The sequence below is a fragment of the Ochotona curzoniae genome, unplaced genomic scaffold (assembly GCF_017591425.1).
Source record: "Ochotona curzoniae isolate NIBS_2020 unplaced genomic scaffold, NIBS_Ocur_1.0 patch203, whole genome shotgun sequence".
Lineage (NCBI taxonomy): Eukaryota > Metazoa > Chordata > Mammalia > Lagomorpha > Ochotonidae > Ochotona > Ochotona curzoniae.
In genome coordinates this window covers 113,262-164,643 of record NW_024466755.1, presented here as the reverse complement: position 1 = coordinate 164,643, position 51,382 = coordinate 113,262, and the positions used below count along the sequence as shown (strand labels likewise).

The window sequence follows — 51,382 nt, the reverse complement described above, 5'->3', positions numbered from 1 at the left end:
TGAAGCAGGAGACAGAAGCTTCTTCAGGTCTCCCATGCAGGTGCAGGGACCCAAGGCTTTGGGCCTTGCTCTATTGCTTTCCAAGGTCATAAGCAGAGAATTGGTTGGGAAGTGGAGCAGCTGGGACTCGAACCAGCACCTGTATGGGATCCTGGTGCATTCAAGGCGAGCATTTAGCCACTAGGCTACTGTGCCTGGGCCCTATTAATACCATTTTTGAGGTATAAACTGAGAAAAAGAAAAAGTAATTCATCTAGGGCTATAACAAGTCAGCCTTAGAGATTTGTGTCTTAATCTGAAGTTGGGGCCCAGTGCGATGTTGTAATAGTTAAAGTCCTCGCCTTAAAAGCGCCGGGATCCCATATGGGCACTGGTTCTAATCCTGGCAGCTCCACTTCCCATCCAGCTCTCTGCTTGTGGCCTGGGAAAATAGTCGAGGAGGGCCTTGGGACCCTGCACCCACATGGGAGACCCGGAAGAAGTTCCTGGCTCCTGGCTTTGGATCAGCGCAGCACCAACCGTTGCGGTCACTTGGGGGAGTGAATCAGTGGACAGAAGATCTTCTTCTCTGTCTCTCCTTTTCTCTATACATCTGCTTTTCCAATAAAATAAATCAATCTTTTAAAAAAAAATAAATCTGAAGTCAGTCATGGAAGTTAGTCAATATTTAGATGGAAACCAGCAATGAGGTGTCAGAATCCTCTGTATTATTTTTGAGGGTTTGTTCATTATTGAGAAGTGTGTAATTGTATACCTATGGAGTAAATAAAACCACACTTTTAGTGAACTTAAAAGTATAGTGCATATAGACAGGAGTGCTTTTTCTTGTAACACCTTCTTCCATCTGATCTCTCTCTGCAGTCATTCTAGAAACATTGTAGCACTGGGAAAGTAACCCAGTGCTGTAGCAATTCTGTTCTATAAAATTAGACTCTCTGCTACACGTGTCTTTCTAAATTTTGTAAAAGCCACATTTTAAAATACATAAAAGGGCTAGTGTTTGGTATATTGGTTAAAATATAGCTTGGGAAATCATCCCAATTGGAACACCTATTTCTGGTCCGGTTTTCTAAGGTCCATCCTGGGAGACCCCACGTGATAGCTCAGAGTTTTGGGTCTCTGGTCACTCACGTGGAAAATCCACACAGGGTTCTTGGGCTTCTGACCTCAGCCTGGCTCGGCCCTGACTGTGGTAGGCATTGTGAAGTAAATGGAGAAAAGAACTCACTTTTGAATTTTTTCTTTTTTAAGATTTTTTTTGGAAAGGCAAATTTAAAGAGAGAGAGACAGACCTTCCATCCACTGGTCTTCTCCCCAAATGGCCACAACAGCCAGAGCCAAGCTGAGCTGAGCCAATCCAGCATTGGGATCCTCTTCCGGGTCTCCCAGGTTGGGTTCAGGGTCCCAAGGACTTGGCCTCTCCTCTGCAGTTTCCCAGGCCGAAAGCAGGGAGCTGGGTGGGAATTGGAGCAGCTGGGATCGCACCAGGCCCAGGTTACTTTTTTTTTTATGCTAGTGTGGGCAAAATACTGTCATTGCTAAGTCAGTATAAAATATCAGTGGCAGGGCTTTTAGGTAGGTGTTTGAAATCAGTATGCATTTTACACTCTATGTTGACTCCTGCAGATTTTTCCATCTCTGTCGACTCTGAGCAAGCGTAGCAGTAACGAGCACAGAACTGACTTAGGGTGGCAGACAGATGCTATAGAATATACTAGAACTGAGATTCTGTGACTCTGCGGGGTACCTGATGGGAGAGGGCAGAAACATTGAGGCAGATGTTGAATCTAGCCTCTTTTGTTTTCTGTCTGGTGATCCTGGTTGTTTCGAGGGTGTTTTTACTGTTTTAAGTGCAGCAGTAGTGACCTAGCTTCATAGGGTTGTGTGACTGTCCTGATGTGTACCAGCAAGTGCCTGGAAAATGGTGCTGTTAATTAGCATTATCTGTAAATCGTGAATAGAGCTTAAGTAAACATTTTGTTAAATATCTTGTTTATTTTGTTAAATATCTTGACTACAGCTCTGCCTAGCTAGCAGTAAGGTTTACCTCTAAATTCTACATTCATAGCAACGCTTTCCTTATGCTGTCCTCCTGAATCCTTGGTTAAGCTTTGAGGGACAGGCTCAGCGCAGTAGCCTAGTGGCTCAAGTCCTGGCCATATATACACCAGGATCCCATATGGGCGCCGGTTTGTATTCCAGCTGCTCCATTTCCATTCTAGCTCCCTGCTTGTGGTCTGGGAAAGCAGTAGAGGACAGCCCGGAGCCTTGGGACCCTGTACCTCTGTGGGAGACCAGAAAGGGGTTCCTGGCTCCTGGCTTCAGATGGCCTCAGCTCTGACCGTTGTGGTCACTTGCAGAGTGAACCAGTGAACAGAGGATCTTTCTCTTTTTGCTTCATTCTGTAAATGTACCTTTCCAGTAAAAATAAATAAATCTTTTTTTAGATGTGTGTGTTTGTTTTTTATTTGTTTTTATTTTTATGTATTTTGAATTTTATTGTACAATTCCATAGGGTCTGGGATTTCCCTATCCCTCCCCAAATTTCCACTCCCTACCCCAGACTGATAAATCTTTTAAAAAAAAATTTGAGAGGACAGTGGAAGGTTGTTTTGAGTCTCTCCCACTCCCATCACATGTGCATTAGTGGGGACAGCAGTCAGAGGTGGAACAACCAGAAGTCAGATTTGGAATCTTGCACTGCAAGCAGTGGCTTTTTTTTTTTTTCTTCAATTGTTGATGTAGTATATCACATTTTTCTACTTGTATGTGTTAAACCATCCCTGCATGCCAGGGCTAAGCCCCACCTGGGCTGTGCGAATGACCTGTCTGATGTGTTGCTGGGTTCTGTTGGCTGGTATTGTGTTGAGGATTTTTGGCATCTGTGTTCATCAGGGGTATCAGTCTGTAGTTCTCTTTCTCTGTGGCATCTTTATGTGACTTTATTAAGGTGATGTTGGCTTCAATGAAAGGATTTGGAAGAATTTGCCTCCCTCTGTTGTTGGCTAGCTGGCGGAGGGTTGGGGTAAGTTCTTGAAATGTTTGGTAGGATCTGGTGGTAAAACCGTCCAGTCCAGAGCTTTTCTTGGTTGAGAGGGATTTGATTACTGATTCTGGCTCCATCCTGGTTATAAGTCTGTTAGGATTATTGCCTCTTGATTCAATTTTGGTAGATTGTATGTGTGTGACAATCCATTTCTTCTAGATCTTCTGATTTTTTTTGGCATCTAGTTGCTTGCAATGGTTTCTGATTATTCTGTGTATATCTGAGGCACCATCGCTATATTTCCTTTTGCATCTCTAATTTTGTTGATTCATACCTCCTGCCTATTTTTTTTTTTTTTGAATAGTTGGTCTAGTGGAGAACCTATTTTGGTTCTTTGCCAGCCTCAGTGGGCAGGCAGTGAATATTGTTCCCATCCAGTGGATAGATGATCCTTCTCTCTGTAAATCTGACTTCAATTCCAAAAAGTTTGGGGCTGTCATTGTGGCATAGTGTCTAAGGAGACTGCCTGTGAGGCTCGCATCCCAGCTGGAGCTCCTGAGAAAGGTGGTTGTAAATGGTCCCAGTGCTTGGTCTCCTTCATGCACGTGGGAGACCTGACTGGAACGCGAAGCCCTCTGCCACTCTTTCTTTCAAATGAATAAAATAACAATTATTTTTTTAAGGGGGGCACCTAAGTAAAAAAATAATGTTTATAATTGTCGGCCAAATATTTTTGGTTTGGATGGTTTGGTGCAATTTGTTTACAAATAATTTCTATGGTGGTTGATTACATTTTTCTGTACAAAGAAGTTCAGACCCAGTTATGTCAGTAAATAAAGCAACAACCAAATTTTCTCTCCATAAGGTGGATTAGTGATAGAGAAGCAGTGCTTTGACCCCAAATGCACACACATTGTGGTGGGCCATCCGCTGAGAAACGAGAAGTACTTAGCCTCTGTGGCCGCCGGCAAGTGGGTGCTCCATCGCTCCTACCTGGAAGCGTGCAGAACCGCGGGCTGCTTCGTACAGGTATGTGTTCACGTCTGGCTAGGGGTGTTTCCGCAGAGACTGCTGCATCCCCTGAGCACTCACGGGACTCAGATTTCCAGATGTGACCAGTAGATTAGGCTAGTTTTATGAGGTTTTCCGGAACTATTAAAGCAATAAAAGAAAGCCCGGAGCCAAACTCACTTTTACACACTTTTTTTTTAAATCAGTACCTTGCATGTATTTTTCTAAATTGAACTAACAGCCTCAGAATTGCCTGTGATTATGTTATTGTAAGCTTTTATCCTGACTCCTGGCACTTTGAATATTAAGCTAATTATCTAGGATATTTTTGGTAGCTGTGACAGTAGTGTACACCATGTGGACTTTTGATATATTCAGCTAGGATTCCGTAGGATTATCTCCTGGTCGAACTGTCAGTGCCCCGTCTGCCATGGGTGCTTCTGTGAAGCTAGAAGTAGACAGTGTAACCTGGTAACCCAAATATTACCAGTTGCCAAGGTGTAGTTTCATATTACTTAGAAATGATTTCAAGTTGAAAGTCAGATACATGTAATAAATATATGAAACCAAGTCGTCCGTCTACATTTCCCCTATGCTCATAAAATGACGCTTGCCTGATACTCTGTTTTCCATCAGTTGAATGTATGAACTAAGCATTTAGAGATTTTGAGTTCCTTAAGCAGACTATAGAAACTCACCTGCTTGTTGACTGCGTTCTCTAGGAAGAAGACTATGAATGGGGCAGTAGTTCCATACTGGATGTTCTGACTGGAATCACGGAGCAGCAAAAAAAACTAGCGATTGCAGCCATGCGGTGGAGGAAGCAAATCCAGCAAAGACAAGAGTCGGGCGTTGTGGAGGTAGTCATGTGCATGAATAAAGATAATTCCAGTAGCATTCAGGAGTGACTGTTCCAAGGTGTTGGTTTTTTGTTTTAAAAGAATGTGCTTCGTTAAGTAAAAATAACTCTGCCACTTATCCTTTGACCTGATCTGGTTAGTTAAGGCATTCTAAATCGGCCTTAATGTTATATCCTAATTTTTCTAATTGTGTTTAGCAATGATGTTGATGGCTTTTAAAAAATAGTTTCTGTGTGTGATGTAGCTCTAGGCAGTGTTTGTTTCTAAGTATCTTTATAGCACCTAGCTTCAGGGATTTTTAACCTGGGTTCAGACTTCCATAAAGCATAAAATGATGCTTACTTGATAGTCTGTTTTCCTATCAGTTGAACGTATGAACTAAGCATTTAGAGACTTTAGAGTTCCTTAAGCAGACTATAGAAACTCACCTGTTTCAGTATTATTGGTATAGATTTGTTTTTACTATTTTAATATCTTCCAGCAAATTAGTCCTTAATTAATTAATTTCAATGGCAAAATTACAGAGAGTGGGAGTGGAGAGAAAGATCTTCTGCTTACTGATTTGCTCCGGAGAGTACGTGGGGCCGGGCTAGGCTGAAGCCAGGAGCCTAGAGCTCGTCCCGCCTCTCCCAGAGTGGTAAGGCTTCAGGTATCTGTGCCAACTGTCCCCACTACGCAGGCACATTAGTAGGGAGCTGGATTGTAAGCGGAACAGCTGGAACTCAAGATGCCAGCATCACAGGCAGGGCTTGGAGGTCTGCAACACAAGGCCAGCTCAGATACGTTACTTTGATCATAAAGAAAAATAAAATATTACTCAGTAAGTACGGGGATTGTATCTCCATAAGCCTTTAGTGTAAGTGATTTAGAAGGGCCAGACTGCCAGAGGAACTCATTCCTCACAACAGAGGTCGCAAACTCTTGTGTCAAATTCTCTCACGTGTATTCCACGGTCTCTAAGAACCTCAAACATTTTCAATTTGCAAATATTTTCAGGAGAACTGTAGTCAAGACTTCATGTAAGCTAAGAGACAGCGTTGATGCACTACTGACTGTTATTAAAAAAAAAAAAACTAAGCATAAATCAAGCTACGTTGTTATAAGAAAATAGATGTGAAACTTATTCTACAGATAGAAGCTTGCATTATCTGTATGTGCATTTTCTCTAGATGGTTTCAGCACTGACCATTTTTTCTCACAGGGGGCATTTAGCGGGTGGAAGGTGATCTTACATGTTGATCGTACCCGAGAAGCAGGGTTCAGACGCCTTCTTCAGTCCGGAGGAGCGAAGGTTGGTACCTCAGTCACATTGCTGACTGTTTGACCATGCGATCAGCTCAGTGTCCTGGCCTTTGGAAGTGGCTGTCTTTAGTGTATTTTGTACAGTTGAGCCACTTTAGGCCATGTGTAGATTGTTAATTAATTTTTGTGTCTGCCACAGGTGCTACGTGGTCATTCTGTTCATTTATTCAAAGAAGCCACACATCTTTTTTATGACTTTAATAAGCTGAAGCCAGACGACACAGGAATTAACATGGCAGATGCTGCTGCACAGAACGTGCACTGCTTGAAAACAGAATACATTGCCGATTACCTGATGCAGGTTTGTGACACTCCCTGAACTTCCTCACGACGTATATGCTTGTGTGCGCAGAGAAGTCGCTGTCCAAGAGCATAGAGCATTTGTCTCTGGAGGTGGGTCATTTGGCCTGCATTCAAGCCTCTGGGTGGGATCCTTGGGTTGCACACTAGAATGTCTGGGTCCCACTCCAGACTCCACCTTCCTGCTAGGAGGCAGCAGGATATGACGCAAATACTTCCATCCCTAATACCCACATGGAGACCCAGATGGAGATGCCATTCCCAGCACTGGCATGACATGGCACAGCCATTGCATTCCTTTAGGGCATAACTCAGCAGGTGGGCACTGTGTTGTCTGCCATTCTGATTTTTCTATCATAATGATCGTGTTTGTAAATATTTAGAAGTTAAATATAGGGAAGGTATAGAAACCTACGTATGTCTAAAACCTTTTTTTTTTTTTAATTTATTTCTATTGAAAAGTTGGATATATATAAGAGAGGAGGAAAGACAGAAAGATCTTCCATCCAATGATTCACTCCCCAAGTGACTGCAATGGCCAGTGCTGCGCCGATCCAAAGCCAGGAGCCCAGATCCTCTTCCAGGTCTTGCATGTGGGTGCAGGGTCCCAAGGCTTTGGGCCATCCCTGACTGCTTTCCCAGGCCACAAGCAGGGAGCTGGATGGGAAGCAGGGCTGCTGGGATTATTCTAGTATTTGATCCCAGTGCATTCAAGGCGAGGACTTTAGTTGCTAGGCCTCTGTGCTGAGTCTTTTTTTTTTTATATATGACACAGTTTTATAGGCACTGGGATTCCCACCACCCCTCCCAAGACCCTTCCCCCCCCATTGGTGGATTCCTCCACCGTGTTGCGTGACTCAGTTCAAGTTCAGTTGAGATTCCTTCATTGCTAGCATATACCAAGCATTGTGATCCTCATATTATTGCCCAGATAAGTTCAACGGCTTTTTGGAGAGACCTTCTCTGGTCTGAAGGTAGAGCCAACAGAGTAAACCCAATCAATCAAAAGCCCCAACATTGACATTTCCCCATATAAGGTACATAACCGTTATAGGAGGGGTGAGCAGAGAAATCTTCAGCATCTTGGTGAGGTGTCCTTGTTCTGTGTCCTACCTAGCAAAGTATGTTTGAGTCTATACTGACCAAGCTTTCCTTGTTGTTCTCTGTCTATTCAAATGTGTGTGTGTGTGTGTGTGTGTTTGGAGGGGGGCTCTGGAGCAACCCTGACAGTCATTGCATAGAGGGTGGAGACCCAACGTTGGAACTAAGTAAGGACAAGAGAAAGTTTCTTTCCTTAGTCCTGAAGGGAGTTTACTGTTCTTTTGATTCTGAGGACCACTCTGGGTTCCTGGCTGTTGTTCCGACGTCCTTGGATCCCCCGAGGAAGATTTCGGGCTTCTTTTGGGATGCAGTCCTTGGTGCCCGTATTGATAGTCCTTGGTGGGGTTTATGGAGTCTCCAGGTGTGGGATACAGGCCTCTTCCTGTCCTCGTGCTCCACTCTGGGGTCAATCCTTGCTCTGTGCATATGTCGTCCTGTTGGTAGGTTGTCAGGATTGCTCTTAGTTCCCCCTGTATGTCTTTGTAGTTTAAATGTTGTCTAATGTTGTTTTGAGCCTATTACCAATAAGTTACCTTTCATTTTCCTGGTAGGTTACCCTATATGTCTTCCTCACACTTTCTAAGGCTATGGAAGATTTCTTTGCTCTCTGCCCCATTCTTGATGAGCACAAGGTTTTGAAAGTGTAAAAGGTTTTAAAATTGATCAATACACTTGGGTTGGGACAGTATTATTCACAGGTTTATCTGAGGAAGATTTACTGTCCTTGGGAATCTTTACGATTAATTCACGTCCCTGAAACACTGTAGGTTCAGCTAGGAGCTGTCTAACCATCATATCTACTAACGAAAATCCTAGAGTTCCCTGGCTGGGCGGCCAGCAGGCGAAGCCTAGCGCCAAATGGCGCACTAGCCGCCCTGTGGCTGCAGCTGTGGCTCGTGTGTGGTGGGCATGGGGTGGCCATCCCATCCGGCATCCTCCGCGTCCAGGCCCGCTCGCGAAGGTTTAGGTCGCTGGACTCCCAGTCTGCCCTCCCCCCCCAGACCCCACCCCAGCTCGACCCCCAGGGGAGCAGTAGGCGGAGTCCAACGTGCCTAGCAAAGGCAGCAGGCGTGCACCTATGAGGTCATAGGTGCTACTGCTAGGGCCCGCCACCCTGCTAGGCCCGCACACCACATGGCTGCAGCTGTGGCTCGTGTGTGGTGGGCATGGGTGTGCTGAGTCTTAAAAGCTTTATTTTTAAGATTTTATTTGAGAGATAAGGTTACAGAGAGAAGAGACAGAATCTTCAATCTGGTAGTTCACTCCCCAAGTGACTGCTGCTGCTGGAGCCTGGCCCATCTGAAGCCAGGAGTCGAGCTGCTGGTACAATATCAGTCAGTCCATCATCCCATTGTCTAGATATATCCAGCACTTTCATTGGGAGTCCATCTTTTGTTTGGAAGTAGGGATGCATGTTGCATTGTGTCTTCACATCTGGATATGGTAGTCTCCATTACTCCATCACTGTACATTCCAATTTGCATGATGGTTTCCTTATGTTAGAGCATAAAATATTTGTCTTTCTGTGATCGACCTATTTCACTGAGCATAATGGTCTCTAATTGGGACCATCTAGTTGCAAATGGTAGAATGTCATTCTTTCTAATGGCTGAGTAATATTCCATGGAGTAGATGTACCACAATTTCCTTAACCAGTCCTGTTTGGATGCACATCTGGATTGTTTCAAAGACACAAGTTGCTTTGTTCAAGAACCCAGGAACAAATATATTTTTACTTTTTAAATTTTTTTGACAAAGCTGTAGCCCTAAAAGGGGGGCGGGGTGTGGAATTAAATGTCGTTGAAATCTGAAAAGAACAACCATGCCATTCTCATTTCCTTTTCCAGGAGTCTCCTCCTCCTTTTGAGAAGTACCACCTCCCAGGAGCAGCCGCCTTTGACAAGAGTGAGGGGCCTGAGCCTGACTTGTCACAGAAGAGGAAGGCTCCTGCCGAGAAGAACAAGCTCAAGCGACCCAGGGTGCAGTGACCACGTGCACAGTTTGGTTGGCACTGACCCACATGGGCATCAGAACAGCTGCGTGTTCCTAGGTGGATGTGTGTGCAAAAATGAGATCCTGACGGATTGCACTGCGGGGCAGTAGTGACTCCATGTGAAGTTTTTAACACCTGAAATTTCAATCACTGAATACTTAATGAAAAGTTACCTGAAATAAAACAGGAAAATACAACTCCCCAATTAGATTTTTGTGAAAACTATAGTGTGCAAAAGGCTGTTTATTTTTCTTGTAAATATCTGAGGCTGTAACTTAAAGTTTTAAGCAAAGTGATGGATTCTGCTCTAAAATACCTGCCTTAATTCATAACGAAGCGTGTCATTTGGAATTTATATATGTTTTCCCTGCTTTACCTTCTTTCCTGTTGTACCTTTTTATCAGGAGCCTGAGCACACTGAGAAAACTGGAGCTTTAAACTTAGATGTGTGTGTATATATGTATATATGTGTTTGTACAAACCTCCATGATGTTTACCAAGTTTGGGTGTCAAAACTTGGAAAATGTGACAATAAAGATTACCAGTAGTGACTCAGATTAGTACTTAATGTGCGTTCAGATAGAAATTTCCAGAAGAAAACATCCTAGTCCATTCTGTTGAAACAATAAATTTGTAAAACACAGGTTTTTAAAAGGACTGTGTTTGGAACTGCTAAATTGCATTAACCTTTATTACACTAATTCAAAACATCAAACGTTACACACATTACAACAGTCATTATAGAAATACTTTCTCTTGGCCTGGTGCAGTAGCTTAGTGGCTAAAGTCCTCACCTTGCATGTGCCAGAATCCCATATGGATGCCAGTTCTAATCCTAGCTGCTCCATTTCCCATCCAGCTCCCTGCCTGTGGCCTGGGAAAGCAGTGGAGAACGGCCAAAAGCCTGGGGACCTTGCGCCTGTGTGGGAGACCTAGAAGAAACTCCTGGCTCCTGGCTTCGAATCGGCTCAGCTCCGGCCATTGCAGCCACTTGGGGGGGGCGGAGTGAGCAGATGGAAGATCCTTCTCTTTTCTCTGTCTCTCCTTCTGTCTGTAAATCTGACTTTCCAATAAAAATGAATCTTAACAAAAATACCTCATCTTGTGTAAGGAATAAAATAGAATCAGGACGGTGGTGCTCACCTGGGCGGCACATACGCTGGACTCGGGATGGTGTTAAACTTCACTTCTTAATGACTGAAAGGCAGCCACCACCTGCACAGGGAGGGGGCCTCAAGTTTTTGTCAGATTCTCTTCAATATGGAGTAGAGGCTTTCAGGAGAATACGGGGTTTTCCGTTTTGAACTGCTTCATAGTTTAGGACAATACAAATCCCACAGAAAAACAGGAAACATTATCCTACAGCCTGTATCTTTCTCTCCCCAAACAAAAACCACATTGATTTTGTTTTGTCAGCCATTTCATGTTTGGCTGAATCATCGGCAGAATTTTTACCTGAAATTTACTACTTAAAAAATTATTTGGGGCCCGGCGCAGTGGCACAGTGGTTAAGGTGCTCGCCTTGCATGCCCAGGATCCCATATGGGCACCGGTTCTAATCCCGGCGGCCTCTCTTTCCATCCAGCTCCCAGCTTGTGGCCTGGGAAAGCAGTCGAGGACGGCCCAAAGCTTTGGGACCCTGCACTCGCATGGGAGACCTAGAGGAGCTCCTGGCTCCTGACTACGGATTGGCGCAGCTCAAGCCATTGTGGCCACTTGGGAGTGAATCATCGAATGCAAGATTTTCCTCTCTGTCTCTGTACATCTGAGTTTGCAATAAAAAAAAATAATAATAATAAATCTTTAAATAAAGAAAAAGGGAAAACGTCCCTTAGTTATTCTTACCTTCTTGGAAGTGCTATAACATCTCTAAAATTTTTATTTTTATTAGAAAGATTTAGAGGAGACACGGTCTTCTATCCGCTGATTCACTCCCCAGGTGACCGCAACAGAGCTGAGCTGATCAGGAGCTTCTTCCGGTCTGCCACGTGGGTGCAGTATAGCTTTGGGCCATCCTCGACTGCTTTCCTAGGCCACAGGCACGGAGCTGGATAGAAAACAGCAGCTGGGATACAAACCAGCGCCCTTATGGGATCCCAGCACATGCAAGGTGAGAACTTTATCCACTAGGCTACTGCGCCGGGCCCCAGAAGTCCTGTAATATCTTAACCCATGATTTTTTTTTTTGAAATAATTATTTTATTTTTATACTCTTTACATAGTTGATTAGGGCACAGAGGGTCAAGGGCCGCAGGAATAACGGGGGGAGATAAAAGAAGAAGCCATACCCATCCCAGGTCTCCAATGTGGGGCACACTCCCAGGATCCTGCTCAAGTTTAACCCACGATTCTCAGCGGTTCTCTTGTGCATTAAATCTCACCAACGTTCGCGAATGAAGTTTAGCAGCAAACCAGCTGAACACATCAGGTCTCTGAGCTTGCAGAGTTAGCAATCAGTCAACGGCTGTGGCTTTTACACTGTGAGTGACTGAACTTCCTGGCAAAGCCTAAACCTCAATATGAGTGTAGAGACCTTAGGGAGATTTTTTTAATAGTGTTATAACAGTTACTTTTCTGCATAGTTTTTTTTTTTTTTTTTAATATACAGTTCCATAGGCTCTGCGATTTCCTCTCCACGTTTCCATTTCCCCAACCTTAAGGGGAGGTTAAGGTGCGGCAAGGACTAGATGTGGGACAGACTAGGCTAGGTCTCAACCCCTACTGAGCCATGTGTGAGCCGTATGTGGGTATGGACGAGCCGTGGCTGGGCTGAAACATCCAACAGCAAGAACCAGTTTGGGTTGAAGGCCAGTCAGGAAAAGCCACTGTTCCTGCTAAGACAGGAGGTGAACTGAGTAGAGCTGGCTCATAGACCCCCTGGTATGCGCGAATTCTGGCATTGGGAAAGGTTCTGATGGAGGAGCCTGGGCAACTCCTCTGGCAGGACACAGACCCTGCGTGCAAGCGCAAGAATCATGATAGGAAACAGAACAGGCCATGGGAAGGTATCCACCAACATACATTTGGCATGGGTCGGGAGCAGACCAGGCTGAACCAGTTCACATCACCCACTGGCAAATCCAAGCACCAGAACAGTGTGGGTCGAGCCAGGTTCGGTCACGACAAAAACCAGTGCACAATATGGAATGCCAAGGTGAGGTTACCTGTACCGGATGTGACTGCAGCACCCAACCAGCACACGTGAGAACCAGGAAGGGAGGGGGCAGAGCCAGCAGGAGGAATAAAGGAGGGTTCCCCTGCTGGACAGCCACTCCCACTGCAGAGCGTGAGCTGGGGTGGGGGCAGACCAGACTAAACAGGGCTACCACACCTGTGCGCCTCATGTGGACCAATCAGGGAAAAGCCAGGCTGGGCCGATTGTTCCTACTGGTGCGAACTAAAATTAGAGTGGGTGAGGGTTGGTTGGGCTTGGCGGTAGCCTCAGCTGGCTGAGGCTGGCACTGGGGGCTAGTTCTGTCAAGTCAAACCGCAGAACTACCTGGAGAGTGCATAATCCGGGAGTGGGAGTGGCCTAGATGGGAAACAGCGGGCTCCTCCCTCTTGGGTTACCACGCCCACCGGAGGGCAGAAAGGCACCCAACAGCATGTGTGTGGGCTGCATAGTGGAGCTGGTTAGATGGAACTAGACTTCAATGCCCATTGACATGTATGAGAGCCAAATGGGATGTGGGACAGACTGGACTAGTCTGCTACACATACTGGCAAACCAGGGTAGGGGGCGGGCCTGGTGGGGGTTATTGCAGGTCGCTCCAACTAGGCTGCAGCTCCCACTGATTTATGTGAGGGCAGAGAATGTGCTGGGCAGCACCAGGCTGGACTGCAAACACCCATTGGTTCCAGTGGAAGACAGGGATGGAAACAGAACCAACCCAGCAACTGCAACCACCAGCTGATGGGGCGATGGACTGTGCTGGGCCCTGTACTTGCTAGTACATACAAGAATCTGGTCTGGGAACACCTCAGACAAAGTTTCTTTGGGGATTCCCCCAATCAAACTGCCAGACTCAGAACCCTAACCATGAAAAGACAGAAGACAGGTCAATCAACCACCTCAGCTATATGTTGGCAGCGAAAAACTGGGCAAACGGAGACTCTATGATGGACTATGTCAATCAGTGGATTCTTCAACAACCTCATTGTACTTGGAGTGGTGAGACTGGCAGCAATTCATAACTGCTGAACTATCAAAACCGCTTGAGCAAGACCCTCGGAGCATGCCCCACATCAGGGACCTGGGGCGGGTGGGAGACTGGTGGGGCTTCTCCCTTAATATCCATCCCCCTTTACCTCAGATACATGAAGGAGACGATGTGGAAATAATAGTCTTACCCACTTTCCTATAGTCCTTGAACCTTTTTACCCCAATTAACTATGTAAAGATTGTCAAAATATAATTTTAAAAATGGGGAAAAATTTTTTTTAAATGGGGCCCTTATCCAACAGGATCAGAGTTGGAAAACAAAGGTCTGTGCTGCAGATGTGGAACCTAGAGGACAGCCGTACACACGGCAGGAGGCAAGGCTCCTGGGTTTGTGTCTGGTCGCACAGTCTGCCATTCAGTGTGGTGACCAGAAGCACGACAGTGCGGAGAATGCCTGAGGTGCACGGGTGCAGCTTTGTATGTGTACATTTTGTTTTTTTTTTTTAAGATCTTTATTGGGGCCCCAGCGCGGTGGCCTGGCGGACAAGTCCTCACCTTGAACGTGCCAGGATCCCATAAGGGCTCCAGTTCTAATCCCAGCAGCTCAGCTTCCCATCCAGCTCCCTGCTTGTGGCCTGGGAAAGTAGTCGAGGACAGCCCAAGGCGTTGGGACCCTGCACCCGCGTGGGAGATCTGGAGGAAGTTCCCGGCTCCTGGCTTCGGATCAGTGCAGCTCTGGCCATTGCAGTCCCTTGGAAGCAAATTGTGGACAGAAAGATCTTCCTCTCTGTCTCTCCTCCTCTTTGTATATCTGACTTTGCAAAAAAAAAAAAAATCTTTAAAACAGAACAAGAACTTTATTGGGAAGAAAGATATACATACAGAGAAGACAAAAAAAAAAAAAAGACCTTCCATCTGTTGATTCACACCCCAAGTGGCCGTACGGGTCAGAGTTGAGCCTATCTGAAGCCAGGAGCTTCTTTTGGGTCTCCCCCACACGGGTGCAGGGTCATAAGGCTTTGGGTCGTCCTCGACTGCTTTCCTAGGCCACAAGCAGGGAGCTGGATGGGAAGCAGAGCTGCCAGGACACGAACCAGTGCCCATATGGGATCCCAGCACTTGCAAGAGAGGACTTCCTCTCTGTCTCTCCCCCTCTCTGTATATCTGACTTTGCAATAAAAATAAAAACTGTAATTAATAAAAATTTCCAAATGAGATAAAACTGCAGAAATTTTATCCTAGCCTTGAGGAAGAGCCCAAGGGCAGGAACATAGCTATTAGACCCTGCTCCTCCTGGTATTCACACCCAGCAAAGGGGATAAACACTTGGTTACTAGAGCCTCAGTGGCCTGCAGGCCTCCTGCTCTGGGGAGAATTCAGCCAGGACAGGCACAGTGGTGCCACAGTGCCAGGCTCCGTCACGCCTCCCAGTGACCACCTTAGGAGTTCCTGCCCAGCCTCTCGGCGCCTGCCAAGCATGCCCTGCACGGACATCACTTACCTCCTCACTCATGCATGGCACTGCTCCACCTGGACTAGAACCTTCGTTGAGAGTTCCAGATGCAGGCACTCCCTTCGCTAATGTGTCACTCAGCATCTTTACCAAGGGAGTGTTGAGAAGGGTGATTGGCTGGCGTGTGCTGCACCTGACCTACTTCAATGCTCCCATCTCCACATCACACTCAATGGCATTAGTCTGCACAGAGCTCACAGTGCACCCTCACGCAGTAAGCCGTTACCACACTGAATGGGCCAAAGCTTTACGGCCAAACTTGGGCAAGTCCTCCCCGTCGATGGATTCCACTTGATCCAGCATCAGTACTAACTGGCACACTGCACAGAAGGCAAAGAGAAGCAGAGATAACTCCACAATGTGGAAAATTTAACCAAATGACCAGGTCGCCTCAACAGCTAAATATGGAATTAGTATGCAATGAATGGGTAATCCATCAGGATCCCCAAACACCAACTGTGAGCCAAACAGGACAGGGAGGATTTCTGATGGTACAGAAGTGTTTCCAGGTCTGACAAGGGTTTTTATGTTGTGGTCAAATACCAGTATTTGTGGATGGAACAAACGCCTGATTAGCTTTGAGATATTTCAGGAAATGGACTGTGTTCACCGAAGTCATCGTTAAAGCTGGGTTAAGGGTTCCAAGATACATATTATTCTTTGTACCGTTGTGTTTGGAATGTCTCATCATAGGCACTACAAAATGAAGTTCCACTCTCAGCCATCCAAAAACAGCACAGCTCTCAACAGCACCAACTTGTTTATTGAAAAGTCAGATCAGATTTACAGAGAGGAGAGACAGAGACCGTCCCCTCTGCTGCTTCACTCCCCAAATGGCCACAACAGCCAGAGCTGAGCCGATCTGAAGCCAGGAGCTTGCTTTACGTGCAGGTCCCGTGCAGGTGCAGGGAGAAAGGAAGACAAGATCTTCCATCCACAAAGCTTCTTCTGGGTCTCCCACATGGGAGCAAGGGCCCATGTACTGGGGCTATCCACTGCTCTCCCAAGCACACCCACAGCGAGCTGGGTCAGAAATGAAGTCAGGTTTTGAACCACTGGCGCCCAGACTGGGACACTATTTGCTCTGCCACAGTGCCAACCCCAACTGGGTGAAAGACTGAGCCGAAGCCAGGCTGTACTATATCCTATGCAGCCCAGGAGTGAAATCACCCAAGGATCACAGGCAAAATCCTAAGATCTAAAGCAAGATACTGCCCTGACGATTGTCTGGCAGCCAACTGTGTTCCACTGTCACCAGAAAGAACTCAGAATTGTAAAGAAACTTAGAATCGGGAGTTGTTAACTGAGCAACGTAGTTGGGTGCGGATGAAGTGGCAGCTGAACTGGCTGCACAACACCGGCCCCTGCCATCAAACGTCATTTTCTGGTCAGTATGCTGCCTTTAGTGCATAAATGACTTCCTCTCATTAGGTAGTCCAACTTATTAGACACCAAGTCAGCTCAAGCTCAAGCCTGAGGACAGCACGAAGCTGTGGGAGCCTGCACCTGGAAGAGGCTCCGGGTTCCTGGCTTCGGATTGACTCAGCTCTACCCACTGCTGCCACTAGGGTAGTGAATCAATGGATGGAATATCATCCTTTCTGTATATCTACCTTTGCAATAAAAATAAATCTTAAAAGTGTCCCATCACAAGTTGAGACAAGTAACCTCATCCTCACCTTAGAATTTTTTAAAACTTTTTTAACTTCAGAAACTTTAAAGTGCTTAAGATTGAAAAGTTCCAGCAATCTTGTATTAGCCTATTATCTACCATTATTTAGAATTTTAGTTCATACTTGAGCTGTACTTAACTTTTCTGGAGCGTACACTGTGGGCAAGCCCAACACGGTTCCCCATCAACGCAGCTGGAAAGGCAGGCGACAGCCCTAGTGCTCGAGCCTCTGTCAGCCGAGTGAGACCCACGTTAAATTCCTGCTTCCTGGGCTTGGTCCAGCTCTGGACGTTGAGGGCATCCAGGGAATGAGCAAGTGGATGACAGAGCTCTCTGCTTTCAAAGAAACTATCTTTTTTTCCTTCTTCCTTCTCAAAGAGAATGGCAGTGCTCCAACCCACTGGTTTGGGAGCTTTCCCATGTGGGACAAGAGCCCAAGTGTTTCACCCATCACAGCTGCTTTCCAGGCCCTGCACCAGCAGTAAGTTGTTCAGGTCCAGGTGTTTCAAATTGGGATGCAGGTTCCTCAACCACTTAGCCAGTGCCCACCCAGGGGCAGAGCTGGGAGAGAAAGTAGCTTAAAGTACTAAAGTAAAAACAAACATTTTGAACTTATTACCCCAAATCTCCTGAAATGTTCTTCCATGGGTGCAGGGTTGCAAGGCTTTGGGCCGTCCTCCACTGCTTCCCAGGCCACAAGCAGGGAGCTAGATGGGAAGTGGGGCTACTGGAATTAGAACCGGTGCCCATATGGGATCCTGGCACATTCAAGGCGAGGACTTCGGCTGCTAGGCCACAGCACCGGGCCCCAAATCTTCAAATGCAGCCATGCCGCCCTTTTGAGATATATTCAAAAGTTACAAACTTCTGAACTCTGACCTTGTACCTGTGAGGGAGACCTGCTCAAATGTGGGAGACCCAGAGGCTCAGGGCTTCAGATCAGCTCAGCTCTGGCCACTTGGGCCACTTGCAAGGGGAGTGAACCAGCAGACAAAATCTCAGTTTACCAACTCTCCAAGACAGAGGGGAAACTTTTTAAATAATAAAGTAAAACATTGCAACAATTCATATATTTAGTTTTTATTGAATTTGTTAATGTTACAGAGTTCTTGCACTGCGAAACCATGCCTGAGAATCCAAAGAAATGGTACAATGGACAGCCTCATCCACCCACCATACAGTAATGAAAACTTGATTCATGAGCATTTGGATAATTTCACATTCCTTTAAAAATTTATGAGTTGGAATTTAAATCTGCTGCAGGTCTTTAGATATCTAACACAGTAAATAAAACCTCCACATATACATCTCAGTTCATTTCTCTATCATAGATCCAACAAAAATTTTGCTGGAAAAAAAATGTATATGTCTCAGGGGAAATATGTGGCTCATGGTCCAAGGGATAATTTGCTAAGCTTTCCGGGTCCCAAATGATGTCCTTAGTTTTAGCCTCTTGTTTCCTGTTTCACCATCCAGCTCCACTGTGGCTGGCTCACACACACACATACACACGCACGTGGGCGTGCACGCAGTCCTACCCTTCGGCAACATCATTACCCAGAGCAGCTGGCCGACCGTCGGACGCTGCTGCAGCCCGGCTAGGGGTCCGTCCTTGCACCACACTGGCGCAGAGGAAGATGTCAGCACACCGCATGGCGTCGCCCACCCATTTGCTTCATTCTCTGCAGCTCCCGCACTTAGCTAAGAGATTAGAGAAACCTAGACTCTGCATCAAGCGGTTCCATACCACTGTGCAGTGTTTCTACTGAACCCAAGATACAAAATCAGAAAACTGCCAGAATATCTCACGTGGTGGGAGGCATCTCTCAGTAAGCCTGGCTGGCTTCCTCCAGTCCCTCTCAAGGACTAAAGACGACTGGATGTCTTAGGCTGTTAACGATTACAAGCAGAAGTGCTACACCGCCTTTACCCTTGACTCTCCAAATGAGCAGTGACCAGATGCACCAAACGGTGGATCATGGAACCCACGGAGCCAACGGGCACCTGTAGTGTCCACCACCTTAAAAATCTGGACAGATGTCTAGGTGATGCAAGAAGCATGAATGGTTTCAGGGGGAGTTTTGCTCTTGTTTCTCTGAATGTGTAAGGACAGATCAGTACCTCTCTTCACCCGAGCAGGTACCACTCTCCCAGCCATGGACACCGCAATTCAGACCTGATTGGAGGCTGTAGCAGCACCTGGGGGAGAGCCTCCAGCAGCCACTGCCCTCCACAAAGGGATTTGGTTCTGCTCTGGGGATTGGCAAAGTCATGACACATTTCACAATTCTAATGCATATTTCAGGTTATTTACTTAGAATAAGCTCTATCAAAGAACTTACTCTAAGTCAAAGCAAAAAAGGCCTTAATGTGGAGCACTATGCAAATTGAAAAAAAAAAAATTACTTAGAAAAAATCATTCCCATCCCCACCCTCTTTCCCATTTTGTGGACCCAAGTTTGATTACCAAATCTGGTTACCTTTGAAATACAACCTTGGTTGAAAGGATGAACCACAGCCCTAAAGATGATGGGAACAAGCAGGTCTTTTGAGAGCAGTATGTTCCAGGAAGTGTATGTGGCCACAGCCTACTGCAGAGTATTTCTTACGGGTGGGGCACAGGACAGGTCAGTTAAGGTCACTTCAATCTTCATCTTTTACAGCAGATCAGAACCCAGGCGGCTGACTTTCTCGTAGGAACCCAGCAGGGCTAGTTTCATTGTTTGCTTCAACACCCAACAGCTGTAACCTTCTTATCCAGAGCTGGATCCACAGGAAGTCCACAAGGAGGGCAGCAAGTCTGAGGTAGTCAACCCTGATGGAGGCTCAGTATCTGAACATAAAAAGATTTGGAAATGACCACTAGCTGTGGGGGATTGAATTTTGAATTTGCAGAGTAATTATGAAAGCACTCCTAAATCTAGCACACCCCCTCTTTTTTTTTTTTTTGGTAACAAATGAAAACTCCCCTACATCCCACACAGAGAGCAGTTGTGGCACTTTAACTTGCAGAGGGCAATAGGGCCAGGTCACTTTTTGCATCGGGCGCTGCAGATCCAGTAGAGCTCAGGTGATGAAGGGCTGCTCGTGGCGCTCAGCTGTGGGCTCACGACCTTAGGAGGGCTAGCAAAGACCATCCCTCAATTGCACTGCATGCGGCTGCTTTTCTGGTTCTCCAGCACAGCATACTGGTTGTCTAGCTGGAGCTTAAGGGCCTGGTTTTTGGAAACCTCATCTCTACCTCTATTTTTGTGCCTTACTACTTCATAGCTCTTCTCCATTTCTTTATCCCTAAGGGAAAAGAAATGTAATCAGTAATTATTTCTTCGTTAGGGTTTTTTGAAATTATTTTTCCTTGCAAAAAAAAAAAAAGAAAGAAAAAAAAAACACAATTTAGATGAATCATGAGGGACAGTCAGGGGAAACTAATATGTAGAATCCTTCTCAATTAAGGGCTGCAGTGTAACAGAACACAGAATTCTGCACTGAAGCCCCACGGTCCCATCCTCCACTGAACAGCAACTATGTTAGGACCAATGATTTAATCCTCCCAAGACTCAGTTTTACCTTTAGCCAACAGACAATACATCTCGATGCATAACTAAGAGCACCAGCCTTCTATTTCAAGCAGGAAGGTGTAGGCATTGTTCTGTTGGGACAGACTGACAGACGAGTGCTGGGCCACTGCCTCCCCCAAGTCCCCCAACACTGTGTCTGCACACAGGACACAGCAGAGAGCATGAGCAAACCGCACTCGGAGGCAGCAGGCTCGGAGTCCCTGCTGTCACTCACATGTCTGTTCCACTTTTATGTTTATAAAAATTCATGTCCCTAAAGAAGAGATAGGATTAAGTGTGGTCATTTGACTCCAGGTAGTGTTTAAGTACCTGCTGAAGCCGCATGATTTTAATACCAGATTTATAAATGCCACCGTCTGGGAACACGGTACAATGCTGCCGTTTCATGTCTAGCTTCCACGTTACAAGGAACATGGCTGTCATGTTAAAAGACCAGGGAGAGACCTCGCAGACAGCACTGTCCTCAGTGCTCTTTCCCCCGGCTTGCCAAGGGTTCCAGACAGCCCACAGAACCCTGCTAAGAGCCTGCACCTCATCAACAAGCAGCTGCCCCAACAGTGAGTGTTAGCGCCCAGCCCAGCCCCTGGCCAAGGCATAAAGGCTGCATCGCCAGATGCCGTCACCGCACTTACTTCCGGCTTTCTGCGTGCTTGGCAGTGGACTGCAAGGATGGGAACTGTGTGTCACTGTAGATCTCCGGTGGCCCCTGTGGCGTTCTCCTGGTTGTGGTTAGCCTGGCTCCAGGTGGCCTATACACACCGCTGGACATCGCTGGTTCTGGAGTTTCTGTAACTAAATGTTTAACAATTTTGGAGAAACCATTCAAGCACTCGACACTTAAATCCACACCTCCTGCCAACACTTAGTAACTGAGGAACCATGATCTGTACCAAGGGCCCAAGTCAGACTTCCTGTCATTGGGATGCTCTTTGCAAGGGCGGTGGTCAAACTCCTCCAGGTATTCCTCTCCAAGAACACCTATCCCTCATCCTTCATTATTTACATACGGAAGCTCTGTAAGCCAAATTCTTTCACGAGTGGAACCTGATGGTCCCACCCAGAGGTTGCCTTCCACAACAGGACCCACTGCAGTTCTCAGTCAGCCAGTGAGTGGATCAATGTGCTTCTCAAACTGTTTTCATTACAGCCTTAACTTCCACCATTTGATGAAAAATTTCTTACCAATTGCATGTATCTACTTGTACTGGACTCCAAATAACTTTTTAAAAGATTTAATATTTCTTCATCCTTAAAAGACTTAGTTTTACCCTTTGGAATCAGCCCTACTGAGAATCTGAGCTTTGACACGAGAGGGAAACATGAAATGATATAAACACAAACCAAACACAGGCATCCCACAACATATCCCTGACATGGATTATCTACCTAACTCTTCAGCAGCCAATTAAAAAACAGCATGTGTCTAAACTTAAAAGCTGCTCTCCCGTAAGAGGTGAAGTCTTTAAGCAGCCCACGGGCTCTCACTCCAGCACAGCACGCAACTGGCTGAAAAGCTGACGTGTGTAATTTCCCGATTTCACATAAACTAGACATCTTTTTGAAACAGAAATATTAAGCTTACCAACTACTGGAGCGGGAGCTGCCTGTACCGGAGCCGTTTTGTTCCAGGGGCCTGAAGATTTTTCTACGCCACCACCGCCACCTCCACCTTCTTCCCAGTGATCACCTGGATCTTCCCTCTTCTCAGTATCATCTTCTTCCTTTTCACTATTGGAAAAGCAAATAAATTCAGCTAGAGCCACACCAGAACCACTGCTCTGTTCTCTACGGGCCTGGAGAAGTCACCTGACCTCCTTCAAAGCCCGAAATGTTTTCCTTGTTAAGCTAAAGAAAAGAATAGATTTCATTTTACACAGCAAATTTCACTTGACTTCCTGTGGAAAAACAAAAGGATCTCTGTAATTCTCCTTTTTGCAAACTACCTCATAGTTGAGAAAACATACAACAGGACCCCAGCTAAAAAAGTTTAGCAAGTAAAGGGAGGAAGAGGCTGCACAGAAAAGAGTGATGAGGCTCAATTCCTGGGGCGAGCATCTTGATGCAATGGGTGAACCTGCTGCTCCTGACCCATCAGCCCATATTAGAGCACCAGTTCCAGTTCTGGCCGTTGCATTTCTGCTCCAGCCTCATGCTAATCAGCGAGTCTAAGAGAGGGAAGGTAGCTCAAAAGTTTGGGTCCCTGCACCCATGTGGGAGGCTTGGAGTTTCAAGCTTCCGACTGACTGCAATCTGGACCAGCTCCAGCCACGTGCCACTGAAGAACCAGCGGGTTTCCGTCACTTTATCTCACAGGCAACAACCAATTCTCTACAAATGCAATAAAGGTTTCCGGAGGTTGAACAATATTATATGGGGATGGTAATCCTATGGCACATCACGCTGCTCTCCAAACGGCTTCATGTTTTAACAGAAGAAAACAAGTGTGTCCAGAGTCAATATCAGCGCTACTAATCTCATCATGACCCATTCTACTAAAAGCTGTCCAGACATGGACAGACATGCATGCCTGTCAGCTGTTTTGACTACAGGGTACCCAAACTCAGTCTCTGGCTGGCCAGGCATTACAAATGCAAGATGTTCATTGCTAACACACCACTCCAGGACAGAGACGCGTGGATTCTGCTTTTCCAATACCAACTTTAAACTGACCAGAGTTACAATCTAAAAAAATCTTTGCTCATTTCTCTGGCTGATTATTTTTTAGACTTCATGTAAACTTGAATGTTCTGCTAAGTCAAGTCTGTTGTGGAAGGTCTACTCGCAGAGCCTACTAACCTTTCCCCGGAACTGGTTCATTTTTGCCAATGGTGATTGGTAGCGGTCTTCCCCATCTCCTGCCCCAACCAGCTGTTTCTCAGAGCTCTGTCCTTGGCCCTCCACTTTACACATTTTCTCCTTTGGGTATCTGAACCCACAGCCTTAATGTACAGACCAGATCCACAGCAATGCCCAACTCTTTCAAATCCTGAGAGCCATTCCTGGCTTCCATAGGTTATATATGGAGCTTTTCCTCCCATTTCTATAAAAACAAGATGTATTTTGCACAGATTATCTCCTTTAAGCAACTGGAAAGCACTGTCTTATGGACTGCCTACCAAGCAGAGAAAAATCAAGAGCTGAGGCCAAAAATAGCAATTATACGCTTCCACCTTAAATTTGCATTTATAGTAAGATTTTACTTATGGAGTCTATACTCCTGGCTTTGGCCCTGCCCAGAAATGGCTGCTGTAGATTCTGAGCGAGCCAAACCAAACAAAAAAATAAAAGCCGTGGAGAACAGAATAAAAAAGTAATGCACAGGCCTGGCACCGTGACCTAGCGTCTAAAGTACCTGCCTTGAATGCACCCCCGGGATCCCATATGGGCACTGGTTCTAATCCTGGCAGCTCCACTTCCCATCCAGCTCCCTGCTTGTAGCCTGGGAAAGCAGTCGAGGACAGCCCAAAGCCTTGGGACCCTGCACCCAGTGGGAGACCTGGAGGAGGTTCCTGGCTCCTGGCTTCAGATTGGCACAGCACCAGCCACTGTGGTCTCTCCTCCTTTCTCTATGTATCTGATTTTCCAATTAAAAAAAATTAAATCCTTAAAAAATTATATATTTTATAGGAAAAGCCAGAATGCATTACTTAATTTCTTAATGCATATTAGGAGCAGATTCTAAAGCAACTGAGGCCTAGACGAACAGCTTGATGCAGTATACCGGTCAGCAGGTGGAGACAGGACAGCACTTGGCTGCTCCAAGCCTCCGCTTGCTCTCATGTCAAACAAGGATGAAACAGACATATCGCACTAAGATCTGGTTCACACTATTTAACCACTGCTAGGATGGGTGGGAAGAGACAGAGATTTCGGGGAAAACAAACCTGGAAACACTTTTTGAGCGGATTTTAAAAACGGGTAAGAGATGGTATGATCCTGTTTTAGGTAACTTATTAAGTAAGACAAATGCCCAAGCAAAACGCACAGCACCCAATCTACCCGAGTCTAGCACTGACATTCAAACATCAGAACTACCTCCAGGGACTGTAAGTCCGCCTGGAAGCACTGCCAGCGCAGTCACTGCCATGTCATCTGCTAGGCCAGGGGCAAGCCTGGCACTGCCCTTGCCCGGGTGGGTGCACAGGCCCAGGCCCGCAAGGCGCTTTTCGCATACGTCACACCGTGAAGGCCTCCAGAGGGCCGTCATCACTGTTAACACTGCTGACTCGCAGAGCTGTTCACACAGAGCTCTTTGATTCTAAAATACATTCTCCCGTAACTGCTTAAATATTGATAACATGTAGAAGCTGCAACTATTAGTGTGCGGTAAGCAATCCTTCCCAAAACACACACACACACAGTAACAATCATTACCCCAAGCAGAAGGGGTTATGGGTTTCTCCTATTTTCATAATTTTTTTTTCAAATGTTCTAAAGGCAAGTACATTTTTTTTTCTAAAGAATCTTAAAGGAAAAAATTCCAAACTTGGTCTGACAAATCACTGTTACACTGTTAGGGTTTCCGTGTCCCCGACTGACCCGGGCAGCTAAGGAAACGATCCCAAGACTTGAACTGCGCGGTCAGAAGGCAAGCCTTGAAACACGCTTCCATCTGTGTGGCTACTGAAGTAGGGGCCCAATACCAGGACAGTATCCCTCACTGTCACCTCCATCCGGTCCCACCTGAAAGGGCCCTGCCAGGCACCATCCCCTCAAGGCCACACTAACGGAGCTGCCCCGTCTTGGCCTGCGAAGCTCCAGCACCAACCGGAAATAACCTTCAAACATCACAACTGTGTCCAGGGCCTGGTTCTCAAGTCTGCTCTAGAAGCTATGCCAGCGCAGCAACTGAAATGTTCTTCCCACGTATGTGACACAGGAAGAAAAAGGTGACTGACACAACTACACACAGCATCAGGAGCAATTTCCTTCACTGGAGACTCCACCATCTCCAAGCCTACAGAGGGAAACGCATAAATTCAAAAACCATCACAAATTAAAACATATACCTAGACGCCAGGGCCGGCATCCCATATGGGCACAACCACTTCTCCAGCCGCCTGCTTGTGACATGGGAAGGCGGTGGAGGATGGCTCAAAGCTTGGGACCCTGCACCCACGTAGGAGAACTGAAAAGAAGCTCCTGGCTCCTGACCAGCCCGGCTCTGGCCAAACAGCCATCGTGGGAATGAACCAGTGGATGGAAGCTCTATCGTTCTGTCCCTCCTCTTCACTGACCTGCTTTTTCAAAAAATAAATGACTCTTATAACCTGTGCAAAGGACTGAAAAACAATGGAAAAATAAGAAAATATGTTTTAGCCTGCTGTAATTGTATAATATTAGATAAACTTCTGAAACACCATCCAACAGATAAAGGGACTAAGACCACAGTACTAAAACAGCACAGAACATGGTTTACATAGTCTATTTTCTTTTTTTTTTTCCCCCAAAGATTTTTAATGGAAAGGCAGATCCACAGAGGAGAGATCTTCAATCCATTGGTCCAGTCCCCAAGTGGCCACAATGGCCAGAGCTGAGCCAATCTGAAGCCAGGAGTTTCCTCCGGGTCTCTCACATGGGTGCCGGATTCCAAGGATGTGGGTCGTCCTCTGCTACTTTCCCAGGCCACAAGCAGGGAGCTGGATGGGAAGTGGAGTGGAGCAGCCAGCACACAAACCAGGACCCTCATGGGATCCCACCACATGCAAGGCGAGGACTTTAGTCACTAGGCTACCACGCCATGCCCTATTATTTTCATATCTACTATTTCAGAAAGTGTAGGCTGCAGCAGCCAGGACTCAGAGAGGTAGCCAGAACTCCATCTGACTCTTCCCCTACGGATAACACGAATGGAACCAGAAACGGAATCAAACCAGGGCTCAAATGAACTCCACTGACACAGGTGTCCGAAGCAGCGACCTTAACTTGCTTTGCTAAACTGCCCAATCCTAGTTTGCTTTTAAATCATCAGCGTCGTGTAGGATCTTCTGCTACAATGCAACACCCATATTTCTAGTAATCACTACACTTTACAAAGGCATGCCATAAAAACCGTAAGAGCCAAAGTGGAACAAGGGGCACAACACACAAAAGCATCAATGAAGTAAAAACTGAGGCAAGAACTTTGGGTTCCTGCCCCTGCGTGGGAGACCCGGAAGAGATCCTGGCTCCTGGCTTTGGACCGGAGCAGCTCCAGCCATTGTGGTCACTTGGGGAGTGAATCATTGGATGGAAGATCTTTCTCTCTATCTCTCCTCCTCTCTGTATAACTGACTTTGCAATAAAAATAAACAAATATTAAAAAAAAAAACCTAAGGCAAGAACAGAAAAAAAAAAAAAAAAACCCTAAGGCAGGAGCCTAATTAAAAACATCTGTAAAGCTTTTTGAATGTTAAATGGTTTAAAAAACTACTAACAAAGCCAGAAGAAACACACTACAAACATTCCTTTTCTTCCAAACATGTATCGGGCTTTGAATCAAAGCAGTTTTAATACTATCCCCAAAAGGGCCTGGCAGCGTGGCCTCGCGGCTAGGCCTAACAGCTCAAGTCCTCGCCTTGAACGCACCCGCGGGATCCCATATGGGCGTTGGTTCTAATCCCAGCAGCTCCACTTCCCATCCAGCTCCCTGCCTGTGGCCTAGGAAAGCAGTCGAGGACAGCCCAAAGCCTTGGGACCCTGCACCTGTGTGGGAGACCTGGAAGAAGTTCCTGGCCCCTGGCTTCGGGTCGGCGTAGCACCGGCCGTTGCGCTCATTTGGGGAGTGATGAATCATCGGACAGAAGATCTTCTTCTGTCTCTCCTCCTCTCTGTATATCTGACTTTCCAATACCAAATACGCTGTCACAAATAGAGTGCAGCGGCTCAACGCGCGAGGGATCAGAGCCCCTGAGCAAGTGCCCTTCCCGCCTTCAGACGCTCCTGAAATGCAGCAGGCCAGGCCCTGGGCGACCTGGTGTCTAGCTCCTGGATAGTCACTTAGACTGTGTGAATGCTCTCTGCCTCTCAAACTAAAAAAGAAAATCCCAATTGAGATTGTTCTTTTGGCTGTGGAGGTAAGGCTGATGGGACACAGGGAGAGCTGCCTGCCAGCCTAGACTGTGGCTCAGAGAGCACCACACACCCAGGACCTGTACTCCTGCATTATGGCCCTGGGACTCTGCTGCCTCATACTTTAATTGTGTTCTTTACACTTCTAGAACGGGGTGAAAAGCCCATTTCATTTTTATTGGACTGTAGATTTAGAGAGGAGATACGGAAAGACCTTTCCTCCACTGGCTCACTCCCCAAGTGGCCACAACTGCCAGAGCTGAGCCAATCCAAAGCCAGGAGGAGTTTCTTTAGTATGGTTTATCAGGAGCCTATTCGCTCATCAAACACTACATAAAAATTTGTAAGCAGGCCTAACACGATGGTTCAATGGCTAACCCCTCATCTTACATGCGCTAGAACCACATACTGGTTCGATTCCTGACTGCTCCACTCCACATCCAACTCCCTGCTTGTGGTCTGGAAAAGCAGTCCAGGACAGCCCAAAGTCTTGGGATGCTGCACCCACCTGAGACCTGGAGGAAGTTCCTGGTCTCTGGCTTCATAGACGCTCAGCTCTGGCCACTGCGGCTACTTGGGGAGTGAAGAGCAGAGGGAAGAACTTTGCCTCTCCTCTCTGCAAATCTGGCTTTTTAAAGATTTATTTTATTTTTATTGGAAAGCCCGCTATACACACAGGAGAGACAGAGAAAGATCCTCCATCCGATGATTCATTCTCCAAGTGAGCGCAACTACCAGAGCTATGCCAATCCGAAGCCAGGAGCCAGGAGCTTAATCCAGCCTTCCATGCGGGTGCAGGGTCCCAAGGCTTTGGGCCATCCTCGACTGCTTTCCCAGGCCACAGGCAGGGAGCTGGATGGGAAGTAGAGCTGCTGGGATTAAAACCGGCGCCCACATGGGATCCCAATGTGTTCAAGGTGAGGACTTGAGCCGCTAGGCCACGCCGCCGGGTGCAAAATAAGTAATTCTTTAAGAACACAATCTGAGTATTTCTGCCTGTGCCCTGAAATCCCTTCTCAACACTGAGAAGCAACCAAGAACAATGTCAAGACACGGAATGTTACCACACTTCGTGCATGCAGTTTCCCGATGCAGGTGTCCGCACTGCAGCACCTGGTCAACGCTGAAATGATCTGCTGGTGCCTACTGCAGGACCAGTGTTTCACAACCGTCAAGCCAAGCATCATGTCCTAACACATGGCAGTCACATGAATTCGTGCTACAATGAATCTAGTTTGTATTCGCAAAATACATACTATCATCTCCTCTTTTAGGTTTGAAGTCCTCATTTCTCAACAAGTTTCTCAGAAATCTCGGACTCCAGAGAACTTAAGTCTTGATTGAAACATGACTTAAAATTGTTAACCTCAAGAATTAAATATTACAGGCCCAGCGCAATAGCCTAGTGGCCAAGTCCTCACCTTGAACGCACCAGGATCCCATATGGGCACTGTTTCTAATCCCGGAAGCCCCGCTTCCCATCCAGCTCCCTGCTTGTGGCCTGGGAAAGCAGTTGAGGACAGGCCAAAGCTTTGAGACCCTGCACCCGCGTGGGAGACCAGGAAGAGGCTCCTGACTCCTGGCATTGGATTGGTGCAGCTCTGGCCATTGTGGCCACTTGGGGAGTTAATCAATAGACACAAGATCTTCCTCTTTGTATATCTGACTTGCAATAAAAATAAATCTTTTAAAAAAAATTAAATATTTCTAACTTTCTCTCCAAGTCCATTTTAAGCATTTGGGTTCCTTTACCACTACCAATGGCTTCCTTTTCTCAAATACTTGTCTAGGGACATGACATTGAGTAAGATCAATTCAGCTGGAAATTTCATGGCACTTAAATCTTGAATTTCTTGGTAAACAGGAGACAAGACCTTAATGCAGTGTTGCTGCTATTCATCTATTTAACCTTTTCTGAGGGGACCAGCATGTAACACGGCCTAGCACCTGCAGAACGTATATAATATCCACACTACAGCAACTCTAGCACGCAAGGCAAAGACTGCCAAGATGCGAATGAAAGTTACAGGCACACTTTATTCATCCAAGACCACCCTTGTCCCTTACACCAGAGCCCAGACTGCACAGCTCAGTGGGAAGACGCACACATTAAAGCAAACTGCTGAGCCTCACGTTTAGACGCCCGCTTCCCAAGCAATAATTACATGATGGATACTTGGCTCTGGCTTCTGACTCCCACTTCCGGATGCGGACCCTGGGAGGCAATGGTGGCCCTAGGCTTCTGTCATTCACAGATCGAGTTTCTAGCTCCTGGCTTTGCCCATTCCCAGGCAAGCACTGAGGAGAGAACCAGAGCTGGGAGCACACTCCTAAATAAAACAGACCACCGAAATTAACAAACTTTCAATTCGGCTCACTTGAACACTTTTCCCTTCGGAAAGCGCTGCCTCGGTCCAGAAACACTACTGTGCAGGGCGAGGCACCACTGGCAGAGCCCCGAACGGCAGGACCTCACGGCCCCTTCTTGTCTTTAAGAGATAATCAATTGATACTGCCTTTTCTTCCTTCCATTGGGAAATCAGATTTACAGAAACATAGAGAAAGCTCTTCTGTCTTTTAGTTCACTCTCTACATGGTCATAATGACCAGAGCTGCGATGAGCCAAAGCCAGGAGCTTCTTCCTGGTCTCCCATATGGGTACAGGATCCCAAGGGTTTGGGCCATCCTCGACTGCTTTCCCAGGCTACAAGCAGGGAGCTGGATGGGAAGTGGAGCACCCAGGATACAAACTGGAGCCCATATGGGATTGCGGTGCTTGCAAAGAGGGACTTTAGCCACTAGGGCTACTGTGCGGGTCCCACATCCCTTTCTTGAACCCCCTTTTTATAGGCCCAGTGAATCTCAGGATTAAGGAAGCGAGGCTATTTGATAGATATCTCTTCAAATTCAGGAAAGAGGCCAACATGGGCAGGAGAACAAATTCCCAGCCCAATCATTTGTACTTGACACTACTACAAAGGAATCCAGCAGGAGCTGCCTCTCAGGGGTGGCCTGCGTCCCAGGAGCCCGGGGCCTGCGGCGCTCAGATGCCTCTACATGACCTAGCCCCGGGAAAAGCACCAGGACACTGACACCTCAGGTGTCAGCAGTATTCAACAAACGTCACACACACTAACCCTGGCTTCTCAGTAAGAGACATGCAAAATCACAAATATTATCACTAGGGTGACCAAAAGGCCGGTTTTGGGGTAAGAAAAGTATTTCTCTTTTTTTCTTTAAAATATTTTTTCTACCATGCCATGAACTTTTTTTTTTTTTTTTACAAACTGCAAGCCTCTGGCAGGGCACAGCTTATCAAGGTTATGCCTTTCTTCTTAATCTTCAAACAAGAATCAGATACCAATTTTATTTACAAGCCGCTCAAATTAGGTCATTTTGAGATTGGATATAACGAACAGCATTATTTTCAGATCCTCAAGGATCCTGGTATCCTGGTGGCTAAATCCTTGCCCTGCATGTACTAGGATCTCATCCGGGCAGTGATTCGTACTCCCTGCTTGTGCCCTGGGAAAGCAGCCCAGGACCGCCCAAAGCCTTGGGACCCCGCACCTGTGTGGGAGACCTGGAAGAAGCTCCTGGCTTCCGCTGGGCTCAGCTCTCTGGCCACTGCTGTCACTTGGAGAATGAGCCAACAGATGGAAGATCTTTCTCTGTCTCTCCTTCTCTCTAAATTTGAACTTGCAATAAAAATAAATAAATCTTCAAAAAAATAAATTCTCTAAATCAGTTAATTCAAGTTCTTAAGAATTACTCTTGCTGAAAGGCATTCCTATAAAGCTATGCATAAACTTTTCCACTGTTGGGGCGGGATTATAGGTATCTTTTACTTTTTAAGATTTTTTTTTTTAATTGGAAAGTCAGAGCTACGGTGTGAAGGGGTTACGTGTCCTTTAAGCAAGGCGCCACGAGGTGCCGAGGGGACCTGGCTCTGTACTGCACATGTTGGGGCTTCCCGAAGTGGGACACCTGTAGGTCTCACAGTGAAAACACACAAAACCTGCATTTGTCTGTAAGAATCCTCTACTTCCAATCCAAAACCCAGCCAGATTTCACTTTAAACAACAACGAAGTGAGGTCCACTCGCCCATACCCAAGCCGCCCAGTCACTTGGGACTAACCCATACCTTATTTGCATTGCCTGAACTCGAAGGCCGCTGTAATCAACCTCTTTTTGTTCAAATTCTTTCCATTCATCTTCATCCTGTGCAAAGAAAACACCACGGGGGTGAAGCTGCCTGCCTGCAGCTCTTTACAAAAAAAAAAAAAAGTCCCGCTTCGGTGGGGGAGCCCTCTGCAAACGCGTAGGGGACACCCAGCGAGCTCGGCACGCGCGCCCCAGCCCCCCCAAAGACCAGAAGCAGCAGCACGCGGCCCGCTTCGGCCGAGCTGCTGGCCGCCGTGTCCTCGGGCCTGCCGGACGCTCCGCTCGGCCACCGGGGGGGCCGGAGGAGGCGGTCAGCACGGCCCCAGGGCGCTCCCCTCCCGGCCAGGCCGGCCAGCGCCCCGCGGGGGCCTCCCCGACGCGCGGAGGGCCTCGGCCCGGCCAACGCCCGCCCCGGCGCCCCAGCGCCCCGGCGGCCCAGCCCCGCGGGCGGCCCCGATCGCGAGGGGGGCCCTCCCTGCGCCGCGTCCCGGGGCCCCCGCCGGCCGGCATGCGGCCTTCCTCACCTTGGTCACGGCCTTGGCGGCGGCCCCGGCTCCCGCGGCCCCCACGCCCGCCGCGCCGCCGTCCGTCGGCCGGGCCCCAGCGCCCGCCCCGCAGCCCGCCGAGCCGCCGCTCCCGCCGCCGCCGCCGGCGCCCACGCCCGCCGCGCCCGCCGCCCCGGCCGCCCGGCCGCCCCGCTCCTTCTTCTTCTTCTTGTCCCTCTTGGCGAAGAAGTTGTCCAGGCTCCGCTCCTCCGTCTCGGCCATGGCCGCGGCTGCCTCGGCCCGGATGGGTGGGGCCCGCGGCGCTCTCCCGCCGCTTTAGGGCTCGAGGTCGGCTCGACGATCACGCGGCCCGGCGCGGCGCCGCTCCGACTCCGCGAGCTGACCGAGGCGCGAGCGGCTCTCCCTCCCGCCGGCCCTCCCCGACACGGCGCGCCGCGGCAGCAAGGTACGAGCCCGGCCTCTCCTCAGCCCCGGCGAAGCGCGGCGCGGGCCCGAGGCGGCGGCGCGAGCGGGAGCCGAGGGAGAGGGGGCGGGGAGGGAGGAGGAGCAGGGGGGAGGCCGCGCGCGCGCCGCTCTGGAGGCGGGGCAGCGCAGAGAGAGCCAATCGGATGCCGGCTCGGGGCCCTGAGGCGACAATCCGGGCGGAGGTGGAGGCGGGGCCGCGCAGAGAGCCAATCGGATGCCGGCGGGGGGCGCTTAGGCGACAATCTGGGCGGGGAGGGGCGGGCGTATGCAAAACACGTGACGTGTCCTGAGTGCGGCCTGCCTATAGGCCGAGGGCTCTGCCCTGAGGGCGGGATGCCTGGCGACGCGGGGCGCATGCGTAGAGTGCACGTGTGCGTTCGCTGGCCTGTTGCGACCCGCGGCCTTGCGGTGGGCTAAACTTAAGAGAAACCCGGAAGGGTTTCAACATGGCTGCACCTCTCTGCTCCGCGGAGATGAGTGAAGCGAGGTGGAGGAACAGGAAGCGAAAGGCAGGAGTGGTAGACAGGGTAGCCAGGGCAGCTCTCCAGAAAGAATAAGTATCATCATGGAGAGCACACGTGACGGACCCCGCGGGCGTCTGCGAAGAGTCGCCCTCGGCGCCGGTATGGAGCGACCGGGTCCGAGCCTTCCCGCTGCCCTTCCTCCCTGCCGCCTTCTGTCCTGTGTGGTCTTACTGAAAGTTCCTCTGAGGGGATCAGGGCCGAGGCGTAAAGCTCCCGGGGTACGGGCAGGGCTGTGTGCCCTGCTCCCACACACGTGGGCTTCATCCTAGCTTCCTGAGGTTCTTGTTCCGGGGATCCCTTCTTCATCATTACAGAGTGCTCTCCGTGAGTGGGCTGGAAGGTTAGGCCCATTTACTAAAAGATCTTTCATGAGATAGAAGAGACTTGCCCCCACATCAGTGTTACCGGCTAAAGAGTGAGCTGTCACAGACACTTAAGAAATGAGTTAAACATGTTGGTAGGGCCGCTAGAAACCTATTCCCCGTGCTTTTCCTTTAGAATCTCCCTGTTTCTACTCTGCATCACCATGGAGACTGCGCAGCTGAGTTCTGACTGTCACAGAAGGCAGGCAACAGCCTTGATGGACAACAAACTTGCGTAGTGCCCGAAGGTAAACTGTCCCCAGCCATTTGGGATGAGGCAATAGATAAGTTCATTTCTGTGACACCGTATATACTGGGATGCAGGCCTGTCACCACCGCCTTCCCTTAACATCTCTGGTCAATTAATCTCCTTAACCCGGCCCTCTTCTGTCCTACTTCCCTCTTTTTTTTTTCCCTGAAGTCCTTCCTCACTTTCTTCCCTCACTCTTTTTCTATTTAAAATGGTCTTTTACTTGTTTAAAGGGCAGAGAAGTGGAGAACCTCTGGCCCATGCCTCAAAGGTTAGAGCCCTGCCAGACAGGAACTATAACTCAATCTGGGTCTCCTATGGCTGGCCCCTGCCATCATTTGTTGCTTTCCATTCCAGGGTGTTGTATCAGCAAGAAGCTGGACTGGGGAACGCAGCTGGAAGTCAAAGCCCGATCCTGTAATATAGGCTGTGGGTGTCCCAAGTGGCCTGCTGCTCTCCCCTCGCTCTTCCCCCCAGCTCTCATCTATGAAGCACTTATTAGCTATATTCAAGAGAACTCACTTTATTCAGAGTCGGGTAAGTTGTGATTCCTGAATTCACCTTTATAATCTAGAAGAGAAGCTGTATATATAATAAATCATTTTTTAAAAGATTTATTTATTTTTATTACAAAGTCAGATACACAGGGAGGAGGAGAGACAGAGAGGAAAATCTTCCATCCGATGATTCCCTCCCCAAGTGAGCGCAACGGCCGGTGCTGTGCCGATCCTAAGCGGGAACCAGGAACCTCCTCCGGGTATCCCACACAGGTGCAGGGTCCCAAGGCTTTGGACCATCCTTGACTGCTTTCCCAGGCCACAAGCAGGGAGCTGGATGGGAAGTGGAGCTGCCTGGATTAGAACCGGCGCCCATATGGGATCCCGGTGCGTTCAAGGCGAGGACTTTAGCTGCAAGGTCACGCTGCCGGGTCTTCACCCCCACCTTTAAAGCCATGCAAACCTTCACTTTTTTTTAAGATTTATTTTATTTATATTGGAAAGGCAGATATGCAGAGAGGAGGAGAGACAGAGAAGAAGATCTTCTGTCAGTTGATTCACTCTTCAAAAGTGGCCACAATGGCCAGAGCTGGTCTGTTTCGAAGCCAGGAGCCTGGAGCCTCTTCTAGGTCTCCCACATGGGTGCAGGGTCCCAAAGCTTTGGGCCGTCCTCGACTTCTTTCCCAGGCCACAAGCAGGGAGCTGGATGGGAAGTGGAGCTGCCTGGATTAGAACCGGCGCCCATATGGGATCCCAGTGCATTCAAGATGAGGACTTTAGCCACTAGGCCACAGCGCCGGGCCCATAATAAGTCATTTGAGTAGCATATCCTCATAGGATCCCGTCAATACACCATGATCTTTTGAAGGAATTAATGACAAGAAAATGCAGTAACTCAGGGCTGACACCAGCAGAATTTTCCACTACCTTTTCCAGACGAAATGCTCTCAGAACTTGAGTGCGGGTAAGAAATTAAGATCAGGCCAGCAGAGACACCACTGCCTGTGGGAATGTCCAGGTCACTGTTTTGTGTGATGCTGCTGTCTTCCTGCTGGACGCCCCTGCTCTGAAATCAACGGCTGCCCTCCTCACCGGCTCCTCTTGTCCACGCTCCCCTGCCACCCTTGTCCTGTGTCTTGCCATTAGCCTGTCGCTGTCACCCATCCACACCCAGGCAGATCACTGAGTGTATCTCCCGCGACCCGTCGATGTGCTTGGATCAACCCCCACCTTTTTTTTTTTTTAAAGATGTATTTATTTTTACTACAAGGTCAGATATACAGAGAGGAGGAGAGACAGAGGAAGATCTTCTGCCCAATGATTCACTCCCCAAGTGACCGCAACGTCAGGTGATGCGCCAGTCCGAAGTCTGGAACCAGGAACCTCTTCCGGGTCTCCGATGCGGGTACAGGGTCCCAAGGCTTTTGGGCTGTCCTCGACTGCATTCCCAGACCACAAGCAGGGAGCTGGATGGCCTGTCAAGATTAGAACCTGCGCCCATATGGGATCCCAGTGCGTTCAAGGCGAGGACTTTAGCAGCTAGGCCACAGCGCCGGGCCCTCACCCCCCACCTTTAAAGCAAAGCAAACGTTTATTTATATTGGAAAGGCAGATATGCAGAGAGGAGGAGAGACAGAGAAGAAGATCTTCTGTCAGTTGATTCACTCTTCAAAAGTGGCCACAATGGCCAGAGCTGGACTGATTTGAAGCCAGGAGCCTGGAGCCTCTTCTAGGTCTCCCACTTGGGTACAGGGTCCTAAGGCTTTGGGCCGTCCTTGACTGCTTTCCCAGGCTACAAGCAGGGAGCTGGATGGGAAGTTGGGCCACAGGGATAGAACTGGCAGCCATATGGGATCTCAACTTGTGTAAGGCAAGGATTTTAGCCACTAGGCCACTGTGCCGGGCCTCAGACCTTCACTTCTTGCTGGATGTAAAATTGAATGGTGACGAGGACTCAGACCATTCCCAGGGCCATTTCAGCATGTCCTCAAAGGCTCTCAGCACTGGTTGAATGTGGGCGTTTCTCTCTGGAGCCTCTAAGCTACGGTCTGAAGAACAGCACTTATCTCCCACAATGAGAGCTGCTGAGCTGGTCCGGCATTCTGTGAGCTCCAGAGTCTGCAGAAGTGGTTGGGCCCCATCCCATTGTCCCTCTGTTTCTCTGTGCTGAGCTATTTGTTCCAAGTTCTGTTCTGCTGCCTGGGTTGGACACTGCACTCTTGCTCAGCTCAGAGCAGTGCTGCTCATAGGCCAGAGAGATCATCAGGGAACGGTGGGTACAATCTCTCTTCATTGTGGCTTCCTCTCAAACGCTAGGACACCCACTGGGCCACTGCAGGGGCTGCCCATGCTTCCCCCTGGAGAACAGCTACTTGGTTTTCCACTGAGAGGACTCTCTCTGACTTAGGTTCAGAAACCCAGAGACTTTTCTTTCATTCAGTGTGATATTTGATGCCTTCCTGCTTTCCTGGACCATGGATAACCCACTGGTGTCCAGGAAAGGGCAATATGTGTCTGGCATGATGGTGCAACTGTCCATCCTCTGCCTGCCTGCAAGTGTCAGGATCCCATATGGATGCTGATTCATGTTCCAGCTGTTCCATTTCCCATCCAGCTTCCTGCCTGTGGCTTTGGAAAGCTGTCAAGGATGGCCCAAAGCCTTGGGACCCTGCACCCGTGTGGGAGACCCAGAAGAAGCTCCTGGTTCCTAGCTCCTGACTTCTGACTTCTGATTGGTTCAACTCCAGCAATTGCAGCCACTTGGAGAGTGAACCATCAGGTGGAAGATCTTCCTCTCTGTCTCTCCTCTTCTGTATATCTGCCTTTCCAATAAAAATAAATAAATCTTTAAAAAAAAATCTCCTGGTTCATGGCTCTAGGTTGGCTTAGTCCCAGTGATTGTAGCAATTTCGGGAGTGAAAAAGCAGTCACTTCTTTTCTATGTAAATCTACCCTTCCGAATAAATAAATAAATCTACAAAAAAGGAAGAATGTGAGGCTGGTCCTCACTCAGATATCCAGTGCTGTGAGATGGGTGTGATTCAACGGGCCCCACCCTGACTTGGCAGGAAGAGCTCTCAGAATGTCTGCCGCCCTTGGCTCCCAAGCTACCTTCACCAAGGAGCCCACAATGACTAATCTGACTCACCAGGCTTACGGACATTAGGAAAAGGGAGTTGGGGAAGGATCAGTAGTCCAGTTACTGGAATGACATCAGCTACTAGTGACCACCTTGGTATGTGATCCTTTGGCCAACCATGAGTTGAACAGCTGGACTTAAGAACTTTTCCGTTCAGAAAAGCACCCTCAGACACTGACTTGGCTCTGAAGCGGGCTCGGCTCTCAGACAGATTCACCAGAGAAATGCCTCCCCTGGTGGCGTTTTTGGGGTCCATCATGTGAGTGGCGCGAAGCTGGACCTTGTGACAGGAATCATTTAGATCATAGAGTGCGAGAGGTATAATTGTGTTGGTAAGGTAGGGCATCCTGCTCCTGGCCCAGCTCCATTCCTGAACGCACTTCATGACCCAGTAAGTAGATGGGAACTTGTCTAGCATCCTCTGCTTCTGACTCAGAGACTACCCATCCCTGGTTTCCAGGTCAGTAGGTCAATAGCCTTGTCATCCTCCTGGGCTGAGGAGGACAGGGAAGTTGGGAGCTGGCAGGAGAGAGATGGCTCTCTCCTGTGTCTGCTTTGTCTCAGGTTCATGCTCCCCATCAAGTGCAGGCTTTCTGAAGTCAAACGTGGCTGGTGGTTGCAGATCTGACTCCCCAAGGAGGTTGTTTGGCTTTGCTGTTGTCTTCTGGCAAGTGGAGATGAGAGGGCCCTGCACGGATGATCAGTGGCTAAATCCTTGCCATTTGCATGCACTAGGATCCTATTTGGATGCCAGTTAGTGTCCTGGTGGCTCTGCTTCCCTTACAGCTCTCTGTTTGTGGCCTGGGAAAGTAGTAGAAGATGGCACCAAAGCCTTGGGACCTCACACCCATGTGGGAGAGCCAGAGGAGAGTCCTGGCTCCTGGATTCAGATGGACTCAGCCATTGCGGCTGCTTGAGGAGGAACTAACAGATGGAAGATCTTTCTCTGCCTCTCCTTCTCTCTGTAAATCTGCCTTCCCAATAAAAATAGGTAAATTAAAAAAGAAAAAGAAAGAAAAAGAGATGAGAGGCAGGCATTTTTGTGTCTGCAGTTATGCGGATTGAATGAGGGTAGGAATTTTTTTCTTTAAAGATTTATTTATTTTATTACAAAGTCAGATATACAGAGAGGAGGAGAGACAGAGAGGAAGATCTTCCGTCCGATGATTCACTCCCCAAGTGAGCGCAATGGCCGCTGCTATGCTGATCCAAAGCCAGGATCCAGGAACCTCCTCCAGGTCTCCCACACAGGTGCAGGGTCCCAAGGCTTTGGGCCGTCCTTGACTGCTTTCCCAGACCACAAGCAGGGAGCTGGATGGGAAGTGGAGCTGCTGGGATTAGAACTGGCGCCCATATGGGATCCCAGTGCATGCAAGGCAAGGACTTTAGCTGCTAGGCCACGCTGCCGGTCCCCCGGGGGAAGGAATTTAACAGCACTCAGATCAATGTGCAGAGAAGGGAAAGCCCATTCTAATTGCAGTGAGTGTTAGGAATAATGGTGATAGTGGTGCATTTCCTAGTTGTAATGTTACAGGCAGTTTTGGTGACTCTCCTTCATCCTTCCAGCCATTCACTATTGAGATGTTGCCTTCTGGGAAAACGTCTATAGACTATTCCCTGTCTTTGTTGGTTGGGCCTAAATTATGATATACCAAGCTAAGCTATTTGCAATGCCAGGATCACCTATCAGAGCCAGTTAGAGTCCCTGCGGCTCTGCTTTCCATTTAGCTCCCTGCTGTTGAGTCTGGAAAAGCAGCAGAAAATAGCCCAAGTGCTTGGACCCTTGCCACCCTTGTACATTACCCGGATGTAGCTCAGAGCCCCTGGCTTTAACTTGGACCAGTCGTGGCCATCGTGGCCATTTGAGGAGTGAACTAGTAGATGGAAGATATCTCTCCCACCCATTCTCTGCCACTCTTTCCTTTAAATAAATAAATAAAAATTTTAAAAAATGGTTTAGTTTTACTGATTTGATTTATAGGCAAATCAGAAAAAGAGAGGAGAAATAAAAAGAAAGATCTTCCATCTGCTGATTCACTTCCCAAAGTGGCTGCCACAGCTGAAGCTGAGCTAATTCGAAGCCAGGAGCTTCCTCTGGGTGTTCCACATGGGCATGGGGTACCAAGGCTTTGAGCCATCCTTCTCTGTTTTCCCAGGCCACAAACACGGAGCTGGGAGGGAGGTGGAGGAGCCAGGATATGAACCAGCACCCATGTGGGATCCCAGTGCTTGAAAGGGGAGAGCTAGCCAACTGAGCCATTGGCCCAGGCCCAAATATATTTTTTTGAAAGAACGTATTTATTTATTTTTATTAGAAAGGCAGGTATGCATACAGAGAGGAGGAGAGAGAGAGAGAGAGAGGAAGATCTCATTGGATGGTTCACTCTGTAAGTGGTTACAACAGCTGGAGCTGAGCTGATCTGAAGCCAGGAGCTTCTTCCTGGTCTCCCATATGAGTGCAAAGTTCCAAGGCTTCCAGCCATCCTCAACTGCTTTCCCAGGTCACAAGCAGGGAGCTGGGTGGGAAGCAGGACCACCGGGCTTAAACCAGTGAATATATGGGATCCTAGTGCATGCAAGGCAAGGACTTTAGCCGCTAGGCTCCTGTGCCGAGCCCCAAATAAAGAAGTATTTTTAAAAGATTCAAAACTCAGTAGTGTAATTTTTTCAAGATTTTTTTAAATTGGAAAGTCAGATACACAAAGAAGAGAGACAGAGAAAGATCTGTCTGCTGATGTGCTTCCTAAGTAGCCGCAATGGCCGGAGCTGTGCCAATCCAAAGCCAGGAGCTTGAGGCCTCTTCTGAGTTTCCCATGCAGGTGCAGGGTCCCAAGGCTTTGGGCCATCCTCAAGTGCTTTCCCAGGTCACAGCCAGGGAGCTGGAAGGGAAGTGGGGCAGCCAGGAATAGAATCCCACATGGGATCCTGGCGCATGCAAGGCAAGAACGTTAGCTACTAAGCCACCATGCCAGGCCCAGTCCCTATCTGCTGCTGGCTGCAGATCTTTGTGTGCTAGGGGGAGAGCAGAAACCAAATGATTTTTTTCCTGGGGTTGCACCTGGGGCAGTATTTTCCTCTAAATATGAAATCAGTAGGATTGCTTGATAAACTCCAGCTCACACAGATCCAGGAGGTAGGGCCCTCCAAAACTTTCCAGGAGGAAGGAAGATCAGGGGACTCCTGGACTCAGCAGTCATGGCCTCAGCATCTTCCCCAGTGTCTTCACTGCTGCTGAGCCAGCTGTGGACCCCGGGAATGCCAATGCCCTGGTAGTCTTGGGCTGTGACATATTCCCTAAGCCTTAGGAAGAAGGGTTGAGGGGGTGAGCAGGTGCAAGTCAACCTGCTGCTCTGCCCCATCACAGGCTGACCCACACCCTACCCTTGGGCAGTTCCTGGCCCAAAAGGGAACTACTCTGGCATCACTCCCTCCTTTTCCTCCCATGATGAGAATCCATTTCCCCCACCACTCTCCCATTTACCTGATGAGACCATCACTCCTGTGTTTAAATCCATCCATCAGCTGCCCTCGGGACAAAATTCTTAGCAGGATGATAAAACCCAGCCCTCTGGGATAAGATTTGCAATATTTTCAAAATACTCAGACAGCTTTAAATTGTCCCAACTTACTTAAGCTTGATAGGATCTACACTAAGCTGTTCAATGTGATTAACTTACCTGGCTTGCATGGCCTGTGAATTCCAAAGAAACTGTTTTTCTCTAGCATTTCTTTGCCCTAAGGGAGCAGGCCAGCTCTCCACACTTAGGAGTCTGGGTAACCAGGTTCATCGTAGCCTATGAGTAGAGCAGGAACAGGTGAGTGGGCAGGAATGGTATAGATGAGATCCCTGATCGTACCAGTGCCCCTTGGAAGTCCTGCTGTATATGAAACTGGTGTGATTTGGGATCATCGCGGTGGCCTAGTGGCTAAAGTCCTCGCCTTGCAGACGCCCGGGATCCCATATGGGTGCCAGTTTGTTTCCGAGCAGCCCAGCTTCCCATCCAGCAGCCTGCTTGTGGCGGGGGAAGACAGTTGAGGACGGCCCAAAGCCTTGGGACCCTGTACCTACATGGAACACCCAGAAGAAGCTCCTGACTCCTGGCTCCTGGTTTTGGATCAGCTCAGCTCAGGCTGTTGTGGCCACTTGCAGAGTGCATCAGCAGATGGAAGATCTTCCTCTCTGTCTTTCCTCCTCTCTGTATATCTGACTTTCCAATAAAAATAAATTTTATAAAAAATGATGATGTTGGGCCTGGCGCGGTGGCGCAAGTGGTTAAGGTCCTCGCCTTGCAAGCCCTGGATCCCATATGGGCGCTGGTTCTAATCCCGGCAGCCCCGCTTCCCTTCCAGCTCCCTGCCTGTGGCCCGGGAAAGCAGTTGAGGACGGCCCAAGGCTTTGGGACCCTGCACCCACGTGGGAGACCCAGAAGAGGCTCCTGGCTTCGGACCGGCATAGCATCGGCCGTTGCGCTCACTTGGGGAGTGAATCATCAGACAGAAGATCTTCCTCTCTGTCTCTCCTCTCTGTATATCCGCCTTTCCAATAAAAATAAAAATAAATCTTTAAAAAAATGATGATGTTATTTTCAAACTCCTTTTAATAGACTAAAAGAAATATAAGTACAAAAAAAAGCATAATATGTAAGCTATACTTGGAATAATATATGGACATCTAAAAGGCAGGCTTTGGTAGGCAGCATGTCAGCACAGGGGGTTAAGATGCTACTTGCAACACTAGCATGCCAGTTCAAGTTCCAGCTGCTTTGCTTCTGATCCATCTCCCTGCTGATGCATCTGGGAAAGTAGCAGAAGAAGACACAGTACTTAGGTGCTTGCCGTCTGGGTGGGAGATCCAGCTGGAGTCCCGCGCACCAGGCTTAGCCTGTATCAGCTCTGGCCACTTGGGGAATGAGTAATTTTATTTTTCTCTCTGACTTCCAGCCAAATGAATAAATCTTCGAGGGGAAAGCTTTGAAAGCTTGGCGGCACCATGAAACATCACACATGACGTCTGACTCAGGGACATGCAAATATCCGCAAAATCGGAGAAAGCGTGGAGATACAGATCTTCTGTCTGGGTCCAGTGGACTAGAGGCTCGGTTTCCGTATCTCTCACCCCATCTCTGCAATCTTCTGTGACATCACAGACAATAGGAAATGGCCACAGTAAGGCTAGGTCCTCTGAAAAACTCTGGAACATGTCCGTAACGTGACCTTTGCCATGATCTTGGGTTCTTGGAAAGTCCCAGAAGAGGAGAGAGAGGGCTTCTCTGGTTCCAGGATGAGATCTTTCCTTTTACAGCTCCAGCGGTAAGCAGTGAGCTGACTGACCCACATTGTTTTCTTTAAACAAAGTAGAAGGATCTGTTCGCTTGGTTCCACTATTCTTACTGGGGGGATATGGCTCTTACTTGGTGGCTGCTAAGTGGGATGCAGCTCTTACTGACTGGATAGGTTAGAGTGCATGATGTTTACACTGACTGGGGAGTCATGATCCTACCATATACCATATGCTCTTAGTTCATTGGATGCTGGTTACTAAACACAGCCGCTCCCCGCTTCCACACGTTGTGGAATGAGACATTCTACTGGTTGGTGCCGGGACTCCTGAACTTCCATGAGTCTTCTTTCAAACTCATTTATTTTGTGGAGGGGGGGGAAATAGATTTGGTCAATTCACTTTTTGAACTTCAGCTTTCTTACTTTTTTTTTTAAGATTTATTTATTTTTATTGTAAAGTCAGATTTACAGAGAGACAGAGGGAAAAATCTTCCACCTGCTGGTTTACTCCCCAAGTGTAAACTGAGTTGATCCAAAGCCAGGCCCCAGTAATGTCTTCTAGGTCTCCAACATGAGTGCAAAACCCCAAGGCTTTGACCCATGTTCGACTGCTTTCCCAGGCCACAGGCAGGGAGCTGGACAGTAAGTAGAGCAGCTGGGACACAAACTAGTGCCCAATGGGATCCCAGAGCATGCAAGATGAGTATTTAAGCTGCTAGGCCCAGCTTTCGGAGGTTTTTTTTTTTTTTTTTTTTTTTTTTTAAGATTTACTTATTTTTATTAGAAAGACAGAAATACAGACAGGAGGAGAGACAGAGAGGAAGATCTTCCATCCAATGATTCACTCCCCAAGATTCACTCCCCAAGTGGCTGCAACAACCAATGCTGTGCTGATCCGAAGCCAGGAGCCTCTTCTGGGTCTTCCACATGGGTGCAGGGTCCCAAAGCTTTGGGCTGTCCTTGACTGCTTTCCCAGGCCACAAGCAGGGAGCTGGATCGGAGGTGGGGCTGCCAGGACTAGAACCAGCGTCCAAATGGGATCCTGGCACATTTAAGGCGAGGACTTTAGCCGCTAGGCCACGGTGCCGGGCTGTTTCTTCCCTTTTTTTTTTTTTTTAAAGATTTATTTTTAGAGCCCGGCGCGGTGGCACAAATGGTTAAGGTCCTCGCCTTGCACACCCAGAATCCCATATGGGCACCGGTTCTATCCCGGCAGCCCCGCTTCCTTTCCAGCTTCCTGCCTGTGGCCTGGGAAAGCAGTCCAGGACGGCCCAAAGCTTTGGGACCCTGCACCCGCGTGGGAGACCCTGAAGAGTCTCCTGGCTTCGGAGCGGCATAGCATCGGCCGTTGCGCTCACTTAGGGAGTGAATCATCGGATGGAAGATCTTCCTCTCTGTCTCTCCTCTCTGTATATCTGCCTTTCCAATAAAAAAATAATAAATCTTTAAAAAGATTTATTTAAAGATTAATCTTTAAAAAATCTTTAAAAAGATTTATTTTTATTGGAACTGCAGATATAGAAAGAGGAGGAGAGACAGAGAATAAGATCTTCTGTCCAATGGTTCACTCCCCAAGCGGCCGGAGCCATTCCTGGTCTCCCACGCAGGTGCAGAGTTCCAAGGCTTTGGGTCGTCCTCGACTATTTTCCCAGGCCACAAGCAGGGGCTGGATGGGAAAAGCTGAGCTGCCAGGATTAGAACCAGCGCCCATATGGGATCCCTGCATGTTCAAGGTGAGGACTTTAGCCGCTAGGCCATGCTGCCAGGCCCAAGCTCATCTTTTCATGGTCCTGCCTGCTTTCTGCACTCCTGTTGGATTACGTTCCTCTGTTCTCATGATCCCCAGGGCAGGAAGAAGGCCCGCAGCAAGCTCGCTGGGAAAAAGGGGCTGCTGAAGGAAGGGTTCCTCCAAGATCAACGACTCACACTCCATAATGAGATCTCACCTTGGATTTCCCTGCAGAATAGCCTGCAGTCCAAGAGAGTCCCTCCCTGACTCCAGCGGAAGTGAGCCCTGCAACCCGTGCGCTTCCTCTGCACACAGCTGTCTGCTAGACAGCAGGGAGCCTTTCCGCAGGAGAAGGCTGCCTTAACAATCTAGATGAGCACCTGGGCCTTTGGGGAAATCAGGGAGACCCCAGAGAGCAGCTGGAACCTGAGAGGTGTGAGGACTCCCGAACCCCAGGGATTGATGGTTAAGGCTTGGAAAACAATTAGAGTGGGACTGACTCACCCAGCAGGTGGAGCCCAACTGTGTTCTCCAGGGACTGGAGCAGCACTCCCTCAGGGTGATTTTCAGGAAAGGAAAAAGCAGGTCCCAAACAGATCAGCATGATTGCTAGAGACAGCATAGATAGCATGCTATATGGTTTGTTATCTGCTGGGGTATAGCAATCTGTGCAAGCTATCTGATGTTATCGAACAAATTACTCCCCTATTAGGGAGCATTAATGATATTAAGATTTAATGGGGGGAGGGGGCTTTGGCATGTCCTAGGCTAAAGTCCTCACCTTGAACGCCCTGGGATCCCATATGGGCACCAGTTCTAGTCCCGGCAGCTCTGCTTCCAATCCAGCTCCCTGCTTGTGGCCTGGGAAAGCAGTTGAGGATGGCCCACAGCTTTGGGACCCTGCACCCGCATGGGAGACCCAAAAGAAGTTCCTGGATCCTGGCTCCGGATCGGCGCAGTACCAGCCGTTGCTCTCACTTGGGTAGTGAATCACTGGATGGGAAATCTTCCTCTTTGTCTCTCCTCCTCTCTGTATATCTGACTTTGTAATAAAATAAATTAGTCTTTAAAAAAAATGATTTAATGTCGTTTCCTTTCTCACACATTTCCTGTGGGTCAGGATTCCAGGCTCAGTTTAGATGAGCAATTCTGGTTAGGGGTCTCTCATGCAGTGGTGAGTGGGCTTCAGCAGGGACCGAGGAGTATGTTGGTTTCAAGGTGGCTTCCCCACATCGCTGTTGGGAGAAGGCCTCAATTCCTTACTTGCTGGCCATCTCACTCCATCCTCACCATAGGCCTAGAGTGATATTGCAAGCTGGTTCTCAAGGAATGGGTGGGTGGGTGGGTGGAGAGGCCCTCAGGTTTGACATCCCAGTGCTAACGCCAGGGAAGTGCCGGATGGCTTCTGGATGAGTTGGTCAACCTGTGTATGCCTCTCCCTGGAGCTTCTCCCATGAGAGAGACACTAAGGCTGAAACCATAGACCTTGTATAGACTAATCGTGGAACTCTCACGGTGTGAATCACTCATGCTGTTGATCTTGGTCCAGACTGGCAAAAGGCACCAGATGACAATGGCAGAGTATGACTGTCAGGAGATGAGGATGCCTGGGATGTTTTGGAGGGTACCACTGTGCCATAGAACCTATGGGCTCTCTGGCCCAGATCTGCTCACCAGGCTGGGTGTTGATGCCAGCCGTTGGCTGGGAGCTCAGCCGAGGCGGTCAGCAGGAGAGTCTTGGTTCTCACCCATATGGGAAGAGGCGGACTCAAGGCAGGTGTTGCACAAGGAGGACAGCAGGAGTCTCTTGTCTCCTCGGGGTCTGACATCAGAAGCCAGGATCCAGGAATTTCTTCCGGGTCTCCCACGTAGACGCAGGGTCCCAAGGCTCTGGGCCATCCTCGACTGCTTTCCCAGGCCACAAGCTGGGAGCTGGATGGGAAGTGGAGCTTCTGGGATAGAACCGGCACCCATATGGGATCCCAGCTCGTTCAAGGCGAGGACTTTAGCTGCTAAGCCATGCCGCCAGGCCCCTAAATATTTATTTATTTTACGTGAAAGAGTTACAGAGAGAGAAGGCATGAGAAAGAGAGAGAGAATCTTGCACTGATTCATTCCCCCAAATGGCTGCAGTGGCTGGAGCTGAGCCAGCCTAAAGCCAGGAGCTTTGGAACCAGAGGCCAGCAGCTTTTTATGGGTCTCCCATGTGGGTGCAGGAGCCTAAAACACTTGTGCCTTTCTCCACTGCTTTCCCAGGCACATGAGCAGAGACAGACTGGAAGCAGAGCAGCCAGGACTCGAACCAACACCCATTTGGGATATCAGTGCTATAGGTGGAGGCTTGGCCTGATAAGCTATGACACTGCCTTAGATTGCACTCTTGCTAAAACAGTGTCACAGTCCAGCCCAGATACAAGGCAGAATCCTACATACATATACAAGGGAATGGTGAGAGAGAGCAGGAATTGATATAAAATTCCAAGCTAGAGGGGGTATTCCAGCATTCTGAAATTCATGAGTCCATAACCCTAGCTTTACTTTTTAAATTTTAAATGTAAAACAAAAAATCGTACAAGAGACTGGCATGTGCTTATTGTGGAAAAATGAGAAAAATCCCACCAACTGTCATGCCCCTTTCATAGATAATCATCATATAATTGTAGTACTCCAGAATCAAGATATGGAAAAGTAATCATCCTTCTCTAAAGCAGAGTAACTGCCCACATCATACAGTGTGAGCTGGGTAGAGTGGGTCGGTCACATATGTACCACCTGGGGAAGGCCTTCTGTATCTTATTTAAATATCCTATCTAACTGGTGAGAAAGGCATCGTTTTCATTTGGCGGGTGGGGAGGCTGAGCTGTCCAAAGCCTCAGCCTCTCCACCATTAAATCTCAAACCAATGCCCTGAGCCACTTCCTCCCTAGGTGAATAGGGAGACGCTGAGAACGCGTCCTCTGGGAGCTCAGCTGCTGTAATGGGGAACGTTCTTGCCACGCGGAGGAGCCAGCTGTGGACGTTTCAATCAACAGCCTTCTCTGAGCAGACAGCTGACAGCCAGTTATCAGTCACTCACACCATGAATGGGTTGGGTTGGAGTTCTCAGCCCCTCTAAATCCCCCCAGAGGACCACAGCCCCCTCTGACATGGAGCAGACCTCACACTCTCAGTGAAGCCACGTCAATCCAGAGCAGGGAGAGTTTACAAGACAGCGGCTCTTTGAAGAGTCCTGAGTCTTGCCAGATTTGTTGATCCAGCAACGGGCCACCGAAATGGAAGGGAGCTGCCTGTGTTGAGGACCAGCGCCAGCCGGGCCTGCAGAGGGGGTTTCCTCCTTGAGGCAGTGACCCAAGTCAGGGACCTCCAGGGATCAGTGCAGGAGGGTGGGTCACATAGGAATTTTCCTCGTAACCTTCCCTAGCTGGGAAAAAAACCTTCGTGAGTCACAAGACTGGGAGGACAAACTGGGTATGAGCTAACAGAAATCTGGGCAGGATTCCGAAAGTAAACAATGTTGATTTCTCAGCACAAGGGAAGCCTTGCCCAATGCGGTTCAAACTCACCTCAATACTCACTGCTTTCCACATGAATTGCTCGGACTGAGATTTTTTTCCAATTTCAAAAAAAAAGTACATCATTCAAAGCAAATAATAGGTATTTTCGCTTCCTGCCAATGCAGACCCCTGGGAGGCGTTGGATTCAGAGGCAACTGAGGGAGAGAAACTCTTAGTTCAGATAAAGCATTTTGTTAGTTTGGAGAGAGACTGATGGAGCGCTTCCTGGCGGGGAAGTCTTTGGCCACTTCCACATGGTGGCATGACTGGGTGAGGAAAATGCGCGGGGGACACAGCATGGCATTTCATACGTCGTAGGCAGGGGGGATGGGAGAAGACAGCAGCCCCTCAGTTTGTGCGTGCATGTGATGTGTAGCACGGAGTCCTGCTCATGGCAAGTGTTGACCTTTTGCAGAGACAAGGTCAGGGTGATTCAGCATTCTAGACATTCCTGGATGGGGGCGTTGGCTTGACTTCAGCAGGGTGCTTTAGTCACTTCTGCTCTGCCCACCTAAGAGGGTGGGTAACAGTGATAAGTCAGTGGGGGCCCCCGCTGCCCATACGGGAGCCCTGGGGTCGAGTCCCCTGCTCCTGGCTTTGCGCCATCCCCTCCCCACTGTGGGAATTTGGAAGCGAGCTGGTGGATGAGAACTTGGTCTCTCTGCCTCTCCAACAAATAAAAGCAGTAAGTAGCCCCACTTGGACACAGCCTAAACACGGCACGGTCCCTGAGGGGCACAAGCAGACCCTCGTTCCTGTACAATCCCTGGACGGTAATAAGATGACCTTGAGGGAATTGCATGTGGCATGTGTGTCCCGTAGTAAAATCAGTCCTATTTCTCACAGAGCAAATGCGGAATCTCACAGAACTAGGGGAGGGGGCGGCACTGTGACTTCCTTGAGACCTCTATTAGTGTCAGAGCTCAAATGTCTCTTGTATGTCTCTTCAGTAGCTCGCCAGTCTCAGGACATCAGAAAAGCTTGGAAGAATGCAATACCTACAGATTTCAGAGTTTCATCCAAGAAGATTCCTGAGTGTACCAAGTGATCCTTCTGCACCTTCCGCCTCCCCTCAAAGCACCAAGAGACATGTGAGGAATATTTTTTTAAGATTTATTTATTTATTGGAAAGTCAGATATACAGAGAGGAGAGACAGAGAGGAAGATCTTCTGTCCACTGATTCACTCCTCCAAGTGACCGCAATGGCCAGTGCTGCGCTGATCCGAAGCCAGGATCCAGGAACCTCTTCCGGGTCTCCCACATGGGTGCAGGGTCCCAAAGCCTTGGGCCATCCTCCACTGCTTTCCCAGGTCACAAGCAGGGAGCTGCTGGTGGGATGGGAAGTGGAGCTGCTGGGATTAGAATTGGCACCCATATGGAATCCCGGTGCATTCAAGGTGAGGACTTTAGCCGCTAGCCCACGCCGCCAGGCCCGAGGAATATTTTTCAAGCCAGGCTTTCAGGGACCAACTAAGTCTCAGACCAAATAGGGTCTTCAGATTCTACTCAGGGGAAATCTAACAAAATCATCAGGAGCAAGCTAATTTTTCTTGACATTTATTTAAAGGGCAGAATTACAGAGAAGGGAGAAGTAAAGTCGGAGAGAGAGAGAGAAATTCTGGGTCTGCTGCTTCACTCCCTCTAACGGCCATCATGGTCAGACCAAAGCCACGAGACGGGCGCTTCAACAGAGGGTCGCCCACGTGGCTGCAGAGGCCCAAACACTTGGGCCACCTTCTGCTGCTTCCCCAAGTATGTTAGCAGGGAGCTGGATTCGAAGTGGAGCAACTAGGACCTAAATTGGCCCCAGTAAGGATGCCAGCACTGCATGGGGTTGGCTTACCACTCTGCTGCAGCCTCACCCCATGCCACCAAGTAGGATTTACACAGTGCTCCTGCACCTGCACAGGGCTCTTCTAAAGTTCTGTCACCTTCAGCCCAGCAGGCTCTTTTCTTTTAAGATTTATTTATTTTTGTTGGAAAGGCAGATTTCCAGAGAGAAGGACATACAGAGAGAAAGAACTTTTGTCCGATGATTCACTCCCCAAGTGGCCACAATAGCTGGAACTGACCCGATCCAAAGCGGGGAGCCTGGAGTCTCTTCTGGGTTTCTCATGTGGGTGCAGGTCCCATGGCTTTGGGCTGTCTTCGACTGTGTTCCCAGGCCACAAGCAGGGAGCTGGATGTGAAGCGGGGCTGCTGGGATTAGAACCAACGCCCATATGGGATCCTGGCTAGGCTACTGCATTGGGTCCAGTTTCTTCTTTTTAATTAAAACAATCATTTCATGTACCTGAAAGGCAGAGCAACAGAGAGAGAGAGAGAGATCTTCTGACAGTTGATTCACTCCTCAAACACCTGCAATAGCCAGCGCTGAGTCAGGCCAAGGCCAAGAGCCAGTAACTCATCTTGGTCTCCTATGTGAGTGGCAGCAGACACTTGAGCCATCATCCTTGGGAGTCTGTTTCTCTACTTTAGTGTAGTGGATTTCCAAGAAATGTAAAATTAGAAGAGAAGTTGATGAATAAATGCCCTCCCTCTTTTGTTCCTGTTTAAAAAAAAAAATGTTGGCCCAATGTGATGGCTCAATTGGCTAATCCTCTGTGGCAAGCACCGACCAGCATCCCATACTGGTTCATGTTCTGACTGCTCCACTTCTCATCTAGCTCCCTGCTTATGGCCTGGGAGAGCAGTTGAGGATGGCTCAAGGCCTTCGGACCCTGCACATGCGTGGGAGACTCAAAAGAAACTCCTGGCTCCTGGCTTTGTATTGGTTCAAACTATGGCCGTATGGTCATTTGGGGAGTGAACCATCAGATGGAAGATCTTTCTCTCTGTCTCTCCTTATCTCTATAAATCTGCCTTTCTGTAAAAGTAAATAAATCAAAAACAAAACCAAAGCAAAACAAAAACCCCACATTGCCGAAGATGAGAAAAATTGGAATCCCTTATCTTGCTAGTGGGGCTGTGAAACAGGGAAGGCACTGGGGAAGAGTGTGGCAACTTTTGCTAGCATAAATACAGTATTATCATCTGACCCAGCAACTCCGCTGCTTGGTATGTATTTAAGGGACTCGACAGCAAAAGTTCAAACAAGAACTTGTACACAAAACTTGTTCACGGCAGCACCATTCACGATAGCAAAAGATGGAAATGAGTGTAGGCCCCAGTCTCCCAAGGATTAACTCCACAGCACAGCTTGTTTCTCAAGGGTGTAACAGGAAAGGCAATCATGGCCTGATACATTTAGCCTGTGGCTTGACTGCAATTTGTTGCATGTCCTTGGGGGAGCTTAGGTGTGGCTTAGCAACTTGTTGCATGTCCTTGAGCTTAGGTGTGGCTTAACCATTGGGAGGATCCTGGGAGGGGCCAAGCAGACTAT

At 48.4% G+C, this 51,382-nt stretch overlaps 2 protein-coding genes across 3 annotated transcripts; one reads left to right on the top strand and one right to left on the bottom strand.

Annotated features, from left to right (window-relative positions):
• Positions 1-3,664: 3,664 nt before the first annotated feature.
• Positions 3,665-10,210, top strand: LOC121166685 (DNA topoisomerase 2-binding protein 1-like). The gene is made up of 5 exons (XM_040995929.1): positions 3,665-4,015; positions 4,720-4,857; positions 6,059-6,148; positions 6,299-6,460; positions 9,408-10,210. Exons 2-5 carry the CDS (start codon positions 4,807-4,809, stop codon positions 9,546-9,548), a joined length of 444 nt encoding a protein of 147 aa, XP_040851863.1. The 5' UTR covers positions 3,665-4,015; positions 4,720-4,806; the 3' UTR covers positions 9,549-10,210.
• A 9,461-nt stretch (positions 10,211-19,671) lies between these two features.
• LOC121166683 (protein CDV3 homolog) lies at positions 19,672-32,711 on the bottom strand. 2 transcript variants are annotated; one of them, XM_040995927.1, is made up of 6 exons: positions 32,218-32,711; positions 31,674-31,750; positions 25,716-25,718; positions 22,061-22,206; positions 21,111-21,270; positions 19,672-20,191 (listed from the first exon to the last, which is right to left on the bottom strand). In XM_040995927.1, the coding sequence occupies exons 1-6, from the start codon at positions 32,458-32,460 to the stop codon at positions 20,041-20,043; spliced, it is 780 nt and encodes a 259-aa protein (XP_040851861.1). In that variant the 5' UTR covers positions 32,461-32,711; the 3' UTR covers positions 19,672-20,040. The 2 variants fall into 2 exon arrangements, with proteins under 2 accessions (XP_040851861.1, XP_040851862.1); XM_040995928.1 differs by lacking the exon at positions 25,716-25,718.
• Between the last annotated feature and the right edge of the window lie 18,671 nt (positions 32,712-51,382).

Excerpts from the sequence above, each read along its gene's own strand:
- LOC121166685 (XM_040995929.1), top strand. The coding sequence starts at position 4,807 with ATGCGGTGGAGGAAGCAAATCCAGCAAAGACAAGAGTCGGGCGTTGTG. Across the intron at positions 4,858-6,058 it reads AAGAGTCGGGCGTTGTGGAG|GGGGCATTTAGCGGGTGGAA; the intron begins GTAGTCATGTGC and ends TTTTTCTCACAG. Across the intron at positions 6,461-9,407 it reads TTGCCGATTACCTGATGCAG|GAGTCTCCTCCTCCTTTTGA; the intron begins GTTTGTGACACT and ends TTCCTTTTCCAG.
- LOC121166683 (XM_040995927.1), bottom strand. The coding sequence starts at position 32,460 with ATGGCCGAGACGGAGGAGCGGAGCCTGGACAACTTCTTCGCCAAGAGG. Across the intron at positions 31,751-32,217 it reads CCGCCAAGGCCGTGACCAAG|GATGAAGATGAATGGAAAGA; the intron begins GTGAGGAAGGCC and ends TTCTTTGCACAG. Across the intron at positions 20,192-21,110 it reads AAGCACGCAGAAAGCCGGAA|GGATAAAGAAATGGAGAAGA; the intron begins GTAAGTGCGGTG and ends CTTTTCCCTTAG.